The sequence below is a fragment of the Aquarana catesbeiana genome, linkage group LG02 (assembly GCF_042186555.1).
Source record: "Aquarana catesbeiana isolate 2022-GZ linkage group LG02, ASM4218655v1, whole genome shotgun sequence".
Taxonomy (NCBI): Eukaryota; Metazoa; Chordata; class Amphibia; order Anura; family Ranidae; genus Aquarana; species Aquarana catesbeiana.
In genome coordinates, this window is record NC_133325.1 from 144903317 (window position 1) to 144969207 (window position 65891).

The 65891-nt window shown below is 45.0% G+C and overlaps 1 protein-coding gene across 1 annotated transcript; it reads right to left on the reverse strand.

Annotated features, from left to right (window-relative positions):
* Positions 1-13432: 13432 nt before the first annotated feature.
* LOC141126557 (cell division cycle-associated protein 7-like) lies at positions 13433-59860 on the reverse strand. Its single transcript, XM_073612482.1, has 7 exons — positions 59675-59860; positions 43639-43857; positions 42879-42959; positions 42604-42765; positions 25525-25668; positions 25220-25369; positions 13433-13573 (listed from the first exon to the last, which is right to left on the reverse strand). The coding sequence occupies exons 1-7, from the start codon at positions 59858-59860 to the stop codon at positions 13433-13435; spliced, it is 1083 nt and encodes a 360-aa protein (XP_073468583.1).
* Positions 59861-65891: the final 6031 nt, after the last annotated feature.

A 65891-nucleotide genomic window follows, 5' to 3' on the forward strand; every position in this document is an offset into this window, starting at 1 on the left:
TGTCTAAAAGAAATGTAATTCTTGGATGAAGGATAAAAGTTTTTCCTATAATATTCCTACCGTTTTAGAATTTCTGCAAGATGGGGCAAACCAGGGTCGCCATCAGCACTCTAAAAGTACAGGTAGCAGTGCTCAGGGTAGATTTCCAGAGATCACTACAAGATTCTTATTCTGTTTTGTTTTTTTTAAGGCTTTAGCTCGTAAGAGATTAACTAGGATCAGATGGTGCCCAAAATGGGACCTATCCTTGGTATTATGTGGCATAAATAAGGCTCTATTCAAGGCAATTTTGGAGTCATGTCTTAAAATACGTCACGCTGAAGACAGTTTTTTTTGGTTTCCATCACTTCTGTCCACAGGGACAGTGAGCTTCAAGCCCTGTCCATCAGAGAACCCTTGCTAACAATTTTAGAGGACTATTATTTTGAAGACAGTTCTACGTTTTCTGCCAAAGTGGTCATCTTTTCACAGAACTCAAAACTTGGTTCTCCCTACCTTTTGCAAAAATCCTTCTAATGAGAGAGCGTACAGTTTTAGATGTAAGGAGATGCTTACTGTCCGATTTGGAAGCAACCACACATTTTCATTCTTCACAGGCTTTATTATTCTTCTGTGCAGGGTGTAAAAAAAGAAAGCAAGCTTCTAAACCTACTCTAGCACGATGAATTAAGTTGACATAAGCCAGTTGTTGGCTCTACTTTGGTTGAAGGAGCATGCTGGAAAACGTGTCGATCAGCTGCTGACTAGTATATTCTGACTGCAGAGTCCCAGTGTCAGAATACAATGTCCTTGGGGAGTGGTTTGTTTGTGTGTATAAAAAAAAAAAAAAAACACATCTATAGCCAGCTCTAGGCAGACTTTCCTGCAACTTTGTTATTATATTCCTTGGACAACTAATGGCTTTTATACAGCCCACGCTGTCCAGGGCTCAAAAGTGCCAGGTTCCTTCTCCAGCTCTGTCTTCTTTACCCGAGTTGGATCCTGATATGCCTGCCCTAGAAGTGGCAAACATAAAAAGACATTGGGGTTGATTTACTAAAAGGCAAATCCACTTTGCACTACTAATGCCCTTGGAAATGCAGTCACTGTAGATCTGAGGGGGAAGATCTGCAATAAGGGGAAGCTCTGCTAATTTCTATCATCCAATCATGTACAAGCAAAAATGCAGTTTTTTATTTACCTTGCATGCCCCCCTCAGATCTACGACTGCCAAGGGCATTAGCAGTGTACTTGTAGTGCAAAGCGGGTTAGCCTTTAGGTAAAAAAAAAAAAAACAACAATGAAAAGGACCTGGAAGTGGCGTTAGAAGAGGCTGCAGCAGATTTCTCACCCCCAGGCTTCTATACACCTGATACTGCTTCACGCAATATACTTGATATGCTCATTTCCTCTGTTTTCAAAAGCCTCTGTATTGCTGCACTTGATTTTCCTCTGTCTTGCCATGCCCCTTTGGCTACACGGAGACCCACTAAATCTAAAAAGACATTCCCTGTTCATGAACAAATAGAATAAGCAGTTTATGAAGATTATGCAAATCAAGAAAAGATTTTCACTCCTCTGAGAATCATTGGTAAGATCTATCCAGTGGAAAGTGGAGTTCACAAAGAAGTGGCCTGACCCTGCCATCTCATTCATAAACACCTTACTGTACCAATGGATGCTGTTCCTTCATTTTACGAATCTGCTGACAGAATGTTTATGCCACTCTTAAAGGCTCATTTGAGATATTTAGATGACCTCCTACTAAAGATCAGTCCGCAAAGTTCTGGAGAACAACATGACCAGACTGTGCAACAGTTCTGCTAGGTTCGTAACCCTCAGACGTCAGCTCTAGAACCAACTCAGCACTTGGCATATCTGTATATTCTAGATACAACTCAAGCCAGAGCTTTCCTCCCTCAGGAGAGATTGCCACTATCAGACTCTAACTTCGCATTCTAGGAGCCACTGAGTCCTGAAACTTATGGTAGCCCCTTTTAAGGCAGTAAAATCTGCTAAGTTCCAATCCTGACTCCTACACAATGGCGTAATTAGGGTGTAGCAGGCAAAGCAAGAGCCACTCAGGGACAGTTGAGGTGTCAGACCCCCCCCCCCCCCCCCCCCCAAATCCAGAACTGCAGTGACAGATTGCAAAGAGAATTACTGCTCTTACGTGTAAAAAAACAAAAAACAAAGATCCAGAGCCAAAGAAGCTATACTACTCACTTCCTTTGCCAGGCGCTGAATGAGAATTTTGTCTAATGCACAGAAGAGTAATATAACTTCCTGTGGACAGGGGGGTACAGAGGTGGCTGTGGACGGCTATTTGCAGCTATATACCTCATTAAGAGCGCTGCTCCAGGCTCAGGTGACCTGCTGCCTCTCTTTTCCTTGGCTGACAACTTCAGCGGGCGGGGCCGGGAATTACTTCTGTCAGGAGGGGAGGCGGCGAGTCACCTGAGCCCCGAGCAGAGCTCTTAAAGAGGTATATAGCTGCATTTTAATTATATAGCATAGACACTTTTGCAGATGACATTTTTAACAGACAACCACTTGTCCGTGGCCAGGTGCCTGTGAATTAATCATGGGCACTGACGGGCTGGAGATTTAGCATCGGCGAGCCGCCAACCCCTGCCCTATTCTGTGCCACCTCATTCCATATACCATGCTCTATATTCACACTGCCTTATTCTACACTTTGCATATTCCAGTCTCATTCTGTACATCCTTTATTCTGCAACTTTACAGGCACAGCAACTCTAGTATGTATATATTTTACACCCGTGTGTGCCAGATGTTTGGACAGGGGTGCCATTTACAACCGAAACACCCCTGCCACACAACATTCTGCCTTTGGATGAGTCTTGACAGTCTTTAGCCAGCTTTATTTCTTTTATGGCATCAAAAGACCAGGTTGTCCCCAGCCTGGTAGTTCAGATATCCTGCTCTGGAGAGTAGGGAAGCCCTTCTGGGGTTTCCTTACACTGGATGTCAGCCTGTTGGGCTGGGAGTCCTAAACACTTTGTGCAGGAGACTTCGATGTTGGAAAAACTATCTCATGATCAACATACAATTTCAGGCTATTTGGCTACAATGGACATCCCAAATTGACTGAATCCATAATAAATAACCCGTTATATTTCAGGCAACAGAGGAATAGTGTACATCAACTATCAGACAGGAACCAAGAAAAAGGGGTACAGCAGATCCCATTTGAGGCAGAACTTTAAATTGCATCCCTGTTCACCATATACATCCTGGGCGTGGACAATTGACAAACCCATGAGAGTGGTCCCTATAACCAGGGACATTCCAGAACCTGTGTCATAGGGAGAGAGCAATGGATGTGGACCTAATGGCCTCCGGACGTTAAACTGGTATCAAAGTTCAGGGATCTTTTAGCACAGGATTCTCCATACACCCCCAATTTACACCATTCCTCCACTGAAATTCTGTCTGCTTTCCTGGAGAGAGATGAGGGACATCACTGTAAAGCTCAAAGCTTCAGACTGGCTCAGGTTCTGAGGGACAGAGGCATCTCAGACGGATTACCACAATGCAAGATTTTGGAAGTCTACTTCCCACACAACCACACATGGAAGGCCCATTTTGCTTGAAGCAAAAACAAACTTCACTCCAGGAAATAGTATTTGGGAAAAATCCTGCCTTTTCACAGATGGGCCTGGATCATCATTTGGCTCTTGGAACAATAAGGGCCAGATTTCTGTGCTTGCATTATTTGGGAGACTGCTAGCTTTCCGTTCTTTGAGCGGGACTTTAGTGCAGTGTGTCCTCTGAACTTCAAGTTTGTGCCGAGTTTGCTCCAATTTTTAAAATCAGAGAATGCTTAATTAGCCCCATATGTTTAAGGATTGTCTGATTCTAATTAGGGATAAAGTTGTCTCTGCAGTTTAGAATATGTAAAGTGAGGGAAAAAAGTATTTAATCTCCTGCTGATTTAGTACGTTTGCCCACTGACAAAGAAATATCAGTCTATACTTTTAATGGTAGCTTTATTTTAACAGTGAGATACAGAACAAAAATAAGCAGAAAAATGCATTTCAAAATGTTTTGTCAAATTGATTTAATGAGTGAAATAAGTATTTGATCCCCTATCAATGAGCAAGCTTTCTGGCTCCCTGGTGTATTCTATATAGGTAACGAGCCTGAGATTAGGATCACTCTTAAAAAGGGAGCGCTCCTAATCTCAACTTGTTACCTGTATAAAAAAAAGACACCTGTCCATAAAAGCAATCAGATTCCAATCTCTCCACCATGGCCAAGACCAAAAAGCTGTCCAAGGATGTCAGGGACAAGATTGTCGACCTAAACAAGGCCGGAATGGGCTACAAGACCATCGCCAAGCAGTGTGGTGAAAAGGTGACAACAGTTGGTACAATTATTCACAAATGGAAGAAACACAAAAATAACTGTCCCTCACTCTGGGGCTCCATGCAAGATCTCACCTTGTGGAGTTTCAAGAATCACGAGAAGGGCAAGGAATCAGCCCAGAACTACACAGGAGAATTTTGTCAATGATCTCAAGGCAGCTGGGACCATAGTCCCTCATTAAGCAATTGGTAACACACTACACCGTAAAGGACTAAAATCCTTCAGCGGCTGCAAGGTCCCCCTGCTCAAGAAGCACATGTACAGGTCCGTCTGAGGTTTGCTAATGAACATCTGAATGATTCAGAAGAGAACTGAGTGAAAGTGTTGTGGTCAGATGAGACCAAAATCAAGCTCTTTAGCATCAACTCACTGTGTTTGGAGGAGGAAAGCCTTGAAACCCTAATGACTTGGAGAGGATCTGCAAAGAGGAGTGAGACAAAATCCCTCCTGAGATGTGTGCAAACTTGGTGGCCAACTACAAGAAACAGCTGACCTCTGATTGTCAACAAGGGTTTTGCCACCAAGTACGAAGTCATGTTTTGCAAAAGGGGTCAAATACTTATTTCACTCATTAAAATGCAAATGAATTGGTAACTTTTTGGAACTGCCCTTTTCTGAATATTTGTTATTCTGTCTCTCACTGTTAAAATAAACCTACCATTAAAAATTATAGACAGATCATTTCTTTATCAGTGGGCAAAAGTACAAAATCAGCAGGGGATCAAATCCCACCCCCCCCCCCCCCATTACTGTAGGTGCTAGATTTATCCCCAAATGTTTGTATAACTTGCCAAACTGGTGGCCAATGCACAACAGGCTGCGAGTTGGCTTAACCACTGGGCACTTAAACCCCCTTAATAACCAGACCAATTTTCAGCTTTTGGTGCTCTCACATTTTGAATGACAATTACTCAGTCATGCAACACTGTATCTATATGAAATTTTTGTCCTTTTTTTCACACAAATAGAGCTTTGTTTTGGTGGCATTTAATCACCGCTGGGTTCTTTATTTTTTGCGCTATAAAAGAAAAAAGACCGAAAAATCTGTAAAAAAATACATTTTTCTTCGTTTCTGTTATAAAATTTTGAAAATTAGTAATTTTTCTTCATATATTTTGGCCAAAATTTATACCGCTACATATCTTTGGTAAAAATAACCCAAATCGGTGTATATTATTTGGTCTTTGTGAAAGTTATAGCGTCCACAAGCTATGGTGCCAATAGCTGAAAATTGATCACACCTGAAGTACTGATGGCCTGTCTCATTACTTGAGACCCTAACATGCCAGAAAAGTACAAATACCCCCCAAACGACCCCTTTTTGGAAAGAAGACATTCCAAGGTATTTAGAAAGATGCATGGTGAGTTTTTTGAAGTTGTCATTTTTTCCCACAATTCTTTGCAAAATCAAGTCACAAAATTGTCATATTAGCAGGTTATTTCTCACACACAGCATATGCATACCACAAATTACACCCCAAAACACATTCTGCTATTACTCCCGAGTACGGCGATACCACATGTGTGAGACTTTTACACAGCGTGGCCACATACAGAGGCCCAATATGCAGGGGAGCACCTTCAGGCGTTCTGGAGCACCCAGGCCAATTCTGACATTTCTCTCCTACATGTAAAAATCATCATTTATTTGCTAGAAAATTACATAGAACCCCAAAACATTATATATGTTTTTTTTTTAGCAAAGATCCTAGAGAATACAATAGCGGTCATTGCAACTTTTTATCTCGCACGATATTTGCGCAGCAATTTTTCGAGCGCTTTTTTTTGGAGAAAAAAATGTTTTTTGCTTTAAAAAAAAAACAAAACAGTAAGGTTAGCCCAATGTTTTTGCATAATATGAAAGATGAAGTTACGCCGAGTAAATAGATACCTAACATGTCACCTTTCAAAATTGCACACGCTTGTGGAATGGCGCCAAACTTCGCCACTTAAAAATCCCCATAGGCGACGCTTTAAAATGTTTTACTGGTTACAAATTTTGAGTTACAGAGGAGGTCTAGGGCCAAAAGTATTGCTCTCGCTCTACCGATCGCAGCGATACCTCACATGTGTGGTTTGAACACCGTTTTCATATGTGGGCGGGACTTACGTATGCGTTTGCTTCTGCATGCGAGCACACGGACAGGGGCGCTTTAAAATTTTTTAATTTTTTTTTTTATTGTTCATTTTACTTTATTTATTTTAGTTTGACACTTTTTTCCAAAAAAAAAAATTTTTTGATCACTTTTATTCCTATTACAAGGGATGTAAACATCCCTTGTAATAGGAATATGGCATGACAGGTCCTCTTTACAGTGAGATATGGGGTCAATAAGACCCCACATCTCACCTCTAGGCTGTGCCTGAAATAAAAAAAAAAAAAAAAAAAAAAAAAGGATCCTGGCTTCGATCGTAGCGGTGAGTCGGTAGAAGCACCGGAGGGCGGCGGGAGGGGGGGGGGGGGACGTCCCCTCTCGCCTCCCGTAAGAACGATCAAGCAGTGGAACTGCCGCTATGATCATTCTTATGGTGTAGGGAATCGCCGGCTGAAAAAGCTGATATCTGAATGATGCCTGTAGCTGCACCCATCATTCAGATAGCCCCGCACAAAGTCAAGGACGTCGTATGACGGAAGGCAGGAAGTGGTTAAAACGCTTTTTTTTTTTTTAAACACAAAGTTGTCCATTTATACAATATTTCTAACACATGTACATACCAAAAATGACACCCCAAAATAGATTCTCCTACTCTTCCTGAGTACGGCGATACTGCATGTGTGAGACTTCCACAGCCTGGCCACATACAGAGGCTGGGTATGGCTGAGCATGGCTGAGCATGGCTGAGCATGGCTAGGTATTGCAGAGTATCGCCGAGTATGACTGGGTATCACCGAGTATTGCAGAGTATGGCTGGGTATTGCGGGGTATGGCAGAGTATTGCGGGGTATTGCAGGGTATGGCAGAGTATTGCAGGGTATTTCAGGGTATGGCAGAGTATTGCGGGGTATTTCAGGGTATGGCAGAGTATTGCGGGGTATTTCGGGGTATTGCAGAGTAATGCGGGGTATTGCAGGGTATGGCAGAGTATTGCAGGGGTATTGCGGGGTATGGTAGAGTATTGCACAGCATTGCAGGGCATGCAGAGTAGTGGGGATGGCTGAGCATGGATGGATGGATGGCTGGATGTCACTGTGCAGCGTTGTGGGCACTACAGATGCAGCCCACAACGCTGCAGCCATCCATCCATCCCCCTCTCCGCTCACAGTGTACCGATCGGTACACAGGAGGGGAGGAGAGGAACCGGCGTCATCAGATGACGCCGGTTTGTTTACATGTGATCGCGCCGTCATTTGACGGCGCGATCACATGGTAAACGGCCGCGATCAGCGGCCATTTACCGGGATCCGTGATGCGCCGGGTCCTCTGGACCCAGCGGTCACGGATGCTCTCGAGTGCACGCCCTAGGGGGCGCGCGAGAGCAGAATTCTGGGAGGACGTCCCTGGACGCCCTCCCAGAGTTAAGCAACCGCCCTGTAGCCGTCATTTGGCTATGGGCCGGTTGTTAAGTGGTTAAAGCCGATTTCCAGTTTTCCTGATACTTTAGTTAGTTTGGACCAGCTTAGTCCAAACCCTTTCCTTTAGTAAGCACTGCAGTGTCCAAGTGCCATGGTATGTACTGCATGTAGCTTCAGCTAGGACTGGGCAAATGGTTCAGCCTGAGCATACGTTCGGGCCGGACTTTAGCTGTTCTGACATTCGACCATTTGTTCAGCCACCCGAACCGACCACAATGCATTGCAGTGATGAACAGTGCATTGCAAGCCCCGATTGGTGAAAGCTTCAGCCAATCACGACACAGAGCACTGTCAGAGTCATGATTGGACACTGTCAACATGACTTTATCCAATCATGGCTCATTTCTACTCCACAGTATAAAAGTATTCTTTCAATGGCAGCCATTTTCAGTGAGATTTTGGCATGGAGAGAGATAGAACAGGGCTCTGTTCAGTGCGATCAGTAAGTTAGTGTGCTATACTGTGCTATTTTGATTCAATTGTCAGTGTAGAATATTAGTTTAGCGTCAGTCTAGGGATAGTGCGAGTGTAGTGAGGCGAACCATCATTCAGCTTTTCATAGTGTGCAGCTAGAGTAGGGACAGCTCAGATAGTTTCACTGTAGTGTAGTGAGACCGTGTCATTCATACATTAATGTGGAGTAGGGACTGCTCATATAGTTTCAGTGTAGTGTAATGAGACTGTCAGTAATCTTGACATTAGTGTATAGCTAGAGTAGGGACAGTTCAGATAGACGTGTTCAACTACATTGACGCTTTTTGATTGCGTTAATGCCATATCGTTTTGTGTGGGTTACTGCCAGTTTAAACGCCATATAGTTCTGTGCATCACTGTACATGTGGAGCATTATATTATAGTGTATCCATGGAGTGTGTGTCTGTGTAGCTTGAGTACTCAAATTAAAATGCACCACACACCTCTTTACATTGTGCATCTATGTACAGATTTCAACTTCTTTACATTTGCTTATAAAGCACCGCCCCCTCCATCCCAATAATGTCTGGAAGGACAAGGAGAGGTAGACATTCCCTTGCCACTGTAAGGGGGCCAGTAACAAATATGTCCACGGGAAAAAGGTGGACTTGGTGGTCACTCAGGCAGAGCATCATTTCCTCTGTTTAGTGAGTTTGCCCATGCTATCCAGCAACAGCATGCAGAGGAAGTGGTGGACTGGCTTACTAAACCCTCCTCATCCTCCGTCACACAAGCAGAAACAAGTGTGCAGTCCCCTGCAGTTGCCAGAGTGGATAAACCTGCCTCCTTTTCCGCATCTATTCCTGCCATAGCCCCAAAATTAGCCATTGAGGAGGAGCCAAGTTATTTGACCACAGTGTCAGCCACTTGCTCCTTGATGATGCCCAGCCATTACTGGATTCAGATGTTGGTTCTGAGGTTGAGGATGACAGGAACATCAGCCTAGAGGGAGGAACACTGGTAGACAAATTGACATTCATGTTCCCCAAACCGCAGGGTATTACCAAGTTGTCTCCAGTGGTAATGATGGAGATGATGAGGTCACTGATGCGACTCGGGTGCCAGATAGAGCAGAGGAGGAAACTGAAGGTGAGGCAGCACAACAGAAGGGAGCCCGACATTGAGAGAGAGCAGCCACCCTATTCCATCATATTCTGCAGCTGTTATCTCCCGACCCACTCCCCAAAGCTCACCTGTCTGAGCCTTTTTCAGAACATCTGCTGCAGATCGCACTGTCGCCATCTACAAACTGTCTCAGGCACATCAAAACGTGGTAAAAAAAAAAAATAATAATAATATGGGGGCACAAATCTGGCCCTCCTCCTCCTTAACCACTTCAGTCTGCCCCTGCTATACCGAGTCATTACCTCTCAGCAGCCTCCACTGACAGGGCTGATGGTATAGCACAGGGTGTCCCAGGGTCCCAGCAGCACACCACCAGCTGTAAACAGCAAATTTCTCTGCCCCATCTGCTGCAGCAGAGAGGAAAAAAAAAAAAAAAAAAAAAAAAAAAAAAAAAAAAAAAAAAGCGTCCCTGCCACCCATATGCCTAGCGCCTAAATGCAAGCTTGTCAAAGCTGTCGGCTCTCCAACTTCTGTCTTTCAGCTTGATGGATTATGCCCTCATCCATGAATTCGCACAATGTGCTGTACCACAATGGCAGGTTCCTAGTCGCTACTACTATTCATGTAAGGCCATTCCATCTCTCTACCATCATGTGGAAGGGAATGTTCTGGCATCGTTGGGCAAGGCAGTCAGCCATAAAAATCCACCTTACTGCTGACACGTGGTCCAGCAAGCATGGGCAGGGACAATATATTTCGTTCACAGCACACTGGGTAACGCTGCTTGCAACTCGAAAGGATGCAAGATAGGGCTAGGTGCTGCAGGTTGTTGTGCCCCCACGTCTCCATACAGCTGGTGGTGATGCCAGACCTGTGAGCTCTACCCCCTCTTCTGCAGAATTGTCCTATGAACATCAGGTACCCCCTAAGTGTTCAAAGGGCTATTCCATGAGTCAGGCTAAAAGGTGCCATGCAGTGCTTCAGCTGCTGAGTTTAGGGGACAGGAACCACACCGGATCAGAGATTCTTGCAGCTCTGCAGGGACAGGCCCAGAGGTGGTTCACATCACGCCAGCTGGAGCCAGGAATGGTGGTGTCAGATAATGGTTCAAACCTCCCGTCAGCCCTTAAACAGGGAAAGTTGACACATGTGCCATGTCTGGCACATGTCCTCAATTTGGTGGTGCAGCGTTTCCAAAGTACATACCCAGGGTTGCAAGATGTAAACAGGCCAGGAGTCTGTAGCCATTTCAGGCGGTCATACACAGCCAGTGCTCCTTTGGCTGAAATTCCACCTGCCTGTAAACCACCTGATTTGTGACATGCCCACCAGGTGGAACTTGACTTTGATGCACAGGTACTCGTTGCTGCAGCATTGCCAATCTATAAGCGAGGGCGGGAGAAGGAAGTTCCAGATGCTGTCATCCTGAGTGACCCCCGAGGAGTCTGCTTCTCATTGCCAATCTATAAGCGAGGGCGGGAGAAGGAAGTTCCAGATGCTGTCATCCTGAGTGACCCCCGAGGAGTCTGCTTCTCAAGCCTCAGCAAATTTGAGGCACATGGGCAATCTTATGCTTCAAAGCCTGCGAAAGGACCCAAGAATACATGGCATAAAAGGAGAAGGATGATTACTGGTTGGCAACCCTCCTTGACCACCGTTCTAAGGGGAAGGTCTCAGAACTCACCCCGTCCCCACAGAGTGCAGAAGATAGAATCACTTGGACACGTTAAAGAGGATTTTATTGAACGTTTTTCCTGACTCCAGTAGGTTACAGTGTGGTGGAAAACGTCATTTTGAGTCTTCTGTTGGTCAAGAGGAGCGTTGGAGAAGGCGTCCGCCTAAATGAGGCATTTCAGAATTTTTTTTTTTTTTAGTCCTCGCCGCCCAGGGCTGTCAGCTTCCACAACCCATCGGCAGTGTCTGCATCACATGAAAGATTACATGGGGGAGAAAACAGATGGAGAGCTTTCCACTGATTTACTGGGTCATGAGAATTGACCACTGGCCAGAACTTGCCCAGTATGCTATTGAGTTGTTGGGCTGCCCTGCATCCAGTGTATTTTCAGAACAGGCATTCAGTGCTGCAGGAGGTTTCGTTACTGATCATAGAAAATGTCTGTGGACCATTTTGACTTATAAAAAATGAATCAGTCCTGGATTACCAACTATGAAGTCCGCGATGTTGATGTCCCCGATTAGGTCTCTTTAGGATGTGTAATCTCTGCAGGACTTCAAGGCTGCCTAGCTTTGAGGGTGTTCAATCATTTCATCTGGAAGAACGTTTTTGGTTTAAGTTTCATGGGCACAATTAACACCCAAATACCAATTTTTCTGCACCTGTTTGACAGGTGCATATCATTGTAATTTACAGCAAGGCCAATTCTTGCCTTCATCAAGGGTACCTCTATAGGGTTAGAGCAGGAAGGCTCCGACACCCAAAGACCAATTTGTATGCACCCGTTACTTCTATCCAAAGTCAAAGTGACACCAGAATGTATCCAAAAAAATCTAATCTTGTTCTCAGTGCACTACGAAAATCATTCACACTGGCTCCCCAGCTGTTGCTGAGCAAAATAAAGGCAGCTTGCAGGGAAAATTTCTTTTTTTGGCTTTATAAATGCAATTATTGCTGCAGCAGATTATAGACATGGTACAGATCTGCCACTTTACAGGTAGACTAAGGGGACCCCCCCCAGGCACTATATTGGAAGCAATTTTTTATGCTTTCACTTTAAAAATCACTGCTCATTTAAAAATTACGTTTACAAACTTTTTTTATTGATACATGTCCCCCGGGGCAGGACCCGGACCTCTATAACCATTGTATGCACAATTACTTGCATATAAGCCTTCAAAAATGGGCACTTGATTTTTTGACGTTCGGGTCCCATTGACAGGTTCCTCCTCCCTGCAGCCACATCTAAGCTGCGCCTGCACAACCGTGTCATTTGGATATCTGAATGAATAAACTAAAAATTAACAAACTAAAGTCCCATCTGCCACTATGGCAGACAGACTTCTGGTTCTCAGTAGACTACGAGGGCACTGATCAGCACTCTTAGTTCTGCAGCTTAGTAACTGACAGCCAATACAGAGGTATGGGAAGAGCTGTATGCAAGTGTCTGCGGGAGCCAGATATGGCACCTGTAATCATTTAATAAAAAAGGTGAACTTAGCCTTTAAAGAAGCAAAGATATTAAAAAAAAAAAAAAAAAAAAAAAAAGACCCTGCTGCATCACAAGACATGTGACTATAGGCAACAGGAACCACAAGGGGATAGAGAAGTACAGAGCCTGACACTGGGATCTAATACTTTTCAGAAACAGTTACCAAGATTGCATATAAAAAGGTTTGTTCTCTGCTCTGTCAGCAATATACTGGTCCATGCAAGCAATAATGGGTCACGTTACCATATTTATAATTCCAATACACCACTGAATTTAAGGTTGAGGATTCTTTCTGAAAGTCACATTAGGGCTTCTAAAGCAAGTGCACTCAGTTTACACATATTGATCCTTGAATGAACATACACAAGTTGTCCTTGTTTCACATTTACACTTGAGGTAACCTCCAACTAGTAACTCAATGCTTATTTTTATATCCCTTTATACCCAAACCGTTGCAATTTGTAGAAATTAACATTTTATTTAAATTTCTCACAGCAAAGAGCAAACATAAAAACCAAGAGCAAGCAACATTAAAAACTAACAAATAATGCAGTCTGTCAGGTCTCCTAAGGAGAGTCTTCATCACTTTTCTCATTTTTTCTTCTCTGCAAACTAAAATAAAAAGTGGTTAACCAATAAGTACTGTATAGTCTGGCTTGATGTGCATTTGTGAAAGCCATAACACCCCCCCCACACAAACCCCCCCCCCCCCCCCCCAAGAGTATACTAGATGCATGTGCAGATTACTGGAAAACATACTTAGTCAATGTGTAGAAGCCCATTACCTTTCAAGGTAGGAATGGACATCACTATAGCCATTATACCGGGCTAAAGGAAACAAAATACCAGTAGCACAGCGACCATCTCTCTGACGGCAAAAACTGCAGTTACAGATCCCTCTGCATGGGGGGCAGGTCCAGTCCTAAAGAGACATAGATTAGAGCAAAATAAAAACCTCCCTTATTGTTACTGGTCATCTAGGCTCATACTTCTGGTCTATTCCATACCCAACCTTTACAGATTTTCGCTACGTGGCTACATATCTATAGGGCTTTTGCCAAAACCATTCTTTAGGTTCCAAGAGTAAAAGACCAATTCCCCCATTTCCCCTGGCAGACAAACAACTTTGCATTTCTTGCAGAGAACACATTTTAAAGCGTTCCACCTAATGGATTACATGCTTCTAAAAGGTTTTTACCAGCCTTGGCAGTATTAACTCTGGTAGGAAAATTGATGCTGGAGGAGCCATGAAGTCCCTTTACTTCTCCAGCAGAATTCCTAGTTACTTCTCCACCAACGGTCCAGGCGAAGAGTTTGGACAGAAATTCTGTCAAGGAACCACTGCTAAAAATCAATTGATGTCCAAGATCTTTAAAACAGAAAGTCCAGTTCATTTCTTGGTAGAGACTCAAATTTCAAGTCATTGTTTTGAAATAAGGGCAATTTGAAGCAGGAGCCAGCTTAACCAGGAGATTAGTGAAAGTAGTATTAAGGCTTACTCAGCTCAATTTCCTGTGGCAGAATAGAAGCCTCTTTTCAGATGATCCATATTGTGGTCTACATATCCATCACTGGCCGCTAGAAATTGAAGAAAACCTATTCCCTCCATTTACAGGTACTACAGAATACATCATGCAACATTAGTGGTATTCATCTCTAGCCTTATAAAATCACCTTCAACAGGAAAGCCAATATTGTCCAGAGCAGTCTAGTATCATTTTCACCCCCCAAAATATAGTTTTAAACTTAATTCCCCTTTCTAATAGGAAGTTTGTGCAACCAAAAAGGCTGTTTTAGGGGGCACAGCCTGCCTGCGGCCCAACACAATTGTAAACTTAGAAAATTATAATACATACATACATACATACATACACACACACCAGGTGGGTTACCCTCTTCTTTCAATCCTTATTCAATCAAGGCACCGTCAGGGTGGACTCCCAAACTTCCACCATAAAGGATAGGAAAAACACGTGGAACGATGCTTTGATGCAAAAAGTATCCTTTTACTGAAAATTCTTCCATTACATGATTCAAATACAAGCAAGCCACTGTACAGTTCCGAGCGCAAGTCGCTCTTCGTCAGGCTTTTCTGGCTGTGTGTGAAAAGCCAAACCACACTATGTTCTCTTATCAACACCCAGTCCAGTACACACCTGTGTTCACTTAACTAATTATCATAGACAAACCACCTATACACATTTAAACCTTTAACCCTACTATAAAAATCCAATTCTAGTGAACCATCTTAAATTTCCTAATAAAGAATTATTTACAACAGATTCATCCTGGTATATATCATATACCATCAGCATGACATTATGGAATAACTAGAACTCTCTCACTTGATTAGATCTTTCAAATCATTTATCATAAATATAAAAACATTCTTGATCATGTCTCAGATCTCTTCATAGACTCCAGCTGATATTCTGCTATCTAGTATTCCCAACGGGAGCTCTTTGTGATCGATCTAGAAAAAATGTAATACATTCAAAATATAAAATTGTAACTACTTTACAATCTCGTATCAAAACTTCTACACAAATAAGTATAAATCATAGTCCTTGTTCATACCCTCAGGATGCAAGGACTGTAATTTATTAATCCACCAAACTTCATGTCTTTTCAATTTCAAAATCCTATCACCCCCTCTTTTATCGTGAGGAATCTCTTCTAACACCATAAATCGTAAATCGGTGTCTTTGTGTCCCATCTCAGAGAAATGACGCGATACAGGAAGCCCTGATTGGGGATGTCTAATTGTACTACGATGTTGTGCGATACGGTCTTTAATTTTTTGGGTCGTCTCCCCCACATAAAGGAGATTACAGGGGCATGTGAGAATATAAATCACATATGATGATTGACAGGTGTAAAAGCCATTAATTATCTTGTTGTTAGTTCTAGGATGACAGAAATTATTGCCCTTAATCATTAAATTACATTGGATGCAATTAAGATAGACTGTCCAAGATTAGGGACCTACCACAAATCCAAGACAAATGTATCCTTGTCACTTGGGATGTCTATACACATCAATTCCTCATGTGGCTGGCATTGAAGCAGCGTTGAGTTTAATTAAGAACTGTCATGAGTACTCAGAAGCTCAGATTTCCTTTTTTGAAAAGTTATTTCATTTGGTTTTATATAACAACTATTTCCTTTTCAAGGATCGTTATGTGCAATTGACGGGTGTTGCCATGGGCTCCAATGTTGCCCCGCCATATGCTTGTTAGTTTATGCATGATTTTGAGCAGAAACATATTTTTTATTCTCTGAGATGGGACACAGACACCGATTTACGATTTATGGTGTTAGAAGAGATTCCTCACGATAAAAGAGGGGGGCGATAGGATTTTGAAATTGAAAAGACGTGAAGTTTGGTGGATTATGGTTCAATTAGTTTTTATTAATTTTAGACAGGTTTATAACAAAAGAAGAAATAACAACAAAATTAGAGACCTGACATGAAATCACTTGGTTTACCCAAGTGCACAAAAATATAAAATTCAGGCTAGTGCAATCAATTGACCAGACATAGATCCTTTACATTGTTTCATTCTCTATGGGTCCTGAGTATGAGATATTAGTCTGTAAGGCGTTGAGTACCCTGGTCTAGGAAGCCCCAATGGGGATCTTCTGCTTCCTTAGACTCAGGGCACTGTGGAGAATAACTAAGGAGAAAATGTGCAAACGTAACATCTGCCATAAAGTGCACGTACTTGTAAAGTGTAAGGAGTGAAAGACAAAAAGTAATCCTCCACTGAGGGAGGGGCGGTTATTGAAATAGATTGCATTTGCATAGGTCTTATAAAATCTGGAAAAAGAAGTTAGAAGTCAGAAAGGAAAAGAGAAAAAGAAAAGAACAGATATGTTCAGTAGGAGAACAAGGGGGGGGGGGGGGGGAGACAGCGAACCTCACTCTGTAAAACCAACCATGGGGTTCAGCCCACGTTTTACTGGTATACCGTGTGTGACCATTAGGGGGGGTTCGTATTCTTCAATCTCTGTTTAAGTTTGTCTGAAGTGGAGTAATGCCTCCAGACACTCCAGATATATGAAAATTTAGCTTGTTTGTCCAGGACATTGGCCTGCATTTCCTCCATTAGCATTATATTATTTATTTCATTGACCCATTCCAATATAGAGGGGGAAGTGGTAGATTTCCAGTGTCTGGGAATAAGCTGTCTCCCTGCACTCATAAAAAACTTCAAAAGACTGTTTTTCTGTGATTTTATGGCTCCGGGAAAAATAGACAGGAGGGCAATGGCGGGAGAAGGCATCAGGGGTTTATCATAAATCTCTGAATGAATGTGAAAAATCTGCGTCCAAAATGATAAAAGCCTATCGCATTCCCACCAGATGTGCAAATAAGTACCTCTCTTGGAGTTGCATCTCCAGCACATGTCTGAATTGGCAGGGAACATCATCCTGAGTGTTGTGGGGACTCGGTACCACCTTGATAGGACTTTATAGTTCTTCTCCTGCATATAGCTCGAGATCGAGGTCTTGCTTGTGAAAAGAAAGGCCTTACTCCAGTCCGCCTCAGATATACCAATTCCAACCTCTGCTGACCATTTTGTTGTGTAAGTAGGAAGGACATCGTGAATGTGTTCTAAGATTTGTTTGTGTATAAGTGATAAAGGGTGTCTTGGGGTTTCTGGTAGGATGCAGAGTTGTTCAAATCCTGTTAAAGGTCTGTGAATTAGGCTAGAGTCGTGTAGTTGTTTGCAGTATTCGCTCAAATGTCTACGGGTGAGCCAGGTCACTCTAGAGGTTGTATCTGGAAGGGCAGAAGCAAATGTACCTAAGGTGGGGTCCACAAATTGTCGTGCGGTGGGCCAGTGCTCTCTAAAATAGTTGTCTATGGAGTTTATGGAGTGGCCCTCCGGGAATTTAGGGTTATCAAAAAAAGGGGTGAATGGGCTGGGTTCCGAGGATAGAGCATAGGTAAGTTTCCTATGATACCAGATCGTCAAGGCGTCTCTTGTAAGGGGGGACAATGCCGCTATCGATTTAAATGAATGGTCGTATCCCCAGAGAAGGGCTCTGAGATCATATGTGGCTAGGTCTTGCTCCACAAATGTGGTAGCTTTGGTCATGGGTCGAGGAAACCACTCAAGGATACGGGAGATTACTGTAGATGTATGATATAACTCAAAGTCGGGTAAACCCAACCCACCTTTTGTAATGGGGGAGCTCAGAAGTTTATGTTTCAGCCTCGGGTGTCTGCCCTTCTAAACGAAACGGATAGCCATTGATCTTAGGGAGCGGAAAAAGGCAGGGGGAAGGACTATGGGGAGGGCCTGAAACAAGTATAGGAGTTTGGGAAGGATGTCCATTTTTAGTGTATTGATACGGCCCATCCAGGATACCGCTAACTCCATTCGTTCTTCCGTTAAATGTCTGAGTTTTAGAAGGAGGGGGCTAAAGTTCAGGGCATAAATATCCGAAAAGTTTTTCGGGATGGCTGTACCTAGATAGGAAATGGAGTTCTGTTTCCATTGAAATGAAAAATTTGATTGGAGGGTTGAGAGTGTGGGTTGTGGTAAAGATATGTTTAGGGCCTCAGTTTTGGAAATGTTTAATTTATAGTTACTAAAGCGACCGAATCTGTCTATCTCTGCTAATATAGAGGGTATGGATATGTGGGGTTTGGTTACGTACAGGAGTAGGTCATCAGCGTAGAGAGAGTTTACAGTGAGATGAAGGGGTCAGGATGCCTTGTATGTTGGGATTCGATCTAATGGCTTGGGCGAGGTGTTCTATGACTAGGGCAAACAGGAGAGGGGAAAGGGGGCAACCCTGCCTGGTGCCGTTAGTGATCGTAAAGTTTTGTGATTGGGTGCCATTCACTAGGACAGTAGCAGAGGGTCTAAAGTTTGGTGGATTAATAAATTACAGTCCTTGCATCCTGAGGGTATGAACAAGGACTATGATTTATACTTATTTGTGTAGAAGTTTTGATACGAGATTGTAAAGTAGTTACAATTATATTTTGAATGTATTAAATTTTTTCTAGATCGATCACAAAGAGCTCCCGTTGGGAATACTAGATAGCAGAATATCAGCTGGAGTCTATGAAGAGATCTGAGACATGATCAAGAATGTTATTATATTTATGATAAATGATTTGAAAGATCTAATCAATTAAGTGAGAGAGTTCTAGTTATTCCATAATGTCATGCTGATGGTATATGATATATACCAGGATGAATCTGTTGTAAATAATTCTTTATTAGGAAATTTAACCACTTGCCGACCGCCGCACGACTATATACGTCGACAGAGCGGCACGGGCAGGCAAAAGGACGTGTATGTACGTCCTTGCCTGCCCGCGGGTGGGGGGTCCGATCGGACCCCCCCCCCGGTGCCTGCGGCGGTCGGCAAATCTCCCCCGGCGATCGGAGGTGAGGGGGAGGCCATCCATTCGTGGCCCCCCCCCTCGCGATCGCTCTCAGCCAATGGGATCATTTCCTGCCTCTGTATTGTACACAGAGGCAGAGGAAATGATGTCATCTCTCCTCGGCTCGGTATTTTTCGTTCCGGGCCGAGGAGAGAAGACTGCAATGTAAGTGCACCAACACACTACACACAGTAGAACATGCCAGGCACACTAAACACCCCGATCCCCCCCCCGATCGCCCCCCGATCCCCCCCCAATCACCCCCCCCCCCCCCCCCCCCCCCGTCACAAACTGACACCAAGCAGGTTTTTTTTTTTTTTTTTCTGATTACTGTATTGGTGTCAGTTTGTGACAGTTACAGTGTCAGGGCAGTGAGTGTTAGGCCCCCTGTAGGTCTAGGGTACCCCCCTAACCCCCCCTAATAAAGTTTTAACCCCTTGATCACCCCCTGTCACCAGTGTCGCTAAGCGATCATTTTTCTGATCGCTGTATTAGTGTCGCTGGTGATGCTAGTTAGGGACGTAAATATTTAGGTTCGCCGTCAGAGTTTTATAGCGACAGGGACCCCCATATACTATCTAATAAATGTTTTAACCCCTTGATTGCCCCCTAGTTAACCCTTTCACCACTGATCACTGTATAACCGTTACGGGTGACGCTGGTTAGTTTGTTTATTTTTTATAGTGTCAGGGCACCCGCCGTTTATTACCGAATAAAGATTTAGCCCCCTGATCGCCCGGCGGTGATATGCGTCGCCCCAGGCAGCGTCAGATAAGCGCCAGTACCGCTAACACCCACGCACGCAGCATACGCCTCCCTTAGTGGTATAGTATCTGTACAGATCAATATCTGATCCGATCAGATCTATACTAGCGTCCCCAGCAGTTTAGGGTTCCCAAAAACGCAGTGTTAGCGGGATCAGCCCAGATACCTGCTAGCACCTGCGTTTTGCCCCTCCGCCCAGCTCGGCCCAGCCCACCCAAGTGCAGTATCGATCGATCACTGTCACTTACAAAACACTAAACGCATAACTGCAGCGTTCGCAGAGTCAGGCCTGATCCCTGCGATCGCTAACAGTTTTTTTTGTAGCGTTTTGGTGAACTGGCAAGCACCAGCCCCAGGCAGCGTCAGGTTAGTGCCAGTAGCGCTAACACCCACGCACGCACTGTACACCAGTGATGGGAGTAAGTCACACATGTGCAAGTCATAAGCAAGTCTCAAGTCTTAACCTTCAAGTCATAAGCAAGTCCCAAGTTACTGTGGCGAAAAGCAAGCAAGTCAAGTCGAGTCCCTGCCAGAAGTCAAGCAAGTCAAGTCAAGTCATTTATTTTGGTCAAGTCACAAATTAAGTCAAAATACTGATCTACCCCGAAGCCGGGACTCGGGGGGAGCTTTCTATTGTGGGGGGGGGGGGGGGGTTTGGCGGCGTTTTTTGCCTAGGCCAAGACACAGAACTGGTGGTGCCAAGTCATTGCAAGTCATTGCAAGTCAAATAGCCCAAGTCAAAGTCAAGTCGCAAGTCATTAGTGACAAGTCAAAGTCAAGTCGAGTCATTTATTTAATTTTGTAAAGCAAGTCGCAAGTCCTCAAACAGGTGACTCGAGTCTGACTCGAGTCAAGTCATGTGACTCGAGTCCCCCACCTCTGCTGTACACCTCCCTTAGTGGTATAGTATCTGAACTGATCAATATCTGATCCGATCAGATCTATACTGGCGTCCCCAGCAGTTTAGGGTTCCCAAAAACGCAGTGTTAGCGGGATCAGCCCAGATACCTGCTAGCACCTGCGTTTTGCCCCTCCGCCCGGCCCAGCCCAGCCCACCCAAGTGCAGTATCGATCGATCACTGTCACTTACAAAACACTAAATGCATAACTGCAGCGTTCGCAGAGTCAGGCCTGATCCCTGCGATCGTTAACAGTTTTTTTGGTAGCGTTTTGGTGAACTGGCAAGCGCCAGCGGCCTAGTACACCCCGGTCGTAGTCAAACCAGCACTGCAGTAACACTTGGTGACGTGGCGAGTCCCATAAGTGCAGTTCAAGCTGGTGAGGTGGCAAGCACAAGTAGTGTCCCGCTGCCACCAAGAAGACAAACACAGGCCCGTCATGCCCATAGTGCCCTTCCTGCTGCATTCGCCAATCCTAATTGGGAACCCACCACTTCTGCAGCGCCCGTACTTCCCCCATTCACATCCCCAACCAAATGCAGTCGGCTGCATGAGAGGCATTTTTATGTCCTCCCGAGTACCCCTACCCAACGAACCCCCCCAAAAAAGATGTTGTGTCTGCAGCAAGCGCGGATATAGGCGTGACACCCGCTATTATTGTCCCCCCTGTCCTGACAATCCTGGTTTTTGCATTGGTGAATGTTTTGAACGCTACCATTCACTAGCTGAGTATTAGCGTAGGGTACAGCATTCCACAGACTAGGCACACTTTCACAGGGTCTCCCAAGATGCCATCGCATTTTGAGAGACCCGAACCTGGAACCGGTTACCGTTATAAAAGTTACAGTTACAAAAAAAGTAAAAAAAAAAAAAAAAAAAAACAAAAATATAAAATAAAAAATAATAGTTGTCGTTTTATTGTTCTCTCTCTATTCTCTTTCTCTATTCTCTCTATTGTTCTGCTCTTTTTTACTGTATTCTATTCTGCAATGTTTTATTGTTATTATGTTTTATCATGTTTGCTTTTCAGGTCTGCAATTTTTTATACTTTACCGTTTACTGTGCTTTATTGTTAACCATATTTTTGTCTTCAGGTACAGCATTCACGACTTTGAGTGGTTATACCAGAATGATGCTTGCAGGTTTAGGTATCATCTTGGTATCATTCTTTTCAGCCAGCGGTCGGCTTTCATGTAGAAGCAATCCTAGCGGCTAATTAGCCTCTAGACTGCTTTTACAAGCAGTGGGAGAGAATGGGCCCCCCCCCCACCGTCTTCCGTGTTTTTCTCTGGCTCTCCTGTCTCAACAGGGAACCTGAGAATGCAGCCGGTGATTCAGCCAGCTGACCATAGAGCTGATCAGAGACCAGAGTGGCTCCAAACATCTCTATGGCCTAAGAAACCGGAAGCTACGAGCATTTTATGACTTAGATTTCGCCGGATGTAAATAGCGCCATTGGGAAATTGGGAAAGCATTTTATCATACCTATCTTGGTGTGGTCAGATGCTTTGAGGGCAGAGGAGAAATCTAGGGTCTAATAGACCCCAATTTTTTCAAAAAAGAGTACCTGTCACTACCTATTGCTATCATAGGGGATATTTACATTCCCTGAGATAACAATAAAAATGATTAAAAAAAAAAAAAAATATGAAAGGAACAGTTTTAAAATAAGATAAAAAAGCAAAAAAAATAATAGAAAAAAAAAAAAAAAAAAAAAAAAAAAAGCACCCCTGTCCCCCCTGCTCTCGCGCTAAGGCGAACGCAAGCGTCGGTCTGGCGTCAAATGTAAACAGCAATTGCACCATGCATGTGAGGTATCACCGCGACGGTCAGATCGAGGGCAGTAATTTTAGCAGTAGACCTCCTCTGTAAATCTAAAGTGGTAACCTGTAAAGGCTTTTAAAGGCTTTTAAAAATGTATTTATTTTGTTGTCACTGCACGTTTGTGCGCAATTGTAAAGCATGTCATGTTTGGTATCCATGTACTCGGCCTAAGATCATCTTTTTTATTTCATCAAACATTTGGGCACTATAGTGTGTTTTAGTGCATTAAAATGTAAAAAAGTGTGTTTTTTCCCCAAAAAATGCGTTTGAAAAATCGCTGCGCAAATACTGTGTGAAAAAAAAAAATTAAACACCCACCATTTTAATCTGTAGGGCATTTGCTTTAAAAAAAATATATAATGTGTGGGGGTTCAAAGTAATTTTCTTGCAAAAAAAAATAATTTTTTCATGTAATCAAAAAGTGTCAGAAAGGGCTTTGTCTTCAAGTGGTTAGAAGAGTGGGTGATGTGTGACATAAGCTTCTAAATGTTGTGCATAAAATGCCAGGACAGTTCAAAACCCCCCCAAATGACCCCATTTTGGAAAGTAGACACCCCAAGCTATTTGCTGAGAGGCATGTCGAGTCCATGGAATATTTTATATTGTGACACAAGTTGCGGGAAAGAGACAAATTATTTTTTATTTTTTTTTTTTTTGCACAAAGTTGTCACTAAATGATATATTGCTCAAACATGCCATGGGAATATGTGAAATTACACCCCAAAATACATTCTGTTGCTTCTCCTGAGTACGGGGATACCACATGTGTGAGACTTTTTGGGAGCCTAGCCACGTATGGGACCCCGAAAACCAAGCACCGCCTTCAGGCTTTCTAAGGGCGTAAATTTTTGATTTCACTCTTCACTGCCTATCACAGTCTCGGAGGCCATGGAATGCCCAGGTGGCACAAACCCCCCCCCAAATTACCCCATTTTGGAAAGTAGACACCCCAAGCTATTTGCTGAGAGGTATAGTGAGTATTTTGCAGACCTCACTTTTTGTCACAAAGTTTTGAAAATTAAAAAAAGAAAAAAAAAAAATTTTTTTTTTTGTCTTTCTTCATTTTCAAAAACAAATGAGAGCTGCAAAATACTCACCATGCCTCTCAGCAAATAGCTTGGGGTGTCTACTTTCCCAAAATGGGGTCATTTGGGGGGGGGGGGGGGGTTTGTGCCACCTGGGCATTCCATGGCCTCCGAAACTGTGATAGGCAGTGAAGAGTGAAATCAAAAATGTACACCCTTAGAAATCCTGAAGGCGGTGATTGGTTTTCGGGGTCCCGTACGCGGCTAGGCTCCTAAAAAGTCCCACACATGTGGTATCCCCGTACTCAAGAGAAGCAGCAGAATGTATTTTGGGGTGCAATTCCACATATGCCCATGACCTGTGTGAGCAATATATCATTTAGTGACAACTTTGTGCAAAAAAAATAAATAAATAAATTGTCACTTTCCCGCAACTTGTGTCAAAATATAAAATATTCCATGGACTCAACATGCCTCTCAGCAAATAGCTTGGGGTGTCTACTTTCCAAAATGGGGTCATTTGGGGGGGGTTTGTGCCATCTGGGCATTTTATGGCCTTCAAAACTGTGATAGGTAGTGAGGAGTAAAATCAAAAATGTACGCCCTTAGAAATCCTGAAGGCAGTGATTGGTTTTCGGGGCCCCGTATGCGGCTAGGCTCCCAAAAAGTCCCACACATGTGGTATCCCCATACTCAGGAGAAGCAGCTAAATGTATTTTGGGGTGCAATTCCACATATGCCCATGGCCTGTGTGAGCAATATATCATTTAGTGACAACTTTTTGTAATTTTTTTTTTTTTTTTTTTCCATTATTCAATCACTTGGGACAAAAAAAAATGAATATTCAATGGGCTCAACATGCCTCTCAGCAATTTCCTTGGGGTGTCTACTTTCCAAAATGGGGTCATTTGTGGGGGTTTTGTACTGCCCTGTCATTTTAGCACCTCAAGAAATGACATAGGCAGTCATAAATTAAAAGCTGTGTAAATTCCAGAAAATGTACCCTAGTTTGTAGGCGCTATAACTTTTGCGCAAACCAATAAATATACACTTATTGACATTTTTTTTACCAAAGACATGTGGCCAAATACATTTTGGCCTAAATGTATGACTAAAATTGAGTTTATTGGATTTTTTTTAGAACAAAAAGTAGAAAATATCATTTTTTTTCAAAATTTTCGGTCTTTTTCCGTGTATAGCGCAAAAAATAAAAACGGCAGAGGTGATCAAATACCATCAAAAGAAAGCTCTATTTGTGGGAAGAAAAGGACGCAAATTTCGTTTGGTTACAGCATTGCATGACCGCGCAATTAGCAGTTAAAGCGACGCAGTGCCAAATTGTAAAAAGTGCTCTGGTCAGGAAGGGGGTAAATCCTTCCGGGGCTGAAGTGGTTAAGATGGTTCACTAGAATTGGATTTTTATAGTAGGGTTAAATGTTTAAATGTGTATAGGTGGTTTGTCTATGATAATTAGTTAAGTGAACACAGGTGTGTACTGGACTGGGTGTTGATAAGAGAACATAGTGTGGTTTGGCTTTCACACAGCCAGAAAAGCCTGACGAAGAGCGACTTGCGCTCAGAACTGTACAGTGGCTTGCTTGTATATACACACATACACAAAGCAGAAAAAGAACCCCTTTACGTACTGGATCTAGAAGAGCTTTGCATACATCTTCTCCATATCTGTTCCTCAGACATGGGCCACAGAACTGTCCTTGGATTCCTCTACACTCTACATTGCGACAGTTTGTCTTTGTGTCCATAGTTTTTTGTCGGCATTGATGGCAGGTAGAACCCTAAATGCACAAAAAAAAAAAAAAAAAAAAAAAAAAAAAAAACACACACCACAGAAGTCTGAATTCAAAAGATAATGTGCTGTCAAAATAATCACAAGGTACTCAGACACTGCTAGGACTATAAATAGCAAAAAAACACCACATTAGCTACTCACATACACAGTGTTGTACACCTTTTCCTTTACATTGTCAGCCACATTCTTCAGGTCATCCTCAGTAATTTCCTCTACTGGACGAACAACATGGGGAATAGTATGAATGCTAGGTCGACTGCTTCGCCGCCTTCTTATTGGTTCTCTCTTAATTTAGAGGGAGAATACATTAAAATTGGGTAGTTTACAATAATTAAAAAAGGACTAAGACTATGGTTTTATCATTGAAAATAAGAAAAAGGCACTTTGAAGGGCTTGACCCAGTAATGTTCATTTTCAGGAGTTTGACAGGCAGGAAAATCCTTTTAGTTTAGAGAAGGTCACGATGAAGGCAAATGTAGCAGTTGAGTAGTGTGAAGACAAAGGATCCATCTTCTGCAGCATGAGCCCAGGATGCTGTTTGCTCATCTCCAGAGAGTCAGCAAAGCACAATGCATGCAGAAAGAATGGCAGTCTCATACTCCATTCTCAAGATTGATCAAGCCATTGCTATTGATCTTTTGTATCTGCAGTTTAACCCTTTACCTGCTGGCAACTCTTCAAGTCATTTGTCCCAATTAAAAACAAACTAGTGCTTTTTACTAGACAGCAAAGCAGACAGGTAGGGACATTTTGTTGCAGTTTTGACAGCACTTGTCTCTTCTGCAATAAAAGCCTGCTAGCGGTTTCTTAGGGCTCATTCACATGTGTTGATTAAGGACAACACAAAGCTCATTAACATGCCTATAGTATTTATGGTGCATTTTCATTGTTTAGGAAGTGTTGAAAAAAGTTTCAAAAGCAAATAATGTTTGGTAAATGCTTAAGTGTAGTGGGAAGTTCTGAAAAGGGAAAGTGATGTATAGAAAATATTTACATTAAGGGGCGTTTAGGTTGTGCGATAGCTGACATTTTTGGGTAATCTCTGCAAGATGAATTTGTTACTTTGATATCTAAAACTTGGCTTGGTCCAGCTCAACTTTGCCACTGGTAATGCTCAATGCCTAGGATATGTGGTAGTTGTGTGCTGCCACCTAGTGGTGCATGAATATAAAAGTACCAATAAATCAGTGGTTCTCACCCTTCCTAGTGCCGTTGACCGCTTGATAAAAAATTTCCCAAGCTGTGGGCACCCCTAACAGTAAAATTATTTTCGTAATGTGGGTTGTCAGCCTCCAAGACAAGTAATTTGCACCCAAACCCACGGACATTTAGCGCTCAGAGTCCCTTCTACTCGTACAGCATTAAAACCCCTTATGGTATATTTTAGGATGTACCACTCCTTCTCTTGTTATCCTTTCTTTCCCTTTTATTTCTCTCCATCTTAATTTCTGGTTTTTATTCCCCCATTCGTCTCTTGCCATCTTTGTTCTCTCACTTATTCTCTCTCTCCTTTCTTTGTTCCTCCCCCTCTTTTCCTCTCCCTTCCACGTATTTTTATTCCTTCTTACTCCTTAGTGGGGGGGGGATGGGATGAGTGGCAGTGCTGGTGGGGGGTGGAATGAGTGGCAGTGCTGGGGGGGGGGGGGGGGGGGGGGGGGGGGGGGGGAGTTCTGATCAGGCAACTTAGGTCATCTGCTGATCTGAGAACTGTAGTGGGGACTTTTAATGACCACTATAAATCACAGGTAGTGTTACTCACTGTGTCTCTGGCTTCTACTGCGTCTCCCACTTTGTGGTGTCTCGCAACAGTGACACCTATGCTGAAATCAGGAGATGGGGTCTCCTCCAGCCTCTCCACTTTACATTCCTCACCAGTCAGCTGACCTCTAGTCTCTGCCCCCAGCAATGCTGTGAACTGAATGGGTGGCTGCGAAGAGGCTGAAGGCTCCAGGGACAGCCCTGCTGGGCAGCCGCGAAATAGCTGGGAGAGCAGTGCAGGCTTCAGGAACAGCCCAGGATTCGGTGACCCCTGGCAAATCGCATTCGACCCCCAAGGGGGTCCTGACCAAGGTTGAGAAAGACTGCAATAAATGCAGAAATTGACAAACCATGTGCAATAAATCTAGCTGCCACTACCACCAGGATGTTATCACAAAACAATGAATGAATATCTACAAAATGTGATAACGCTGCTGCAATCTGACAAATACTTAAAGCTAATAATAATAATAATAATAATAATAATAATAATAATAATAAGCAACAAACACATGTGCTGAATACACAATCCAATAGTAAATGTAAAAAAAAAAAAAAAAAAAAAAACACAAACAAACAAACAAACACACACACACTAATATTGGATTTATTTACAATAAATGCATGTGCTCCTTAGACCCTGTAAGGGTCGAACTCACAACCAATGATCATTCCCATCAGGAAAAAAGGCTCCACACCGATTTTAATAGTTCCCCCCAAGGTCCTTCAGGAATCAAAATACACTTTACACCTCATACTTTTTTTTTTTTTTTTTTTTTTAAAAGGTTTCCCCTGTGATGACCACCAGAGCTTCATGCAAAAATATAAAGTGCCTCAATAGTGCAGTACCAGGTGTTAAATTGAATAAACCTCACCCACCTTCATCTATTAAACTCATTTCATAAAAAAAACATCATACTTAAAATCCAACAGGTCTCACGCATGTCACCGCCAGGCTCTACCTCTACGAGTTACGATACCATCCACGTGGTTCATCTGGAGGGCCTACTGGCGGTGACATGCGAGACACCTGTTGGATTTGAAATATGTTATATGTTGATTTTTATTGAAATAAATGAGAGTTCAATAGATGAAGCTGGGTGCGTGAGGTTTATTACATTTAACACCTGGTACTACACTAATGGAGCAGTTTGAAAGACACCAGGAGAGACCAGATTGACACTAAACACCAGATGAGCATCGTTTTAACTTCTATTCTATGAGCGTTATACAATTGCTATTAAACCTTTTACACCAATACTACTCTCAGGTGGCGCTTCCTGTTTTCCCCCCTTGTTTCATCCACAGAGCCGGTGTCTTGCCGAGAAAGTTCCCCCGGCGGATAAGGACCCCCTGTACTGCGCAGGCGCAGCGCTTGCGCAGTACGAATGACTACGGAGCCGCCAAAAATAGCCGGAGCTGAAGACCTCGAGACAGCTGTACACGGCGCCTGTGCCCCGAGTCCAGGTTGAAGCCCCACCATCCAAGTGGGACATAGAGGCAGAATAAAAAAAAAGTGCCGAGTGTAGCGAGGCCGTGCCTGAAGCGTGGCGAGGGGCCCTGTTACAGGCGCCGTGTACAGCTGACTTACAGCTATTCAGCTTCAGCTATTTCCAGCGGCTCGTACTGCACCGTACAGGGGGGGGTCCTTATCCGCTGAGGGGAACTTTCTCGGCAGAATATATATTTCATATGGACTTTATATTCTAGTTGCATTGCCTATGGACCATTTTTTCTGGTCTTAAGCGTGCCTTATTCACGGATGCACTGTCTTTGCACCAATAATCACATTTTTGTCTACACTGCAGCTACAAGACAGACAACCGGAAGTACCAGCTTGATGAAATCTTGAGCATCTCAAACTGGTTGATTGACAGCTGCTTTCTGTAGCCTGCATTGTGTTGAGACTTTCCTTAAGGCACTCCGCTAATTTTCTGACCAAGAGTTGGCCCCGGCAGGAATTTGCTGTAGAAGGTGATCTTGGATTACACACTGCCCAAACCACTGGATTTGTACAATTACATTCCAAAAAGCATTGTCTGCCAGAAAAACAAAAACATTCCTTCTTGACCCCAAGAGACAATCTGATTTTCCCTGGATCAACTTTACCTATAAAAAAGGTCAGTACCCAATTATATTATGTACATTTAGGAAATAATCCAGGCCTTTCTTAAGCAATCTGAGCTGGCCAGAACCAGAGGGAGTCTATTCTACATTTTCACAGCTCTTACTGTGAAGAAACCTTACCGTACTTGGAGATTAAATCTCTTTTCCTCTAGGCATAAAGAGTGCCCCCTTGTTTTCAACCCCAAGTTCACTATATGGACCCCTTATATATTTGTACATGTTGATCATATCCCCATAATCTTCGAGAATAAATTCAGTTCCTTTATGCCTCATATCAGTTTGTTTGCCCTTCTCTGCACTCTCCAGTTCCGATATCCTTTTTGTGAACTGGTGCCCAAAACTGAACTGCATATTCCAGATGAGGTCTTACTAATGATTTGTACAGGGGCAAAATGATCTCTATCTGGAGTCTATACCTCTTAATACAAGAAAGCATTTTGCTAGGTTTTGGAAACCACAGCTTGGCATTGCATGCCATTGAGCTTATGATCCATCAAAACCCCCATTCTCCACTACGGATCCCCAGTTGTACTCCCCCTAGTATGTATGATGCATGCATATTCTTAGCCCCCAAGTGCATAACTTTACATTTATCTAAATTGAACTTCATCTGCCACATAGTCGCTCAATTAAACAGTGCACTGAGTGAGGTCGGCTTGTAAAGACGTTATTCCACTGCATAGTTTGGCGTCATCTGTAAAGACTGAAATGGTACTTTTATTCCCAGACCCTATACCTTTTTAATACCTTTTACAAATGGTAAGGGTCCCAACACTGAAACTTGGGTACACCACTGATAACCTTAGACCATTCATGAATCATTAGCCACTACTGAATTCTGTCTTGTAGCCAGTTTTCTATCCATTTACAAACCGATATTGCCAAGCCTGTAGACTTTACCTTACACATTAGCCATATGTGGGGAACTTTTTGCAAAATCCAAGTATCACTTCCACAGCCACCCCTCTGTCCAAGGTTTTACTTACCTCCTCAAAAATAAAATCAGATTTGTTTGACAACTGTCTTTCATGAACCCATGCTGTCTGTTGCCTAAAATATTATTTCCAGCAAAAAAGTATCTTCCCAACTATAGAAGTTAAAACAGGTCTATAGTTACTTGGTAAAGACTGTTCCTTTTTTAGCTATAGGCACCACATTTGCCTTACGTCAATCCAGTGGTACTATTCGTCATTAAGGAGTCCCTAAATTAGATACAATGGCTTTGAAAAGGACAGAGCTCAATTTTATGATCTGTGGGTGGATGCCATCTGGTCCAGGTGCTTTGTCCTCCTTTATGCGGTCTATTTCTGGACCATATAACTTGAGCCATTGTGGATCATTTGGGGCTGTGTCAATACCACCCCCATTATGGACATGATTCTCTCCCCCCCCCCCCCATGCTCTTGTGTATACACAGAACTGAAAAAAGTATTTAACCACTAGACATCCGCGCTATGGCCGGCCTCCCCTGTGCACGCTCCCTGCACGCTGTGATCACCGAGTCACTGAGACTCGGCTGATCACCGATCCAAGTAAGGGGCCGGTCCTGGCCCCTTACCATGTGATCAGCTGTCAGCCAATGACAGCTGATCACATGATGTAAACAAAAGATCGGTAATCGTTTTTCTGCCTCATCAGTGCCACCTAAAAGTGCCACCTAACAGTGCCCACAAGTGCCACCTATCAATGCCCACAAGTGCCAATCAGTGCCACCTGCCAGTGCTGCCCATCACTGCCACCCATCAGTGCCCATCACTGCTGCCTCATCAGCGTACATCAATGAAGGAGAAAAAATTACCCATTTTAAATTTTTTATAACAAAATATAAAAAAAAAAAAAAAAAAAAGTTTACATTTTTTTAACAAAAAGTAAAAACCGCAGAGGTGATCAAATACCACCAAAAGATAGCGCTATTTGTGGTGAAAAAATGATAAAAATTTCATTTGGGTACAGTGTGGTATGACTGCGCAATTGTCATTCAAAGTGCGTCAGCGCTGAAAGCTGAAAATTGGTCTGGATAGGAGGGGGGTTTAAGTGCCCTGTAAGCAAGTGGTTAAATAAAGTTGCCTGCTCTGTCCCCAGTCACCCACTCTAGACTATGTTGCAGATACTACAATTGCTGAAATTCTCCCCCCCCCCCCCCCCCCCCCAATTTCCACTTCATCATTATGTGGTATTGAGTAAACAGTTTTAGAAATGTCAAAAAAAAAAAATTAAAATAAAAAAACCCACAAAAAAAACCCCACAAATATCTCATGTAAATATTCATATCTTGTACTTAGTCACCTTTGACAGCAATTACAGCCTTGAGTATTTTTGGGTATGACACAACTATCTTTGCACACCTGGATGGGGGGGGGGGGGGGGGGTTCTGTTCAATAGGGTTCAAGTCAGGGCTCTGGCTGGCCACTCTAAGACATTGAGTTCTCCCCAAGCCACTCCTGTGCAGTCTTGGCTGCGTGCTTAGGATCATTGTCATGTTGGAAGGTGAATCTTTGGCCCAGTCTGAGGTCCTGAGCGCAGTGGAACAGTTTGTGGAGCTCTGTACTTTGCTCCATTCAGCTTTCCCTCAACCCTGACTAGTCTCCCAGTCCCTGCTGCTAAAAACACCACCACAGCAAGATGCCACCACAATGCTTCACTGTTGAGATGGTATTGGGCAGGTGATGAGCAGGGCCAGGTTTCCTCCAGACATAACATTTAGAATGGAGGCCAAACCGTTGTGACCACAGAATCTTGATTCTCAGTTTGGAAGTCCTTCAGGTGCTTTTTTGCAAACTCCAAAAAGGGGCTCTCATGTGTTTTGCAATGAGGAGAGGCTTACGTTTAGCCACTCTGCCATAAAGCCCAGATCGGTGGGGGGCTGCAGTGATGTTGTCCTCCTGTCCCATCTCCTGAAGGTCAGGCAGTAACCATGGGGTCCAATCAATTTACACGATTCAGGCTGTGTTCACACTGGTACGACATGACAGTCATACGACTGGACTTGAAGTCCAACTTCACGAATGGGGATCCAACAATACCAGGCCCTGTGTGTCTGTTAACACACACAGTAGTGGGGTCCCCCCCAAAATCCATACCAGACCCTCATCTGAGCATGCAGTTCGGCAGGTCAGGAAAGGGGGTGGGGACGAGCGAGTGCACCCCCTCCTCCTGAACTATACCAGGCCACATGCCCTCAACGTGGGGAGGTGCTTTGGGGCAGGGGGGGCCTGCACCGCGCCCTCCACCCCAAAGCACCTTGTCCCCATGTTATGGGGACAAGGGCCTCTTCCCAACAACCCTGGCCAGTGATTGTCAGGGTCTGTGGGGCTTATCGGAACCTGAAAGCCCCCTTTAACAAGGGTGCCCCCAGATCCCAACCCCCCCACCCAATGTGAATGAGTATGGGTTACATTGTACCCCTAGCCATTCACCTAAAAAAAAAAAAAATAAATAAACTAAACACAGTATACAGGTTTTTGACAAAGTAATTTATTAAAGCAGTGCTGGCGTCTCTTCTCCTTCCAATGTCTTTATCCTCCGGTTCTTTTCCCTCCGCTGTTGTCTTCTCCCGCTGCTGGTTTTCCTCTCCCCATGCACTCTCCCACCGCGTGCCATTACTTATATGGCCATGGGGCGTGGCCACCCAGTGACATCATTTGGAGGCCCCCACCCCTTGACACCACCACTTCATCATGCCTCGAGCAGTGATTTCACAAAGGGCAGGGCCTCCAGACGACATCACTGGGTGGCCACACCCCATGGCTATACAAGTAATGGCACATGGTGGACCCAGCAGTAAAGCGCAAGGGAGAAGACAGTGTAGAGTACACCAACTGGCGGTGGGAGAAGAAAATCAGAAGAGATGCTGCAAATAAAAAAAAAAAAAAAAAAAAAAAAACCCACACCTGTGTACTTTTTTTTTTTTTTATGGTGAATGGGTATAGATACACCATACCCCATATCCATTCACATACAGTGAGGGCTGGGATCTGGGGCCCCCCTCCCCCCTTGTTAAAGGGGCTTCCAGATTCCGTTAAGCCCCCCCACCCGCAGACCCAAACAGCCACTGGCCAGGGTTGTCGGGAAGAGGCCCTTCAACATTGGGACAAGGTGCTTGGGGTGGGGGGCATGTACGCATCTGCAGCCATAACCCCGTTACCGTATTTAAAGCAGGCGGTTGGCTCTTTAGGTGATAACAACCGATGTGGCTAAAAGCCACCCGGCTGTTATCCTAAAGGAGCGGGAGGGAACTTAAAAACCACCACCCCCCCCCCCCCCCCCATCCCACCAGCCAGCACATCTGCCGGCTAGGCTGAGATCCGAACAAAGCCAAATTCAGCTCTGATCGGGTCTCCGATGTAAAATCGTGGAAGCGTCATCACATCACTTCTGGTTCACTCGGCTGCCAATGGCGCCAATAAAAAAAAAAAAAAACACACTGGAGTTAGACTTACCGGTAACTCCTTTTCCAGTGGTCTTCCAGGACAGCCCTTGAGAGATGGAGTCCCTCCCATCGACCCAGGAAACACATTGCCAAAACAGTTCAAAAGGCGGTCCCTCAGGTCCCTGGCCAGTCATTTACCAAGAACCGAAGGATGGAACTGCAAAAACATAACCATAACAGGTAATAATGTTAGTACATTAACAATCAAAAAAGGGTGGGATCGTACTGTCCTGGAAGACCACTGGAAAAAGGAGTTACCGGTAAGTCTAACTCCAGTTTTCCCCAGTTGTCTTCCAGGACAGTCCTTGAGAGGATCCCCAAGTACTCACCAGATTAGGGGGGGGGGGGGGGGGCACCATGGCTTGGAGAACCTGTCTCCCAAAAGCCTGATCCTGACTGGACATTAAGTCTAGTCGATAATGCCTTGTAAAGGTGGAAAAGCTTGACCACGTGGCTGCTTTACACATTTGCTCCGGGGTGGCACCAGCTCTTTCTGCCCAGGATGCAGATAATGCCCTTGTGGAGTAGGCTTTAATACCCCCAGGAGGATCTTTGTTTACTGTCTTATAACCCTCTGCTATAGCTAGCCTAATCCACCTAGCTATGTTGACTTTAGAAGCTTTTTGCCCCTTACGTTGTCAGGAAAAAAGAACAAAGTGAATCTGAGATTCTGAATGGATTGGTTACCCTAAGATACACCTCCTCACATCTAATAAATGAAAACTTCTCGTTTGAAGCCTTCTGACAGAAAGAAGGGAGGACAATATCTTGTGACCTATGGAAATTAGATGCCACCTTTGGTAAGAACCCAGGGTCTGTCTTTAGGATGACTCTGTCTTCTAGAATTTGGAGGAATGGCTCTCTGACAGAGAGAGCTTGGATTTCACCAACTCTGCGTGCTGAAGCGATTGCCACAAGTAGTACGGTCTTGAAAGTGACCAGTCTTAGAGGGGCCTCTGAGATAGGTTCAAAAGGTGACCCCAAAAATGCCTTTAGAACGACTGATAGAGTTAACATCACCCCATCCTGGGATCTAACTGCTTTGCGTCTGGAGATTGCTTTACAGAACCTAGCAATGAAAGGATCTTCTTGCAACCTTTTCTCTAAGTACACACTTAAGGCCGCTATCTGGACCTTAATAGTACTAGGGGTTAGCCCTTTGTCTATCCCCTCCTGGAGAAACTGTAGGATATTTGCTGTATCCATGTTTACCTCACCACGGCTGTTCAACCAGCTGTTAAATTTTCTCCATACCTTCCTGTAAATGGCTTGAGTGACAGGTTTTCTACTCTGTAGCAGGGTCTGAATCACTCAGTCAGGCCCTTGCTCCTCAATATTTCCTCCTAAGTAACCACGCTGAGAGGTTCAGCATGGATACTTGTGGATGAGAGGTCCCTGAGACAGAAGGTCTGGCCTGCAGGGAAGCCTCAGAGGAGGTTGGTCTGTCAACCGTAGCAATGTTGTGAACCATGGTCTCTTGGGCCAAAACGGTGCCACTAAGATTAAAACACGTTTCCTCGACTAGAAACTTTGCTAAAACCCTTAGGATGAGGTGAAGCGGAGGAAACGCATACGCCAAGCTGAAGGTCCATGGGGTCTGTAAGGAGTCTACTGCCCAGGGCTAATCTCCTGGGTGTAGCGAGCAAAAATTTGGAACTTTTGCATTCTCCTTGTTTGCAAACAGGTCCACTACTGGTTTTCACCAGTAAGCTGCTATGTAGTTGAACACTTCCGGGTGTAGAGACCATTCTTGATTCGACACTCGTTGTCGACTCAAGAAATCCACAGTGTTGTTCAGCTCCCCTTTCAGGTGAATTGCAGAGATGGATGCTAGATTGAATTCTGCCCATTGAAATATGCGACTGGCCACCAACATTAGTCGATGACTTCTGGTGCCTCCTTGCTTGTTTATATAAGCTACAGCCGTCATATTGTCTGAGCGAACCTGTAGATGATGACCTTGTATTGTATTCTGAAAGAATAACAGAGCCCTGAGGACAGCTGTTAGCTCCTTCCAATTGGACGAGAGAAGTTTCTCCTCTGACGTCCACCTGCCTTGTGCCCAGTCTCAGTTGAGCTCCCCAGCCCCAGCTGCTCGCATCCGTAGTTAGTATGGATGTGACAGGAGAGATCCAGAGAACCCCTTTGTTTAAATTCTCTGGTTTCCTTCCACCACCAGAGGGAGCGCTTTACTCTGGTGGGGATTGAAATCTCTTCTTCCAGGTCCTTGTCTTTTAATTGTTCCAACAGAAACCTCTGAAGGTCTCTTTGGTGGAACCTGGCCCATTGTACAGCTGGAATGGCTGCTGTCATAAGTCCTAAGACCGACATCACCTCCCTCACTGTACATTTGGCGCTGCTTTGAAGAAAAGACATTCTCTGCCGCAGATTCAATATCTTTTCTTCCGGCAGGACTATTCTCTGCTCTACTGACAGGATCTTGTACCCCAAGTACAGAATTTTCTGTGTTGGAGTAGTCTTGGACTTTTCCAGACTGATTATCCACCCCAACTGACTTAGGCTGAGCTGTGTCAACTTTAGGTCCCGACGAAGTTGTTTCTTCGAACGGGCCGTGAGGAGTAAGTCGTCTAGATATGGAATAATCGAGACTGACTGTAGTCTTAACGGAACTAATGCCTCCCCGAGAACCTTGGTAAAGATTTTCGGGGAGGACGACAGTCCGAATGGAAGTGCTCTGCACTGGAAATGATAAATTTTGGTGTCTATCTGGATCGCCATCCGAAGAAATTTCTGGCATTCCTTCCTTATTGGGATATGCAGATAGGTGTCCCTTAAATCCAGGGTAGCCATGAACACCTCTTTTTGGAGAAGATTCCTTATCAGAGTAAATGGACTCCATCCGGAATTTTTTGTATCGGATGGAGTGGTTCAGAGGTTCACGATTAGTCTGAACTTTCCAGACGGCTTTTTTACCACAAAAATGTGCGAGTAAAAACCGTCCCCCTGTTCCTGAATAGGGACTGGTGTCAATACCTCTTGAACCACCATTTCCCCTATTAACAGAGGTAAGGCCTTGGCCTTTTCTGAGTGTCTTGGAAGCTTTGTCACAAGAAACTTTGAGGGTGGATCGCTGTGAAATTCCAGCGCATACCCTCTTTTTATAATGTTTAAGACAAACTCGTTTGAGGTTCTCTTTTCCCACTGTGGGAGAAAATTCACTAACCTTCCTCCCACCGGAACCCTGATGTCACTGGGGTTTAGGGTTTGAATTGGGGCGGTTAAAAAGTATGCCCCCTTTCCCTTTCTGTCTAGTGCTTTTTGGGTTTGAACTCCCTCTCTGACTTGGAGGGTTCCTTTGAGGGACGAAAAAAATTCTTTTAAAAAAGAAAAAAATTTTCATCGGAAAGGTTTTCTTTTTATCCGCCGTTCTTTCCAAGGCGGTATCTCGTTCAGGCCCGAAGACTAAGTCTCCTGTAAAGGGGACACTGCACAGGCATGTTTTAGACACTGTGTCTCTCCCCCAAGTTTTCATCCATACTGACCTCCTGGCTGCGACAGAAAGCGCCGCGGTTTTAGCCGTAAATTTTATGGCATCAGTGGAAGCGTCAGATGAAACTTGTCGCCTTAAAAAGCATAGGGAAGGTTTTCAAGAGCTCCCCCCTAGGCGTGCCTGCCTTTAGGTGTTCTTCTAGTTGGGATAACCAGAACTCCAAATTTCTAGCCACACAAGAAGTGGCTAGAGCTGGTTTTAAGCCTGCCATAGAAGCATCCCAGGCCCTCTTTAAGACTATGCCTGTTTTCCTGTCCATTGGGTCCTTTAAATGACCCATATCCTCAAAAGCAAGGTCAGACTGTTTTGAGACTTTGGACAGAGGGGCATCTAGTTTAGGATTTTTATTCCAGACCGCCTCTGGGCTCTCATCAAAGGGGAATCTCCTTTTAAGGGAATTTGGAAAGAAGACCTTTTTATCTGGCTCTACCCACTCCTTGAGGACAAGGTCAGAAAGCACTTTATGTATAGAGAATACCTTAGCTTTCTTTTTCCCCAGAGCCTCATACATTTTATCATGTCTGGTCAGTTGAGTTTCTTCCTCATCAATTTCCAGCATATCATAAATAGCGCTCAACAGCTCATCTACTTCCTCAAGAGACAGCTTGTATTTTGCTGCTTTGTTAGCTACAACCTGATCATCCTCCTGATCTGAGTCTGCGTCAGAGGATTTGGGGCTAACCAACACGGGGCTATGCTCCCTGACTGTACGGAGCTCCCCAGAACTGGGTGTTGTAAGGCATGGTGAGGAGGGAATCGCAGCTGCTTTACTGGTGGAAGCAGACGTGCCTACATCTGCGATTAACTCGGAGAGATTTAAAGGTTGATGCCATCTCATCCTTAAAGGAGCCAAGGAATTTCGCCAAGGGAGAGTCTGCCTCTGTTTTAAGTAAGCCTGCAATACACTGCTTGCATAAGGCTTTGTTAGAGCCTGAGGACAACTTATTTCCACAATTAGGGCATTTTTTTGTGGCCTGACTTGTCTTCCCTTGGGGCCTCCTTAGCCTGCAATAAAGAATAAACGATCTTTAGCATCAAAATCCCTCTAACTTTCAGCAGAAAACACCCGTGCTGCCACCACTGCTGCATAAACATGGGACTGAGATAACCACCACCATGGGGTACTACCAATCCCAGCCTTACAACAAACCCTCAGAAATAAACACAGTAAGGGCTTGACCAGCAGCCTGCCTGTGTTTGGCTGGTGCCTGCATCCACCGGAGTGTCCTGGGGATTAGCCTCCATGGTCCCCCTCTCAAGTTCCAGATCCCGCCGCTAGTCCGGTATGGCTGGACGCTGGTTGGGATTTGTAGGCCCAGCGTGGGCTTTTCCCTTCCTCTTTGTGCCTTCAGAGACCCGGAAGTCCCGGCAGAACCGCGTCATCGCTGTGTGCCGAAAATGACGCTCGGCGTCTCCGCCCCCCACCGCCCTTACAGCACGGAGCTGAGATGGAAGAAACCATCTACACCGCTCCTGGAGGGAACAAGCATCAACCTGCCACTGGCCACCTTGGCACCAGAAAGAGGGGGGGTAACAGGTCTGCTCCTGCCAGCCGGACGGTACCAGAGCCCAGAAAAAAAAAAAAAAAAAAAAAAAAAGGATGTAGGACTAATCTGGAGCCGCTGGATAGGACCCGGTCCCCCTGTGCGGCTCCGCTCCCCCCAGGCAGCCCCTGAGAGATAGAGTCCTTCTGACCTGGTTCCTGGCAACATGTTCCTCCGAAGGAGGAAACACAAATGACTGGCCAGGGACCTGAGGGACCGCCTTTTGAACTGTTTTAGCAATGTGTTTCCTGGGTCAATGGGAGGGACTCCATCTCTCAAGGGCTGTCCTGGAAGACAACTGGGGAAAAATAAAAGTATTGCCTAGTACTGCCTATTATGTTTACATTCCTTGTGGCAGCAATAAAAGTGATCAGTTTTTTTTATTAAAAAAGGGACAATAAAAAAAAAAAAAACAAAAAAAAAAAAAAAAAAAAAAAAAAAAAAAAACACACACACCATCTATATCTATGTACAGAGTGCTAGGCACAGAGTGCAGGGTTCTGGTGCGCGTTACATACAGAGTTGTGGAGTAAGTGATGACAGGGTTCAAGAGAGCGCAAGGTACAGAGTCCATTCATTTATTCACATCTCACTATTGCACCTCTCCTCAGCTACATCCACACACACACACACACACACACACACACACACACATATCCTCTGCCTTCCCCAAAGCTCCAACATTTTCCACATGCTTAGCTTTGTAAAAGTAACTTTATGTAGCTGGCTCTGTTACATAGTAGGCGAGGTTGAAAAAAGACACAAGTCCATCAAGTCCAACCTATGTGTGTGATTATGTGTCAGTATTACATTGTATATCCCTGTATGTTGCAGTCATTCAAGTGATTATCTAATAGTTTCTTGAAGCTATCAATGCTCCCCGCTGAGAACCGCCTGTGGAAGGGAATTCCACATCCTTGCCGCTCTTACAGTAAAGAAGCCTCTACGTAGTTTAAGGTTAAACCTCTTTTCTTCTAATTGTAATGAGTGGCCACGAGTCTTATTAAACTCTTCTGCGAAAAAGTTTTATCCCTATTGTGTGGTCACCAGTACAGTATTTGTAAATTGAAATCATATCCCCTCTCAAGCGTCTCTTCTCCAGAGAGAATAAGTTCAGTGCTAGCAACCTTTCCTCATAACCAATATCCTCCATACCCTTTATTAGCTTTGTTGCCCTTCTTTGTACTCGCTCCATTTCCAGTACATCCTTCCTGAGGACTGGTGCCCAGAACTGGACAGCATACTCCAGGTGCGGCCGGACCAGAGCCTTGTAGCATGGGAGAATTATCGTTTTATCTCTGGCGTTGATCCCCCTTTTAATGCATGCCAATATTCTGTTTGCTTTGTTAGCAGCAGCTTGGCATTGCATGCCATTGCTGAGCCTATCATCTACTAGGACCCCCAGGTCCTTTTCCATCCTAGATTCCCCAAGAGGTTCTCCCACCAGTGTATAGATTGCATTCATATTTTTGCCACCCAAATGCATTATTTCACATTTTTCTACATTGAACCTCATTTGCCATGTAGTCGCTCACCCCCTTAATTTGTTCAGGTCTTTTTGCAAGGTTTCCACATCCTGCAGAGAAGTTATTGCCCTGCTTAGCTTAGTATTGTCTGCAAATACAGAGATTGAACTGTTTATCCCATCCTCCAGGTCATTTATGAAAAAATTAAATAGGATTGGTCCCAGCACAGAACCCTGGGGAACCCCACTACCCACCGCTGACCATTCTGAGTACTCCCCATTTATCACCACCTTCTGAACTCGCCCTTGTAGCCAGTTTACTATCCATGTACTCACCCTATGGTCCATGCCAATGGACCTTATTTTGTACAGTAAACGTTTATGGAGAACTGTGTCAAATGCTTTTGCAAAATCCAGATACACCACGTCTACGGGCCTTCCTTTATCTAGATGGCAACTCACCTCCTCATAGAAGGTTAATAGATTGGTTTGGCAAGAACGATTCTTCATGAATCCATGCTGATTACTGCTAATGATACCGTTATTACTAAAATCTTGTATATAGTCCCTTATCCCCTCCAAGAGTTTACATACTATTGATGTTCGGCTAACTGGTCAGTAATTCCCAGGGATGTATTTTGGGCCCTTTTTAAGTATTGGTGCTACATTGGCTTTTCTCCAATCAGCTGGTACCATTCTGTACATATCTGTAAAAATTAGGAACAACGGTCTGGCAATCACTTGACTGAGTTCCCTAAGTACCCTCGGATGCAAGCCATCTGGTCCCGGTGATTTATTAATGTTAAGTTTCTCAAGTAATTTTAATTCTGTCCTCTGTTAACCATGGAGGTGCTTCCTGTGTTGTGTCATGAGGATAAACACTGCAGTTTTGGTTACTGAAGCCCCCCCGATTCACTCGTGAAGACTGAGAAGAATAAATACCTTCGCCATCTCCCCATCCTTTCTCATTCTTTATGGGGCCAATATGGTCTGTCCTCCTTTTTTACTGTTTACATACATAAAGAATTTCTTGTGATTTTTTTTTGCTCTCCTCCACTATGTGTCTTTCATGTTCTATCTTAGCCGTCCTAATTGCACCCTTACATTTCTTGTTGCATTCTTTATAAAGTCTGAATGCTGAGGATGATCCCTCAACCTAGTATTTTTTGAAGGCCTTCTCCTTCGCTTTTATATGCATTTTTACATTGGAGTTAAGCCATCCAGGATTTTTGTTTGCTCTTTTAAATTACCCAATGGGATACATTGGCTAATGCCCTTATTTAATATGCTCTTAAAGCAAACCCATCCCTGTCACACCTTTGTTTTTTTTCAATGCACTCTTGTCATTTCCAGCTCCCAATCTCCCTTCCCCAAGCAGGAAGGAGATAAGGATAACAGTGCAGCTCACCACCTCCTCCCCTAGATCATGCTGCACTCAGACCAGCTCTTGTCCCCATTCTCAGTGCAGAGCAGGAAGTCTGCTACAACTTCAGAAGCCATGCTGTGAGTGCGGTGATTCCACATTGCCGACTGGGTTTTTCAGCCATGTGTACGTGCGGGCTGTTTCCCTATATGCTGATGGCTTGACTAAGGGACAGTTATGAGTAACAGTCACATCCGACATCACAGCTTGAATTTGACAGCTGCACAGAGCACACCCAGCGGGTTTTCTGGTCAATCCCTGGCTGTGCTTGATATTCACACTTGCGCTGGAAGTTACTATATAATTAACAGATAGAGTGATGCAGGACAAAAAAAATAAGGTATAAATGCGGGACAGTCCCACCCAATCCAGGACTGTTGGGGGTATGGAATGGTCATAAATTACCTTCACAATATCTGGAGATACAGTGCTAGGCTGGTGGTGGTTTTCATTTAGTACTGTTGTACTAATTATTGTTGTAAATAATAGTGGATGAGCACAATCTGAGTTGCTTCCTACCTCTCAGCTGAGGGACATCACTCCATGGTAACTTTCCTTATCTTCCAAACATCAGCTCCCTGGTCACCCCATAGACACTGCAAGAAATCTCCCCATTCTGCCCCAGTCATACCCTCCACACTCCTCTCCTGTACATACTGAATGTGTCTGCAATCCCTTTATCTCAAAAGTGATACTTCAGGGGTTTAGACCCAATATCTCAAAGCCGCCCCCACAGCATTGTAGGAAAAAAAAAAAAAAAAAAATTGCCATGCATTGTACAATGGTAATGAATTTAATGTACTACCAAAAAGTTGCCGTGCACTGCTAAAGTATTTTGGTTTGGCTTGAAGAAAAGGTGGCAACCCTACCTAGTGGACAGAATCAGCATTCTAGCCTGGTGCTGCATTCTGCAGACTATAACTGCTAAAGCCAACATTTTAAATTTTATCACACATCACTCACCTCTTCCAATAGCTGATCCACCAGGCTCTGATCGTCTATGTTCTTATCTGGTGAGGAGGGCAGCACTGTTCCCATAGAGCGAGTCACACGTCGTGTGGCACGCTCTGGGTTCCTTCTTGGTTCAGCTGCTACAAGTGATCCTCTGGAACGTCTTGAGTACTTCTATTGCAGAGAAAAAAAAAAAAAAAAGTACTCAAAAACCCCACAAATGCAACCCCTACCAAAACAGACATTTGCACCTATAGTGAATGCTTAAGAGACAAAAATGCATTTACCGGAGTCCCATGGTTCTGGTTATTGGAATCTGACTCCAAGTGTCCTGGCAATTTCTCCAAATCTGCCATAAGCTTGGCCAGCTGCAAGGTTAGAAAACAGATTCACTTTAAATAGGTCCTGTCGTACACTAAAACCAAATTCTATAAAAATTAGTTTTTTTGCTCCACAAAGCAAGTACACTATAAAAACATAGGGATTTTACTCTTTGACAAAATGTTACCATACACCATGCTTAAAACTGCAAGACTTTATAGGAGAAGCCAACTTCTATAAAATGGGTCCATCAAATAGGTTGGGTTGCCAGGACTCATTTTTATTTCATTTAAGTCATAGGACATCTGGTCTACTAAACACAACTGAAATGCCAGCAAAAGTGTTACCTCAGACTACTCTGAATAATGTGTGCAGTGCGCCCTAGAACAGCTTTCTCAATGGAACCTAGTTTTGTGGTGTCAGTGATCGTACTTAATGCATCATAAAGGCCATGCATAAGGCCCCAGGCACATGGGTGGTTTGGCTTCTCAGCATCAAATCCCAGTGCTTTGGGCACCTGGAAGAGCAGGCACAGTAACAAAATGCATACCTGGTGTATAAAAAAAAAAAAAAAAAAAAAACCCCACACACAGCTGAGGAGCCAAACCACCTGTGAGCATTGTAGCCCAATAGTTACCCACAAGTAACATTGTAGTAAATGGTCAGCCCAGTCCTCACTGGGGGTGGGGGAAATAAGCTTGCTCCTTGGCCACCTCTGGTACAAACCATGGCTTTGTTGTCCTCAATGTTCTTGGCTCTTCTCTGCAGAAATGCATTTGGTGGCTCCTCCTCAGAATCACTTGATGGGACAACTGGAGGCTTCTTTAATTCTTCATCCTCCTCGCTGCTGTCAGAATAGTACTCAACCTTCTTCAGGGCTACTCTCAGTGTATACTTTTTTACTTGCTGTGGTCCAGAAGCACTTGATGACTTTGACATTGTGACCTTTAAAAAGCAGAACCAATATTTTCAGTTTTATTTAACAGCATTTCAGGACAAATGGGTTTCAGGAGAAAAAACAAAAAAAAAAACAAAAAAAAAAACACCACACACACCATGGACAGTACTCAATGGTCTCTCTTCATAATAAAAAGCAGCCTTTTCTAATGTATTTTCTGCTCAAGCCATCTTAGTGTTCATCTCACTTACCTTGTCCATAAAAAAAAAAAAAAAAAAAAAAAAAATTTTTCATTCACCACCTTCCTGTTGGAAGCAAAAACATTTAGCCAAACACTTCTTGTAGATCTCCCATCATGCTACTAGGGAACTGTAGTGTTTGTGAGGTCTAGCTGCCCAGGCTAAGGAAGGGTTAAGCTTTGGGTCTAATGACTTCCTGGGCTTTTTGGCTTCTCCCCTCCACCCCAGGTCTACCTATAAAAGAGGGGGAGGGTGGAGGAATTATGTAGGAAGCAAGAAGGTCTAGGTCTAGATCACAGAGAAAGCTGTAGCCCAGAGCAAAATCCACCTTTCACCCTAAAGCCCTGTACATATGGACAGAATGTCAGGAGACACTTGCCAGTTAAACAAAAACCACCACACACAAACATTCTGCCTGTGTGTATGTCGGTCTGGCCGACAGAAGCCAGCCTTTCAGCCAGCTTCTGTCAGACGTCCATGCTGGAAAACCAGCAGCTGACTGATTAACAGCTCAACGGGGGGAGATCCCTGGACTAACCTTGCATGGTTAGTACAGCATCGCTGACCAGAGCCATTAGTGTGTACCCGGCTTAAGGGCATTCTCCAACAATGCCTTTCTTGGACTTACACCTGTACAGATATGCCTGGGCAGCCATAGCTTAAGTTAGTTAGTGAGGATAACCAAGTATGCATTATGACCTGTAATGTTTCAGGAGTGTTTAGGCCAGGGGTCTCCAAACTTTCTAAACAGAGGGGCAGTTACATAGTCAGATTGGAAACTCTCCACCACACCAGTCCATCTAGTTCAACCAAATGGACACACACACACACACACACACACACACACACACACACACGAAGGCGAAAAACCCCAGCAAAGCTCTCGCCAGTGGGGGGGGGGGGGGGGAAACTTACCTGTAAAATCCTTTTCTTGGAGTACATCACGGGACACAGCACCATAGTAATGAATATCTGGGTTTATATGCTACCTTTAGGTGATTGGACACTGGCAACCAATAGTAAGAAAGTTCCTCCCATATACAGTGGCTTGCGAAAGTATTCGGCCCCCTTGAACTTTTCAACCTTTTGCCACATTTCAGGCTTCAAACAAAGATATAAAATGTATTTTTTGTGAAGAATCACCAACAAGTGGGACACAAATTGTGAAGTGGAACGAAATCTTTTGGATTTTTGAAACTTTAACTAATAAAAAAAATGAAGTGTGGCGTGCAAAATTATTCGGCCCCCTTGCGTTAATACTTTGTAGAGCCACCTTTTGCTGCGATTACAGCTGCAAGTTGCTTGGGGTATGTCTATCAGTTTTGCACATCGAGAGACTGAAATTCTTGCCCATTCTTCCTTGCAAAACAGCTCTAGCTCAGTGAGGTTGGATGGAGAGCGTTTGTTAACAGCAGTTTTCAGCTCTTTCCACAGATTCTCGATTGGATTCAGGTCTGGACTTTGGCCATTCTAACACCTGGATGTGTTTATTTGTGAACCATTCCTTTGTAGATTTTGCTGTATGTTTGGGATCATTGTCTTGTTGGAAGATAAATCTCCGTCCCAGTTTCAGGTCTTTTGCAGACTCCAACAGGTTTTCATCCAGAATGGTCCTGTATTTGGCTGCATCCATCTTCCCCTCAATTTTAACCATCTTCCCTGTCGCTGAAGAAAAGCAGGCCCAAACCATGATGCTGCCACCACCATGTTTGACAGTGGGGATGGTGTCTTGAGTGTGATGAGCTGTGTTGCTTTTACGCCAAACATATCGTTTTGCATTGTGGCCAAAAAGTTCGATTTTGGTTTCATCGGACCAGAGCACCTTCTTTCACATGTTTGGTGTGTCCCCCAGGTGGCTTGTGGCAAACTTTAGACGAGACTTTTTATGGATATCTTTGAGAAATGGCTTTCTTCTTGCCACTCTTCCATAAAGGCCAGATTTGTGCAGTGTACGACTGATTGTTGTCCTATGGACAGACTCTCCCACCTCAGCTGTAGTTCTCTGCAGTTCATCCAGAGTGATCATGGGCCTCTTGGCTGCATCTCTGATCAGTCTTCTCCTTGTCTGAGCTGAAAGTTTAGAGGGACAGCCAGGTCTTGGTAGATTTGCAGTGGTCTGATACTCTTTCCATTTCAAAATGATCGCTTGCACAGTGCTCCTTGGGATGTTTAAAGCTTGGGAAATCTTTTTGTATCCAAATCCGGCTTTAAACTTCTCCACAACAGTATTACGGACCTGCCTGGTGTGTTCCTTGGTCTTCATGATGCTCTCTGCACTTTCAACAGAACCCTGAGACTATCACAGAGCAGGTGCATTTATACAGAGACTTGATTACACACAGGTGGATTCTATTTATCACCATCAGTCATTTAGGACAACATTGGATCATTCAGAGATCCTCGCTGAACTTCTGGAGTGAGTTTGCTGCACTGAAAGTAAAGGGGCCGAATAATTTTGCACGCACCACTTTTCAGTTTAATTGCTAAAAAAGTTTAAAATAATATCCAATAGATTTCGTTCCACTTCACAATTGTGTCCCACTTGTTGGTGATTCTTCACAAAAAATTAAAATTTTATATCTTTATGTTTGAAGCCTGAAAAGTTCAAGGGGGCCGAATACTTTCGCAAGCCACTGTAACCCCTTCCATACAGGAAGTACCTTAGTTTTTTAGCAAGCAATGAAGATCCCAGAAAAAGAAGGGAGGGACCTCGGTGTCCTGTGATGTACTCCAAGAAAAGGATTTTACAGGTAAGCTATTTTAAAAATCCATTTTTCTTTATCGCACATCACGGGACACAGAGCACCATAGTAATGACTATCTGGGATGTCCTAAAGCAATGCCTTTGAGGGGAGGGAACATACCTAAATCCCCTTCATTTTAGGCTCCAAATTATAAAGCTGCTTGCAGCACGCTCTGGCCAAAAACAGTCTCCTTTTGAGATCTAACATCCAGTCGGTAAAACCTGGTGAATGTATGAACCGAAGACCAAGCGGCCGCTTTGAAACCTGAGCCATCGACACTTGTTGGCGCACTGCCCATGACGTACTAATTCCTCTGGCAGTGTGAGCCTTGAGATAGCGAAGTGGAACCTTGTGTTTCAACTCATAGGCCTGGATAATGACCTGACGAATCCACCTAGGAGGATTGTAGAACTAGCTGCTGCCTGTCCGTTCTTAGGACCCTCAGGCAGAACAAAAATGGAGTCAGACTTCCGAAAAGGGGCTGACCTATCCAAGTAACCCTTAATAGCTCTCACCACATCCAGTGAATGGAGCAATCTTTCCTCCTTAGCTTTAGGGTTAGGAAAGAAAGAAGGTAAAATGATATCCTGATTTAAGTGAAAACTAGAAACCTCTTTGGGTAAAAAAAACTCTGGATGGGACCACATTACCACCTTATCCTGATGAACAAACAGGGTTTCTCACAAGAAAGGGCGGCCAACTCCGAGACCCTTCTTGCTGAGGTTATAGCCACAAAAAACAAAAACAAACAAAAAAAAAAAAAAAACAAAATTTCCTAGTCAATAGGCTCAAAAGGTATGACTCTCTAGAGCTGAAAGCACTAAGTTCAAGTCCCATGGGCACAAGGGTGGTCTAATTGGTGGCCTTAAATGTAGTACTCCCTTGATAAAGGTTCGTACCAATGAATGAGACGCAATTGGCCTCTGGAAAAAACACGATTAGGAACCATTAAAGGACAGATTTCGGCCTTAAGACAAGTTTAAGTCAATTCCTGCTTGCAGGAAGACAAGAACCCTCCCAATTGTATACTTGCGAGGGTGCCATCTTCTCTTCTCACACCATGAGATGTATGATTTCCAGACTATGGTAAATTTTTCTAGGCAATGGCTTCCTAGCATTTATCAAAGTAGCCAAAACAGAACCATTGATACCACGGTCTTTTAGTACTCTGGTCTCAATAGCCATGCCATCAAATTCAGCCACCGTAAAGAAGGATGGTATATTGGACCTTGGGACAGTAGGTCTGGGCGGAATGGAAGACAATGGGTCTCCTACTGCCATCCTCACAATCCGTGAACACCAAGACCTCCTTGGCCACCGTGGGGCCACCAGAATTACTGTTTTCTGCTCCATCTGTATCCTGCGTAACAGGTGCGGCAGCATCTGGACCAGAGGAAAGGCGTAAACTAGAGAATAACGATCCCAGGGAACCACCAATGCATCCGTCCCCACGGCAAGTGGATCCCTGGTTCTGGACACAAAGCTGTCCACCTTGGCATTGAACCTGGATGCCAGGAGATCCACCTCTGGCATCCCCCAATGCTGGCATATTTGAAGGAAAACTTTGGAGGTGGAGGGACCATTCCCCTGGCAACAACTGCTGACGACTTAGGTAGTCTGCCTGCCAATTGTCCACCCCCAGAATATAGACTGCTGACAGATATGGCACGTGTCTCTCTGCCCAAGTCAGTATATGATTTTTTTGGGCTGCCCAGCTCCGGGTACCCCCTTGGTGGTTGATGTATGCCACCACTGTGGAATTGTCAGACTGGACTCTGACCAGAGACCCCCGCAGCCTGGCCATCCAGAATATGAGGGTCAAGCGAGCTGCTCGGATTTCCAACAGATTGATCAGTAAGGTTCTCTCTACCTGGGACCATTTTTCCTTGTACGGAGGCCTCTTCCAATACCGCTCCCCAGCCGACTGGCGTCTGAAGTTACCACCTTCCAAGTTACTGGTGGAAAGGTCTTCCCATTTTTTTAGGTTGCTGGTCTTTGACCACCAAGAGAGGTCCTGTTTTACCTTTGGGGATAGAGATATTGGATGATCCAAAGCTAGGACAGACTTGTCCCAAGCCTCCAGGATCGTTCTCTGGAACAACCTGGAGTGAAACTGCGCATAAGGAACTGAGCTGAAAGATGACACCATCTTCCCCAGCAGTCTCATGCATAATCGAATTGAGGGTCTTTTTACTTTCCTGACCAGCTCCACTATTGAGCTGACTTTCAACGGGGGTAAAAACATCCTTTTCTGGGTCGTATCCAGGATCAAGCCTAGATATGTCAAGATTTGAACTTGATGAAGAGCAGATTTGTCCAGATTCAGAATCCAACCTAGGCATCTCAGCACATGAACTGTAGTTGAAACATTCTCCATCAGGGTAGAATAGGACTGGTCCTTCAACAGAAGGTCGTCCAGATATCCTATCACCGATATCTTCTGAGACCTTAGAGAGGCCAATACCGGAGCCAACACCTTTGTGAAGACTCGAGGGGCCGTAGCCAGACCGAACAGTAGTGCTACAAACTGGAAATGACACTCTTCCACTGAGAAGCGTAGAAACCTTTGATGTTGTCCGAAAATCGGTACATGCAGGTATGCATCCTTGATGTCTATGGATGCTAAATAGTCCCCTTTTCTTAGAGATGCTATTACTGAACGAACCGATTCCATCAGGAAGGTTCGTACTTTTAGAAAGGAATTGAGGGATTTGAGGTCCAGAATGGGCCTTACTTCCCCATTTGGCTTCGGCACTGAATAGGTTTGAATAAAACCCCTTGAATTTTTCTTTGTGCGGAACCTTGATAATCACCCCTTGCCTTTTTAGCTGTTTTAAGGCTAGGAATAGGTTTTTCTTCTTTTCTAGATCCGAAGGAACTGTTGATCTCAGAAAATCGATTTGGGGGGAGAAAGGGGAGAGGGAAAAAAAAAAAAAAAACGCAGAACTCTATTTTATAGCCCTGCGTTATAGTGGAGATAACCCACTTTTCCTGCACCCACCCTGCCCAAGCATCTGCGAACTGGCGCAGTCTGCCCCCCACTTGTAAGAGTGGGGGCGCCCCTTCACAAGGAGGACTTGGCATTGGCCTTATTCAGCTTCTGATTCAAAGTTCTTTTCTGACCCTGAGGTCTTTTAAAGGCAGGTGGTTGAGGCCGTTGATACTTCTTGGGAGAAGATGCGACTGGCCCAGGAGCATTCGGAATCTTAAAGGCTGCCTATTCCTTCTTTTCACAGGAAGCAGGGAGCCCTTTCCTCCCAAGATCTTTTGGATATACTTATCCAGATCTTCTCCAAACAAACGTTCCCCATGAAAGGGAAAAGCCGCAAGTAGCCTCTTGCATGGCATCTCGGCTGACCAGTTCTTTAACCACAAAACTCTGCGCATATGCACTGAGAGTAGCGCAAAGCGAGACATCTGCTGGATTGAGTCTTTTAATGCGTCTACTGCAAAACACAAAGCGCGAGGAAGTTCTGCTAATTCATCAGAATATTCCTCCTGAACAGGTAGGATCCTTTAGGGATTGACAGATCCCAATTGCCGCAACAGCTGGTTGTACTGCTGAACCGGCCACCACAAAGGAGGCCTTTAGCAAAGATTCCAGCTTTTTTTCTGCTGGGTCTTTAAACCTTTGGGCATTATCCACTGGACAGGTTAAGCTTTTATTTACTGAAGAAATAGCAGCATCCACTAAAAGGTGTATCCCACCTCTTTTTGAACTTTTCCTCCATCGGGTACAAAAGAGAAAACCTTTTAGGAGGCAAGTATATTCTGTCCAGATGTTCCCAATCAGCGTAAATCAATTGCTCCAATAATGGATGCACAGGAAGCGCCTGAGAACCTTGCAAAGGTCGCAATGATCCCAATGTAGAACAGGGATTTCCTGGCCCTTGTACAGGGGCAACTTGAAACCTGCTCTTACCACCTCGGTTAAAGATTGGATAAATAGCTTTTGGGATTGCGAAGCCATCAACGATTCCTCCGAACCCGAGTCCCCCGCCGAGGACTCCTCTGCTTCCGCATCTTTATCCCCTATGGCCACCTCTTCAAAATCCTCTGCCCATTCAGGATCCAAATCACAAGGACCCAATTAGCTAAGGGAGTCCTGGTGCTCAAGTGACTCAGCACTGGGACCAGGCTCAGGAGAGGGAGATCCGTTTCGTTTCTTCCCTCCCTGCGTTACAATCATACCCGCTATTTTGCCTTCAAGGCCAGCGAGAGCTGACGTTAAAGAGGAGTTCCACCCAGGGGGGGGCCGTCAAAAAAAAAAAAAATTTAAAAGTCAGCAGCTACAAATACTGCAGCTGCTGACTTTTAATTGGGCACTCACCTGTCCCTGGGTCCAGCGATGCGGGGGATCGAAGCCCTGCTCGTCTCCCCCCCCCCCTCCGCTCGTCAGCGCCGGCATTTCAACTGTGGGCGCCGGGCTGTGGCTTCACAGCCTGGCACCCACTGCGCATGCGCGAGCGGCGCGCCGTGATTGGCCGCTCAATCACCTAGGACCTGTAATGGGTCCCAGATGATTGACAGGAGGGAGGGAGCGGAGCCCTTCCTGTGTCTGGGGGGGGGGGAAGTGATGTCACCAGCTCAGGCAAAGGAACAGGCAGACTACGAGGGACCACCTAGCAACAGGCATTTAGAGGTAAGTGGAAAAAAAAAAAAAAAAAAAAAAAAAAATCCAAAATGTTTTGTTTTTTTTTTTAGAATTTTTCCAGGCATTTTTGTTTTTTGGGTGGAACCCCACTTTAAGTCATCCTTAGTAACATAAGCCGAAGCAGGGATATTGGTGGTGGCCACAACGCCTGACAAATGCAATGGCTCAGCCAGGCCGAATGCCACAGGTCCTTCAGGGGAGACAGGTGCTGCAGTAGCCCGAGGTTGATCTCCTGTTTTTGAAGGAGTCACTTTAACCCCTGGATTAATCCTGTTCCCTGCACCTCGGTTTCTGGAAGACATGCTTACAAGATTGAGGAAACTTACTGTGCTATATGGCTGTACACAAAGCCTATTATAGCCTCCTTACAAAGTTTGCAAATGCCCGACTCACGTGCCCCGCTGCAACTGGCTCCCGGCTCCTCTTAACGAACAGTACTGACACACGCAGGTGCCTGACTCCCCTATGCGTGTGTCATACGCCCGGGACTTACTGTGCATGTGGGAAACACGCGGCCGCGATGCCGCCATCCCGCACGCTAGAGCTCACGCAGGAGGGAGCGGGATGTGCACGTGCCGTCTGCACAGGCGGGCTACCCGCGGTCCCCAACAGGAACCTAGTTTGTGCAACCGCTCTCCGGTACCACACAGTGGACACAAAAGGCACTACAATCTGGCATGCAATCTGACATAACATTACTATAAATAATGTAATAAAATGGGGCCTCCAAAGGAAGCACCTACCAATCCTCGCAGCAGAGCCTGAGACAGGCTCAATCTTCCCCCATCACCGTGGGTAACGCCAATGAGGACCTTCAGAGACCGGGTCCCCTTTTGTTTTAGGGTCCACACCCCTGGACCTGTAAAGCACCCTTTAGGTTTCCTTGGGCAAATAAAAGACCGGGAATACCATATCACAAGGGTCCAGCTCCATAAAGAAACATTACAGGCAAGACCCTGTTCTTGAACCAGGGCTCGGGTACCAGCCACTTTAGCATGATATGCCATCGGAATGGATCAACATCCTCACTGGGACATTATCTGAAGCAAGAGCTTTCACAGCCGTAACCATCACCTTCAAGACACTGACAAAAAACTAAGGTACTTCCTGTATGGGAGGGGTTATATGGGAGGAACCTTCTTACTATTGGTTGCCAGTGTCCAATCACCTAAAAGGTAGCATATAAACCCAGATAGTCATTACTATGGTGCTCTGTGTCTTGTGATGTATGATAAAGAAAATTCCACAGTCAGAGGGAGGAATCGTGCCCCATCATTGGTATTGGTGGAAGGAATAGTGCCTATATGTTGATATCTGTGGGAGGAATTGTGCCCCATCATTGGGGTCAGTGGAAAGAAAATTGTCCCATTATTGGTGGCAGTGGGAGGCATAGTGCCCCAGAGGGCAGATAAAAGCAGCCAACGGGCTGCAGTTTGGAGACCACTGATTTAGAAAATTCAGGAAACTTTCCTTAAGTCATTGAAAGGGGTGCATGGTGGAACATGGTGCATCAGAAAAACAGGGCCTGTAAAAAACAAACAGGATACAGGAGGAGAGTCACTATGAAGGGTAAACTCAGCAGATGAGTGGGAGCAGGAGAGTAGTTGCTACAGGTAACCATGTACGGCATAGGTGACAGGTCCTGGGGGGTGTGGGGGGGGGGGGGGGGTTGGCGCTCTACTTCCCTTTCTAGCAGTCAGTTTCCCCAAATAATCAGGACCCAACCTATGTGTATGGAGCCCTCATGAACCTAGCCACATGGTACAGGAGAGTGGAAGGAGTGGACCAAGTGCATGGCGGGACCCATTCTGTCACTGAGAGTGAGGCGGCAGGAGGTGTGCTAAACTGGTGGAGAAGGGCACAAGCTAAGCAGCGTCCCCTCCTAAATGCTACAGTCAAAGCAAAAAAGGTGTGCAGTTACATGGGACAGAACCCTTCACAGAGGAACTGTTATACAACTGCACATCTATGCTGGAGTACCACCTTAATGTTGACCTTCACAGGAATGTGGCCCTAGGCATTGGTGAGCACATACAAGTGAAAAAGTACTCCAATGTACAGGGAGAGTAGGCCCCGCCCACATACCGTTAGCCATGTATTGCAAGGGCCAGTCTGATTGGATACAAATTGAATAGATAGCCTGTCGGATTCATTTGGAGGCTTTTCTTGGGGGCTTCCGTGTTCAGTTTTTCTAAAGGCGGGACCCTATGCATATTGTGCATCTTACTATTATTATCATCGGCGTTTGCACTTTTCATGGTAAGCGCCTATATACATATTTATACCTTCTACATCAGTGCTTGTTAATAAAATGTCTTTTGCCTATTGCACTATGAACAATTTACTAATGCTACCATTATGCATTATATTGCTCCTAGTTTCCTTTGGTCACATATACATCTTTTGACCCCTACATTCAAGCACCGTATTTCCTTGTGCTTTTTATGTGTTCAGTCAGGGTATGTAATGGAGGCTTATCAGCCTATATGAATAATCTAATTAGTTAAATACTCATTATCAATATGTTAATTTCCAGCTCCTCTAGGCACCCTTCTGAGCCCCCTGTAGACAGTTACAGGGTTGAGTTGCTGTCCCTGGCCGCTTGGTGGTGTTCACTGTCCTGGGAGCCTGGCACGGTATGTCTTAGATGTGGGGACCGGGGGGCTGGGGGTCTAGATTGGACAAAATTGTGATTCCTTTGTGACGTGATCGCTCATTTGAATTACTGGGCTTTATCATTAATATATTTTCTATTGTTTCCTTCTTTAGTGTTTTTAATTCCTTGTATTAATTGTTTACTCCCCTGATGAAGCCAATGTTTTGGCGACAGACACACCTTTTAGATTTCTATAATAAAAATATGATTTTATAGTAAATTTGTGTCCCAATCTGTTCACGGCACTGATAATCCCACTTTCCCTGCTTCTCCATATATAGATTGAATAGATTGTTCAGGTGTGTCCTCCTATTCTACAGTTTTAGATTTACCAAAAGGAAAAAAATGGTACAGATTGTATAGTGTATGGCCATCTTTATACAAGCACATTGAAGGGAGTGGACGGAGACACGCAGCTGTCAGGCCCCCGTTTACATCTCCGCATAGCAGGAACAAGAGTTCCCCAAATGCATTTTTTTTTTTTTTTGGGGAGCGCTTCCACCCTTCACACAGGACTGCCTTAGTCACAACAAACGCCCCAAAGAACATACATACAGCACCCTGGTAATGAACAGGGTTGCTCACAAAATTTAGATTGCTAGATGGCAACTAGCCTGGCTGATTGTTAAGGTGATCCACTGACTTTTGCCCTAAACCTGAACTTGGTGCACTTCTCCCACTAGGTGGCATTTGAATGACAAGGGCCTAGTGAATTTGGGTTAGGAGTGGATAGGTTGTCCCGGCCAATTGGAAGAAGTCTTTGGCGCCATGGCCTGCTGGGAAAGCCCATTTATTTTGGGAGGAGTCAGGTGATCGAGGTTCTGTTCCACCTGGATGGCTGTCTGGGTGGACAAGTGTTGTACTGATCCCAGTTGCTAGGCCAGAAGCCTGAGGCCTATCTGGGAGCACCTGGCTGCTAGGCTGCCTGGGGCCTATCCAGGACTGAGAAGCAGCGCAGGGTTGGGGCTTCAGGTCGGGAGCCTAACCAAGTTAGAGGTTCAGCCAGACGGGGAACCGAATGTTGCCAAAAGGTAAAGGGGAAACAGTCGCCACCATGGGACAACCACTCCTGTTACTAGAAGGCCAGTGCCTGGAGTCCCAGAGCAGCCTTTTTACTAGCCATGGACAGTGAAGAAGTGGAAAAGCTCCAGCAGAGTCAACTCAGGGACCCAGGGGGTAGCATGGGTGAAGCTTGAGGAATAAATAGCGAGTTAGCTGTGGAAGAGCTCAGGGGATCCAGTTGTGGCTGGGATCTTGGAAGTCTAGTGAGAGACTAGGAGCTCAGTGTGAAGATCTACAGTGGGATACTGCGAGTTACGTATGCAGATCTATATTGACTGTTAAAAGTTCAGTTGCTATAGGAGACAGCAATTCTACAAAATAGTGCACTGCATCCATCCAGCCTAAAGGCCTTTTACCTGTATAGACAACTGCCCATTACTATTTTTTGGTCCATGGAGTCCGCCAATTGATTTTGCATCTACCCAAGGGTGTCCTGGCCCTAAACCCTCTTCCTCAGGTTCTTGTTAAGAGACAATAAAATCTTTGTTGCATTCACAAAGTGACTGGCACCCAATCTTTCAACTTGCACTACACCCACCATGCTCAGTGACCTGCACCCTGAGAAGGAATATCAGTTCTCCCTGGCTCGGAGGGGGACCACCATTAGGCCCTCCGACACTGGGGAGACCGCTACTTGCATATAAAAATGTTTTTATACACACACTTTTTTGCGCCTGGCTGTGTATTTAGTGAGAACAGAGCCGACATTGCTTGCATCGTAAAAGCAGTAACTGCAGGGTGGCTGGGTGAGAGTAATCTCCTTGGGGAGGGCAGGTGCAGGGTTGCCAGCCGTCAGTAAATTTACTGACCATTGCTGTAAAAAAGCAGCGATTTTTACAGTGGCCAGTAAATGTCTGTTAGAGAAATGTCATGTCAGTACAAACCATTCCCCCCCAGGCAGGTTAGTGTTGTGTAAGAAAGAACCCACTTGACAGCTTGATAGAGCACCAGCAGCCACAGGCAGAGTTATGAGTTGATAATTTGACGAGTTGATTATTTTTTAAATAGAAGCAGGCTGGAGCCTGTGGCAGAAGGAGCAGGTAGCTGCATTTTACGATCCTGCTCCTCCAGCGCCATCTTCAAGGTGATCTCAACAGTACTCTGCCTTCCGCCTCACTGCATAGATAGGTAGTTGGCAGTGCTTGTCTGGCAGCAACAGCACCACTACACTCCTGAGTAACCCATTCTGCTCTTCTGCAGCTGCACTGGGGCGATTTGGGGGAAAGAGGGAACCCCTAAAACCTGCACACGCCTGGTATTTAATGCCCCTTTAAGAGCCTCCCACTGTTAGTGCAGGAGTGATACTGCTGCCTCCTGAATGTCCAGCCAAATGGGAATCTTACATGGAAATGCTGTGTTACAACTGCAAGCCAAGCATTTGGCTTGTGGTTGCTACGCAGCCCCATTAAGCTCAGGCAAATTTGACAGGCGATGCTGCCTGTGAAACTTGACATGTCAAGTTAAATTACCACACTATGAAGCTAGTCAGTCTTCAAGGCCATGGCAATGTGTACACACCGAAGCAGCTGCTATGTTTATTTAGGAGGTAGGTGGTCATAGGCAACACTTTACATTTTTACAGGTTACAGAGGAGGTATTGCACTAGAATTATTGCTCTTGCTGTAACGATCGCGGCAACACCTCATGTGTTTGAACACGGTTAACATATGCGGGCGCGACTTATGCGTTTGCTTCTGTGCGTGAGCACGGAGGGATGGGGGCGCTCTTTTCCTCCATCCCTTTAGAAGATTTTGGTCACTTTTATTGCTTTCACAAGCAATGTAAACATCCCTTGTTACAGTAATATTCAGAATTTTCCACGCAAAAAAATAATAAAAACGAAGCTGCACAAGTGTACACACCCCCTAATAACTGGGGATGTACCCATGTTCAGAACTAAGCAATCACATTCAAACTCATGTTAAATAGGAGTCAGTACACACCTGCCATCATTTTAAGTGCCTCTGATTAACCCCAAATAAAGTTCAGCTGTTCTAGTAGGTCTTTCAATGTTTTTAGTCACATCCTACAGCAAAAGCCATGGTCCCCAGAGAGCTTCCAAAGCATTAGAGAGATCTCATTGTAAAAGGTGTCAGAAGGGTACAAAAGAATTTCCAAGGCATTAGATATACCATGGACCACAGTAAAGACAGTTATCAAGTGGTGAAAATATGACACAACAACATTACAAAGAACTGGACGTCCCTCCAAAATTGATGAAAAGACGAGAAGAAAACTGGTCAGGAAGGCTGCCAAGAGGCCTACAGCAACATTAAAGGAGCTGCAGGAATATCTGGCAAGTACTGGCTGTGTGGTCCATGTGATAACAATCTCCCGTATTCTTCATATGTCTGGGCTATGGGGTAGAGTGGCAAGATGGAAGCCTTTTAACATCCAAGCCCAGCTAAATTTAGCAAACATACATTTGAAGTCTCCCAAAAGCATGTGTGAAAAATGTGTTATGGTCTGAGGAAACCAAGGTTGAACTTTTTGGCCATGATTCCAAAAGATCTGTTTGGCGCAAAACACACTACACATCACCAGAACACCATACCCACAGTGAAGCACGGTGGTGGCAGCATCATGCTTTGGGGCTGTTCTACCTTCAGCCAGAACAGGGGCTTTAGTCAAGGTAGAGGGAGTTAGGAGTTCCAAATATTAGTCAATATTGTCACAAAACCTTCAGGCTTCTGCTGGAAAGCTGAACATGAAGAACTTCATCTTTCAGCATAACAACCCAAAGCATACATCCAAAACAAAGGAATGGCTTCACCAGAAGATTAAAGTTTTGAAATGGCCTAGACCTCAATCCCATTGAAAAATCTATGTGGTGAGCTGAAGAGGGCTGTGCACAGGAGATGCAATCTGACAGATTTGGAGTGCTTTTGCAAAGAGTGGGCAAATATTGCCAAGTCAAGATGTGCCATGCTGAAAGACTCATACCCAAAAAGACTGAGTGAGAGGGACAGTGAGATGCACAATGTCATAAGCTTAGGCTTTTTACCAGACAAGAAACAGGAAGTGGGCTGTACAAGGTCTTTGGTCATGACATAGCTTCCAGGTTACTAGATCTGAGACCCAATTCTGACTTTGTTTGCGTCTTCGGACAGCCAGCGGATGTTCTGGAGGACCAAGCGACCAGCCAGTGGGATGGGCGAGCCCAGGCACACCGGGAAGGCAGCAGAGGAAGAGAAAAATAGCCAGAAAACAGTTAGGTACCTGGTAACTCTAAGAAGTCTTCCAGGGCAGCATCCGAGATAGGCTCCTCCTTCCTGCAACAGGAAACACATTAGTCCACCATTATAAATTTGTTAGCCTCACCTGTGTGCCTCAGTAGTATTAAAGCACCAAAGGAACTCTCAGTAAGCCAATGCGTCCCCACAATACCCGGTATCAATTGCTTAGGGTGGGAACTAGTGCTGCCCTGGAAGACTTCTTAGAAAAAAGGAGTTACCAGGTACCTAACTGTTTTCTCCAATCGTCTTCCAGGGCAGCATTTGAGTGTATGTATCAGGCAATACTTACCAGGGTGGGGATAAGGTCTGGAGCACCTTGCAATCAATGTTCGGTCTTGGACAGCTAGTCGCTGTGGTAGTGACTTGCAAAGGTACAGAAGCTCGACCATGTCGCTGCCCTGCAGATCTGCTCCGGAGTTGCCCCTGCCTTTTCTGCGACTGAGGTTGCCCAGGCTTTGGTCGAGTGGGCTTTAACCTTACTGGGGGGTGGCAAGGTTTTGTCCCCAAATGGCCATCTGTATGGCAAGGTTTATCCATCAGGCCATCGTGAGTCTCAATGCACGTTTTGCCTTGACTCCTGCATAGAGGACAAATGACATGGCAGTTCTTTGCCAGCCCTTTGTTCTCTCAAGATAAGCTACGATTATGTCTAGTTTGTGGTACGTGTTTTTTTTTTCCTGCTATCCATTGACTTAGGAAGAGATGTTATAACCACATTCTGCATCCTGTGAAAGGTTGGAGACTTTTGGTAGAAAAACTTGATTTGGCAAGAGGACGATTTTATCTGCCTGGATCAGTCACTAGGGTTCCATTGTGTAAAAAATCTTGAGACTTACTTACTCCCCTGGCCGATGCTAGGGCCACTAAAAGTGCGGTTTTTAGTGTAAGATTTTTATCTGAGCACTCCTCCAGTGGTTCAAATGGCAGAGAGGAATCCACTGAGCACCGTGGAGAGGTTCCATGTCGGAGTTCTGACGACTTTAGCGGGTCTGGCTCTATTTAACAAGATCAGGAATCTTTGTAAATGGGTCCTCTGCTAATCTGGTGTCCAGACAGGGGGAAAGTGCTGCCACTTGTACCTTCAGCGTGCTCCAAGAGGTTGAAGTCTGCTCCCTCCTGCAGGAAATCCCGAATCACTAGGATGATTCTCTGTCAGAATCCTGTTTGTTTCCGTACCAGGAGACAAAATTTCCTTCTCACTCTAGTTATGGGGTTTTCTGCTGGCTAGAATGGGGTTGACCACTCTGTCCGAAAGTTCTTTTTGCAGCCTCACCCTCTCAGTAACCAAGCCGAAAGCTTCATGAGTTTGCGATTCGGGTGGTTGACTGACCCTTGTGATAGGAGGTCCTGTAGGTCTTGCTGTATCTGGTGCGGCTGGAGACAGTTTCTTTGAGTGACTGAACCATGTTCCTTTGGGCCAGTGAGGTGCTACGAGTATCACTGTTGCCCTTTCTTCCATGATTCATTGGCTCACCTTTGGTATTAGGGCGGTCAGAGGGAATGTATAACACGGCTGGTGTGCCCAGCTTTGATTGAACGTGCCATCTGTGGTATCCAGCGAGAAGAACCTTGGCAGTTTTGCATTTGTCCTTGAGACAAACAGGATCTACTTGGGGCACTCTTCAGGTTTGATCCACAAGGTTGCTTGGTTTAGAGACCACTCTGTCTGTTTTATGGTCTGTTGACTTAGAAAGTCTGCCAGCGTGTTTGTCCCTTTCAAGTGGATTCTCGAGGTTGATCGGATGTTGGCCTTAGCCCATGACAGATTTGCTTCTGTCATGCTCAAACAAGGAGATTGTCTCTCCTTGCCTGTCCAGGTATGCCACTGTTGTGGCGTTGTCTGACTGAATTCGGACATCTCTCCCCTGGATAGCTGGTTGCAATGCTCTTCTCGCTTTCTCTATGGCTTTTGATTCCCTCATATACAAAAAGAGGCTTGAGACCATCTGGAGTTACATCTCCCCTTGTGTACAGAGAGACCCCATACTAGGGTACTGGCGTCTGTGGTAATCCTCACAAGGTTGGCTTGCGCCCATCTGCACCCCTCAGCATAACAAAGCGGATTGAGCCACCACTGAAGAGATTGTTTAACCAACCAAGGGATAGGAATGGACATTTCTAAGGATGATGGATCACCATCCCACTGGGTCAAAATGTGATTCTGTAGAGGCCTCATGTGGAACTGTGCCCAGGTGATGGCTGGGATCGAGGACATCAGTCCTAGCACTGCCTCGTTCTTTTTCTTCCGTCTGGAGGGTTTTGGTTACTCTGGCGCCTAGCACAAAATCCAAGTATACCACCTCTGGCTTGGGGTCAGCTATGATTTTTCTGTATTTACGATCCACCCCAGGTTTTGTGAATAGGAAATACCTGCGCAGAGGTTGTTTAGGTTTTGCTGTACCTGCAAAGAACAGCAGATTGTCTAGGTATGGTATCATGCCTATGCCTTGCTGTCTCAGGCCCTTTAGTGCTTCTTCTATAATCTTTGAGAAGATTCTGGGCACAGAACAGATGCCGAAAGGCAAAAGATATGTACTGCAGATGCAGGGTGGACATTGGCCCCTGGATTGTGAACCTTAGGTATCTGATGACTTTTCTTCATGGGTACATACAAGTATGCATCTTGCAAGTTTATTGTGGCCATGCATACCTCTGTTCTTCTGTTGAGCGGCTTAAATCTCCTGGAATTACAAAAACGGCGCCTTCCCCTCTTGGGGGGAACCCTTTGTTCTGCACTGCAGTGTTGTCCAGGACCGTTTACAGGTCTGGCCCGAACAGAAAATTTCCTGTTAATGGGATCCCACACAGCCTATTCTTGGAGGCGATGTCCCCTCCTATGACTTTCAGCCACAGTGCTCTCTTCCCTATGGCCGTGGCCCTAGAAGACATCATACCATTTCGGCCAAGGCATCTGCTAGAAAAGCTGCCACTCTGGTTAGTGTGGGAATGGTCCTCACTAATTCTTCCCTTGACATGTCTCCTAGCAACGCTTGCAGTTGAGACAGCCAGCTAATAAGGTGCAAGCTGTGCAGGTGGACACCATTGCCGGATTCAAAATCGCCTCCCCTGCTTCTCATGCTCCGCATCAAAAGCTAAGTCAGATTTGTTTGCGACTCACGAGGGAGGCATCCACTTTGGGACATTTTTGCCCAAGTCTTGGTGTCTTCCTCTGCAAATGGATAACTGCGCTTGACCACACCTGGTATGAAGCCCTCCTCCTGGGTTTTCTGGGCTGCAACCCCTTGTATATTTTGATGTGCAGGGAAAGCCCTGCAGCTTTTTGCTCTTTAATACCCAGTGTGTCTGCTATAGCCTTTAGGCTAGGTTCCACTATTGCAACCTGAACGTTGCACATTTTTTGATGCAATTTTGCCACGATTTTGATGCCATGTCTTGAAACCATGCCTGTGTATTCTTGAGGTCTATGGACCTCAAGTCACATCAAAGTGGGACCAAAGTAGTGCAGGGACCACTTTGAAGTCACTGCGACCTGAAGTTGCAGATAGGAACTGTACTCATTGGAAGTCATGGGTATGACTTGTCATGCGACTCTGCAGTCCCAAGTTGCATGAAAAGTCACACCAGATGAGACCGAGCCTTGGAATATTATCTGTGTCTTCTGAGGGAAATAGGGTGCCCTCTGATGCAGAGTCATCCTCCTCGGAATCCCAGCATAAGCCACCCTCTGAGTTTTGTTCGGAGTTATCAGAATACACTAGATAGGGTACTGGCTTGGCTAGAGCTTGCTGGCACCTCCAGCTTCTCTACTTCTGAGCTTATTGGCCCAATAGTGCCCTTTATTGCCTTTTTAAAAGAGTTTGCCTTTTGACTCCTTAGCCACCATTTTATGCATTTTTGGCATAGTGGCTTTTTTCACTCAGGGAAAAAAAAAACAAAAAACAAAACAAAAAAAAAAAAAAAAAAAAAAAAAAAAAAAAGGTGACCGCAGGAGGCACATGCCTTGCTCTGGTCTGCGCCCTTTTTTCCTCTGGGGCCTTTGCCTGCAAGTAAGCACAAAGGGCCTGAGTGAGGTTGGCAGTGTACAATGCAACTGTACGGTTTGTAGGGAGGTAAAGACAGAGGTGACTCCAGAGTGCTCTGGCTTACCTTGGAGCTGTCCTGACATGCAGGATCTGCAGGGCAGGGTAGAGAAGCGTCCGACCTGGCCGGCCACCAGGATCCTCTGTTTAGAGAGCCCTTTCTGCTTCCTGCTCCAGCCCCGTCCCCAGCTGACCCTGTGCGGGTTGGTGGACACCTGCCCCTGCCATGTCCTCTCTGGCGTCCTCCTTCCTGGGTTTCCAATAGGGAGGGGGCACATTAAAGGTCTTTTCCCTGAAGGCTCCAGCCTCCACCAAGATGGCCGCCGACCGGACCATTGGAAATGATGTGTCCGGCCTCTTGCCACGATCAGTGAGCAGGAGGGTCAGCGGCCAGGTTGTCTGCACAGTGAGGGAGCCTCTAAAGCACCTGGAGTGCGGGGCTCAGCCAGATGGCCCTCCACCATCGAGGAGCAGTAGCTGTGGGGAAAAATGCTGGCGGCATGTAGTGCAGCTGGAGGGGGGGGGGGGGGGGGAATAGTTGCATACCCCTCTGTAGGGGCAAAACTTCAGGCAGAGCCTTGAGGCTCAGATTGCTGCCCCTGCTCGCGATCCCAAGGCCCCCGGGTTGAATGGGATGTTGGTCAGGGAGTCCCATGCAGAAAGCACAGAGACTGGATAAAATAACAAATGTTTGCAGCTCCTGTGGGTCCGGAGGAAACACAAAACAACTGAGGCACACAGGTGAGACTAACAAATTTATAATGGTGGACTAATGTGTTTCCTGTTGCAGGAAGGAGGAGCCCATCTCTCGGATGCTGCCCTGTAAGACGATTGGAGAAAAATAAGTACTGAGCAACACAAGGTCAATGTGTAAATGGACCCTTAAAAATTAGCTAATACAGTTAATTCCCTTATATCTCTGACAGGTTCCTTTTAGCCCTGCAAATTTGAATAGACCCTGGTTCAACAACACTCATGTAGCCCTACCCCCAAGGAGCCACTTGGTAATTTGGGCTCTGTTCTGCACCTTGACTCCAAGAACAACCTCAGCCCTTCTGACACCTGGTTGAATCAAAGTCACTGCGAGATGATGATAATGATAATAATAATAATATTAGATAGGACTGTAGATCGCTTTAACTTGGTTGTGGATTAACCAGGAAATAGACACAAGACTGTGGTGGTAATTTAACTCAATATATTGGAACGGTTTGATAGTATTATGCCAAAGCAACTTAGAATAGAGGTCTGTACCATTAAACTGGAATCGGCACAAGTCAGCAGAAAACAGTGCATATAAGCATTACCTGCAATGTGAACACTATTATAACTGGTGTAGAGTGCACTGCGAATAGTTAGGATATGGTGCAAGGTCCCCTGAGCGATACCTCTTAGCACTTGCAATATGTAATGGTCTGTGCAGCTGCTGTAAGGGGCAGTTTTTAGACCCAACTCTTCAGCCAGCTAGTGTTGGGGCCCAACTAACATTCGTGCACAAGAATAGTCCTAGTCTAGTCTGCAGGCAGCAATAAGGCTACTAAGAAACTGTGTCAGATGCTAGTGTCCACCCAATCTGTTGTAGGTCTGGGCCTCAGGACCTTCAGATGCCACATCATACACAGATGGAACGTACAAAAAAAAAAAAAAAAAAAATTCAAAGTTAGACTTACCGGTAACTCGCTTTCCATAAGTCTTTCAGGACAGCACCTGAGAGATTGTGACTCCACCCACTGGACCGTAGGAAACACCTCCTTCCTCCAGATCTTTAAAGGGCAGCAACTCACTACCACACATCAGTTGTAGAAGAGAACCTCCGGCCCCAGCTGGAACAAACACGTTAGTCACAGCATAGTGCATAGAAACTAATAGGGCGGGTCGTTGCTGTCCTGAAAGACTTATGGAAAAACAAGTTACCGGTAAGTCTAACTTGAATTTTCCCAAAGTGTCTTTCAGGACAGTACCTGAGAGGATAACAGAGACTTACCCCCTTAGGGTGGGACAACAGCCTGCAGAACCTTCCTGCCAAATGCGAGGTCCAGCCTGTAATGTCGCACAAAAACTTTACCACATTGCCACCTTGCAAATTTTTTCAGGGGTGGCACCAGCCCTTTCTGCCCCAGTGGCTGCAAGCGCTCTGGTTGAGTGTGCATGAATTCCAGCTAGTGGAGAGAAACCTGCATGTGAGAATGCCTCCAGGATAGAAAATTTCATGGATAATGCCTGAGAGGTAGATGCCAACAAGGTTTGGTCGCCATCCCCAGAACAGTCGAGAACCAGGCCCTTTTTGGCCAAAATGGAGTAATTAGAATGACTGGTACTCCTTCCCGTTGGATCTTCTGTAAAACCAGTGAGATTAGCTGAATGGGGTACCTGCTTAGAAAGTCCGCCACTCTGTTCAGGGTCCCCTTTAGGTGGATTGCGGGCAAGGATAGTAAAGGTTTCTATGCCCATATAAGAATCTGTTGCCAGTGCTTCTAAGGACCTTGTGCCCCCATCTGTTTAGATAAGCCACGGCATTGTCTGTCAACACTTGTACGTGGTGATACTGGAGAACTTGTGCGAATATCACTAGAGATAAAGCTATCACCTTCAACTCTCTCCAATTTAGAGGACCTTATCGCTTCCTTCTTGGACCAACTTCTCCCCCCCCCACCCACACACACACCCAAGAGCTGGCATCCATTGTTAGTCTTCTTTTGACTGAGAAGCCCCAAGTCAGGCCCCTTGATAGGATCTCCCGATTCCTCCACCATAGTGACCTTTTCACCTTGGCTGGAATCTTCACCTTCGTGTCCAGGGAACTTAAGCTGTGATCCCATGACCTTAGGGGAAAGGCTTGTAGACTCCTGAAGTGTAGTCTTGCCCACTGAGTAGCTGGCATTGTTGAGGACAGGACCCCTAATGCTGACATTTGCCTTATTGTTACCAGTTGGTTGGTCTGCAGCATAGCAGCCGTGCACTGGACCTTGTCCTTTTCTTGTGGGAGAAAGATTCTGTTCTATCGAATTGATTCGATAGCCCAGAAACCGAATCTCCTGGGACAGGTCTAGGGAGAACTTCTGGAGGTTCAGAATCTAGCCCAGAGACTACAGATGGTTAACACCCCACACAAAAACACCCACCAACCTATAACTAGCCTTTGCAGCAAGGTGCACAAAGAAGGGAAATGGTGGGATTGTTTGTGTTACAATGTGCATTGCTGCACATGCTAGTTATAGGTTGGGGTGGTTTCCATTTTTTTTTTTTGTACAGTTGATCAAATTGGGTGCAGAGATGTACTGAATGCCTTTAAAGGAGGGGTGGGCTCCCTCCAGGCACACCTGCCCTTACCCTTTCCATTGATATATGTGCTCCTACTATGGAGGCCCTGGAAACTTTAGAGCTAGGACCACAGTTTATACAGAGGTCCCTTGACATGGACCAACAAAACAGTTTTTAAATGCAAACTGT

Bases quoted from the DNA above. Each gene is read 5' to 3' on its own strand.
- LOC141126557 (XM_073612482.1), bottom strand. From the start codon at position 59,860: ATGGAAGAAAGGGCAACAGTGATACTCGTAGCACCTCACTGGCCCAAA. The intron at 42,960-43,638 runs GTTTGTACCAGA...CTAACCTTGCAG, and splicing joins TTGAGGACAACAAAGCCATG to CTGGCCAAGCTTATGGCAGA. The intron at 25,669-42,603 runs GTGAGTGATGTG...CTCTAAATTAAG, and splicing joins TGGATCAGCTATTGGAAGAG to AGAGAACCAATAAGAAGGCG.